General features: G+C 45.6%; 2 protein-coding genes and 1 long non-coding RNA gene across 3 annotated transcripts in view; 2 read left to right on the top strand and 1 right to left on the bottom strand.

Moving 5' to 3' along the window:
* TMEM135 (transmembrane protein 135) overlaps nucleotides 1–9,778 on the bottom strand; it is a 187,692-nt gene extending 177,914 nt beyond the window's left edge. The window contains exon 1 of the mRNA XM_080375927.1: nucleotides 9,382–9,778. Within this exon, the coding sequence (XP_080232053.1) occupies nucleotides 9,382–9,522 (141 nt within the window). The 5' untranslated portion in view covers nucleotides 9,523–9,778. The remainder of the gene's footprint in view (nucleotides 1–9,381) is intronic.
* A 17,980-nt stretch (nucleotides 9,779–27,758) lies between these two features.
* On the top strand, nucleotides 27,759–33,792 carry FZD4 (frizzled class receptor 4). Its single transcript, XM_080375448.1, has 2 exons — nucleotides 27,759–28,166; nucleotides 29,169–33,792. The coding sequence occupies exons 1-2, from the start codon at nucleotides 27,906–27,908 to the stop codon at nucleotides 30,495–30,497; spliced, it is 1,590 nt and encodes a 529-aa protein (XP_080231574.1). The 5' UTR covers nucleotides 27,759–27,905; the 3' UTR covers nucleotides 30,498–33,792.
* A 13,279-nt stretch (nucleotides 33,793–47,071) lies between these two features.
* Nucleotides 47,072–70,869, top strand: LOC308058906. The gene is made up of 2 exons (XR_013926048.1): nucleotides 47,072–66,736; nucleotides 66,940–70,869. It is a non-coding gene; the product is annotated as an uncharacterized lncRNA (long non-coding RNA).
* The last annotated feature ends 1,013 nt before the right edge of the window (nucleotides 70,870–71,882 follow it).

Genomic DNA, 71,882 nt, shown 5'->3' with positions numbered 1-71,882 from the left:
TCTATGACAGCCAAGTAACACACCTGTAACTGTATGCTGAAATTTTAAGAAATTAAAAAATCTCATAGCAACAAGTCTAAAAATTAGTAGTGCAAGTGCAGATAGCTTAAGAAAATTATATTTATTGTTGTATTTGGTTCATCTGCGCATAAGTTGTACTTCACAACAAAAACCCAGAAGAGACTATTAAATAAACTACGTAGTCTGTGTATCACTGGATGTTATAAGGGTAAGCATATGTGGATCTGGATGAAATTTAGACAGACCACAAAACACTGCAGTCCTCAGACAACAAAACTTCTGCATGCTACAGTCAGAAAAGACAAATACATTACTCTTTAACAGCACCTCCAAGTGAGAAACTGATTTGATGAAATATACCCTGATTGTGTGACATCTGTACCCTACACAAGCACAGAAGGAAGTGGGGGGATTAAACATCTGCCAGCCTGACTTTCAGAGAAAATATTTCCGGTCCCAAATACAACTTAGTTTGGTACTAAGATGTGGTCAGGTGAAGTGTTTTAAGTAAGGTAAGTCAAGCACGGCAGGGGGCAAAAAAGAGTTTCTTTCCACACCTGAGGAATGATCTAACACTGCCTAGTGTTCCATTACTATCCACATAAAACCCGAAAACAGACAGACTATGACTTAAAATTTTTAAGAAAAATAACTTTTTTCCTCACTTCTGCATACAACTGTTTAAAACTTGAAACCCCAAACTCAATTATGATTTAATGCAGGCCTGACAACTTTAGCAGGCTTTTGAAGAGAACTCCACACCCTCGTTACTTACAAACAAAGGGAACAGCCAGACTAATACATGGCATACTACAGCAAAAGACATGACTACAAATTTGTCCTCCAAAAACCTTGAACACACAAGCACCATAACGATTCCCTAAACAGCTGATTATCTTTTATGCACCTAGCCCAGACTGGAAGATTTCTCCTTCTCCTGTTCATCAACATAATGTAAACCGACCACAGATTTACTCTCGGATGGTAACCACCCCATCTCCCTTACAATTTAAAACAAACTCTGATTTAACTCTCACTAAAACACTTCAGTCATTATCATCTTAAAATAGATACAAAATGTTCATATATATGAATATCTCTCTCTTATTTATTCCGAAAAAAAGAAGCTCTAAAATGGCTTTTCCACCTACACTAAATACGAGAGACAGGCTACTACATCTCTTAAGACTGTTTTCACGTGAACAGAGATGAGGGTAGGAGGAAACATGGGTTTTAGACTTTTAACTAAATAACCACATGGAGAGGAGTTGGACAGAGGAGCTCACCTCTCAAATCAAATGCAAACACTCTTAAAGTAATACCCTAGTCACTCTAAGAATAAGCATTGTTCATGATTTGAACTCTAAGGTCTACTGTATTTTATGTCTGAAGTATTAAAAAAAAAGCCTACTTGGTAAAAATAAAGAACTAGACAGAAAAAAAATATTTTCTAGCATTAACTACAGAACTCATACAACCGCAATTTGACTCTCCAACATGAAAATGTAATTACAAAAAATCAGTCCACTAGATTCAGCATACCACCAGTTTTGTGGAAAGTACACTGCTTAAGTTCTTTCTTTTTTAATTTTATCTTCATATACAAATTTTAAGCCCTGTAGAACTAAGAAATCATAATTAATTTATTCTGTCTTAACCATGGAAATATGCATTTCCAACACCATTCTTAAAACAGAGCTACATAGTATAGTGCAAGACTTGAGCCAGACTTTCAAAGTGTTCCAGCAGAAAAGGAACAACAACAACAAAAGATTCAACAACGAGCTTTCCCATGATCAGAGGCACTGGTCAGGCCTGATTAGTTTAACAATGTCACACCCACAAGTAATCAACGCCCAACTGCAGTAACCTAAGCTTCACCTCCAGTATCCTCAGCCTCCACCTACATCCCTGAACTACCGATCCCACAGGAGACATCGCCCACAAAGAGTGGTTTGACCTAATGAACGTGCTAATTTGCTGACCAGTGTACACAGTCCAACAGGCTACATGGCAGGCTACAAAAACCAAAGGCCTTGCATCAACTCTGCCATCATGTGTACATCATTGCTCCTCTCCCACGTCCATCAAACCACCACTTCCGAAGTTTCTAAAAAGTTTAAGTCTTTAAGAACACTATCTCCCCCCATCAAATGTTAGCCAACACATACAGCACTGATTGACGGAAACGGGGAAAAAAAGCACTATCATGTCTCTCTCATTCCTCCACAATAACCAACTAAAGTCAAGCTTATCATAATGAACTTTTATTTAAAAAAAAAGAAAAAAGCTATAGAAATACTCTGACACCTAGCCAAATCTCCAGGAAGGCAAAGTTCAGTGACATTTATAAAAGTGACTATCTGGCACATTTAGCCACCTTTAAAATGCAAATTTAGAGACAACGAACAATGCTGTGTGGATAGTTTATAGAATACATATGCCGGGAGTCATTAAAAACCCAAGGAAAATTTTAGAACTTAAGGCAAGTGTGCATGCTAAAAGCAAAGCAATTCTCAGTATTTAAACCAGTTAAGAAAATACCTCAGATTACTCAAGCAGCAGGCAGGACTACAGATGGATGTCAGATTTCTTTCATAATTATTTATATTTATCATTTTGTATGAATTTTATTACAGTATTCCTACGCTTTATTAAAACTATTTTTAAGTACTCTGGAGTAACTTTATCTCAAAATGTCCTCAGGTAACACTTGGGTTTTACAAGGCACTGTTCAAATCAGCAGTTTGTTCCTCATGTCTCCTCTTAAACAGTCAGATTTGTTGTTTCTCAATTAGCTGGTCCCTCCCTGATTTCACGGATTATAAAACCTGGCTTCCAGATTTTTCTTCATTTCATAAGTCAGTTCCTGCAAAACCCTGAGGAAGAGCATGTGCCTCCTGCTTTCTGACTTCGTCCATCCCTTGTGAGATGTTATACAAGGACCACCATCAGGGGGTTGGATTGTTTTGATTTGGCTTTTTCTAAATTTTCCGTATCATCCACTCAACTGAAAAAAAGATACGAACAGTACTCGTGCACTCTCTGAATGACATCTAATTACCTTCAAACCTGGCATTGCTGTCATGCCATGATGATGTATCTCCACCACTTGTTTCCCTTGCACTTAAATGAGTAGAAGGCTATTTTTCATTCCCCAAAAATGTCTAACTCAGTATAAGTTTCAACAATTTTCCTCCTACCCTGAAATTCTTGCACTCTGCTATACATCTGTATCAACTTAAGGGATTTACATGTTCCTGACAAACAATCCCTTTAATACTTTTTGCTAATTGGCAGTACTTGCAGTGTCTTTACAAGATCTTTGCTCAGGCAGTCAAGGCTGGGGCTTTCCTTGCTTTCCACCATTACCGTGATACAGGCTCCAGGTTACTCCTTGCATCTCTGAGCATAAATTCTTCAACCCACCTCAATACATTAACCTGTTCTTCTAAAATTCTCAGTATCTCAGCAAAAGAGTATTTTTGTTTATTTTTAAATTATAGAATAATTTTACTGTTCTGGCCCAAAAGCCACCTGAACAGGGCAGAATGATCACAGCCTCGAAGGAAGATGCCACAGCCAGGGTCTTACTTAAGTAACATTTAAGTTAATTTTAGTCATACTAAACCCAGCTTCCAGAAGAATCTAAAGGCAAGAACCTGACCTACACATCATTAATAACACAGCACAGAGATACGGGACACTACACGGTACTAAAATGATCAGATATCCCAACACAAGCAACCACCTACCACCATGACAGCAACTCCAGGTCCCGGGTCCTGTCAGAAGGGAGTTTCTTGACAGGCTACCCGAGATCCAAGCTGGCATACAGAAGCTTATTCAAGGGTAACACTAACATCCTTCTTAGTGTCCCCACCCTACTTCCACATACACAATGCTTGACAGTGCAAACAATAAACATATTTTAATATACCCAGCAATGCTGGATGATTTTAGAATACAATCTGGCCAGTACAGCCTTCCCACACACCTCAGAAGGATGATACATGATGACTATGTCTACCTGGTAGATAAGACAGGATCTGGTTTAGTGTTAGGTGGCTCCCTAGCTTTGCTCAGGAACAAACCACTCTCATTAAAAGAAACCACACGTGAAATGAGCCTGAAGGAGCAGCAACATGGCCAGCATGCACCATCCATCCTTGGGGCTAATCTCCAGCCCTAGCCTACAGCAATGTGTGTAGAGCCAAGAAAGTGATGCAACACGCACACTTTGTTCTACCTCACTTCGATCTTTGGGGATTCTGTCTTCCATCAAACAGTTTTCCGAGTTATTCATTAGTGCAATTATTAGGTTTGTTTTTACCTCTAGTCAGGTGGTGGTTTATCTGTGAAGAGACCTGCCAGCTGCCATGTGCATGACTGCCTGGCCCATGCTGTCCTAGTACCACTGTCCCTCCCACATTCACACAGGAACAAAGAACACCTTGTACTTGTGCAATTGCTGACAGCATTTGCATCTTTAACAATATCATATGCAATGCTGTGCTAAGGAGCTCACAAAATAATGCAGATTGAGGGAGGGAAAGAATACAGATACTCAGCAGTCAAAGAGTGACTAGGAAGGCAACAGCACTGGAATCGTAAGTAGGAAAAAAAAAACTTTTGACGCAGAAAGAGAAAGAAGCCATTGGCATCTATGAACCTGAAGGCTATTAGAAGCACACATGTGCTTCTATATATATATGTTATATATATGTTGTATATATATAGCACAAGTATGAAAAATACTGCAAATGAGACCAAAACAAGTATGAAATGAGTATGAAGAGAGCATCAAAAGTGAGACCGAAATTAGTATGAAAAGGGTAGGAAAAGAAATGAAGTGAAAGAAATCGGTAGCATACAGCAAGCCCTGAGGACCATTAAAAAACGTAGTGGAACAGCAGGCTCCAGTTACACCTGTTCTGCTAAATAATTGCCTGAACCATCGCCCAGTCCAGAGGACAGGTGGAACAGAGCTGCTGGCATCCGCACTGCTTTAGGCCTGGTGCTCTATGCCAGCAGGTCTGTCTGGAAGAGAGGTGTGTGGCGACAGAGCCAGGAGTAAACGAACAGTCAGTGTGAACTACGAAGGGGCCAGTACTCAGGCTGTTGCCTGGCTGTGTCGTTCAGCAGCAGAGGCACACTGGGTGAGGAAGGGCAGCAGATGTAGAGTGTGAAGGAGCCAGTGCTGGGAAGGAAGGGCAGGAGAGATGTTGGTGGGGAAGGGAAGGCCTGTGTTTGACAGGGGAAGGCCAGGACAGAAGTTAGGTTGGAGAAGGGGAAGAGGGAGCCCGGCTTAAATTAAGTAAAGAAAACAGATGATCAGAATAGGAGAAAGAAAAAGTGAATGATGCGAATTACTTTTGTCATCCCATAGGCAAAAAGTTAGAAAAATTAGCGTAACTGCAAAGTAGCAAACAGATGATTTTTACCTTATTTAGATTAACAGGAAATGTTACCACCAGATCCAATTATCTCTAATATACCACAAAGATTTCATACTAATAAATAAGCATATTCACCTACTGCAAGATGTACCATCATCAAAAAAGTGCCTAAAACCTACAGACCCTCAGGAAACAGAGGACTTTGCTCTAACGCAAGTGATGAATGGCAGATTTCCCATGCGAAATCAACAGAAATCCCAGGAAACAGAAGCTGAAACAATTCAAATCCAATATTCTAGCCTCTCATTTCCCTTTCCCCAGCTTTACACAATTCCCCTGTTAAATCATTAACTTCTCCCCACCTCTGTGAATCTCAAGAAGTCTGAATTCTTCAACTTTGGAAAAACAAGATTATGTCTTCACATTTTCCTTAGCTCTGACTACTCAAAAAGAAAAAAAATTTCTAGATAGAACAAAATACAAATAATGAAGGCCTTTTTCAGTAAAGTTTTCTTAAGATATCAAGGCAGGCATTTATTTTAAGCATAATAATTATAAGGTTTATTTGGGAGATTGTTTGGGGTTTCTTTTGGGAGTATAGGTGTTAAGCAATTTTTAACCTTTTTTTTTTTTTTTTTGTATGAGTGGGTCTCAGAAGACTTATGCATTGGGACACTTGGTTTGTGAAATACAAGCAATCTTAATTATGAAATAGGCATTCCTGTCAGCCACTTTGTATGGGGAGGGGCAAGTCAACTTAGATATAAACCCTACTCTTGCTAAAGCAATCAATTTGTCCTACAGCAAAAATAAAGACAATGAAAGTATGATATCTGAAGATTGCATTGTTTCCAACTAAAAAAAATACTCAGTCATTTAAAAAAAAAAAAAATAAAAAAAAAAAGTACTGCATTACTTCAAAGCAAAGACTCTTTACAGCCATTTACCGAAAACCAGTATTTCACTCATCAAATACTAGCATCAATTAATTTGGCTCCATCAGTCTCCAACTGATTGATGAGCAGCAAAACCTTTAAGAGATGTGGCGTGTAGCTGTTAAAATGAGTGTGGGCTCTGGATTAAAACTGTCCCTAACCATGATCTCTCCTAGAATGACCTCTGGCAATTTATTCACATCTACTCATTCTCATTCATTTCCACACAAGCTTTTGTGAAAAGAAACTCTTTCATCTACTTTCCTTCGTTATTACCTTGTGGCAACAGGAGGAACAAACAAGCAGAAGCCATTTTACAGGCTTGACATAGAAAAACGACGTGCAATTTTTTTGTCGTTGAGCTCTACAAAGGACAGGGATTAAGCAGTACCAGGAACATTCTACACATACACTGATATAACTATAAAGATAAAACAACTTAAGTTCATCCCCTTACATGAACCTCAGACTACAGAAAAGGACTGAACATTTGTGCTGTCCAACAGTGATATTCCATTTAAAAATTTAAGCACAGCTTAAAGTCTGGCAATGAATGAATTTAGCGATGCCTCTCCTAATTCAGGAGTGTTCCTTCCCTCCCAAGCTACTGAATGTGCAAGGCTCCTGCTTCCTCCTCTGCAGTCCCCACTGCACCCTTTCACTCTTTACCTTACGTGGGCTCTGGTGCTCATCAAACCCTGCTCAATAAATCAATAAAATTCATTAATGTAGTTGAAAATTACCCCAGCTAAAAACAGGGTAGTAACATCTTCTGGGTTAACAGGTGAATCAAACCTGCTCAAGGAGAGATGAGGTCCAAGACCCCACAAAGAAAGGAGTACAGTTATATGCCTGGGAGCCAAGTCAGGCAAATGCTACCGCCTTCTTTAAGTAGCAGCAAGATTTTAGAGCAGCTGAGCTTTAGGTTACTCTGGTAAGTCAGGTTAAACACTGTCAATAAAAACCTAAGAAAAATAAAAAAATGTAAAGAAAGCTGAGTAAAAACTGATGCAGATTTTTTGTGGTACAGCATGACACTGGTTGAGAAGGTTCCCACCCCACCTTGGATTTGTGACAAGATATAACTGTTTATGGGGCCACAGTGTAAAAAAGATGAGGAAAACATTTTGGATTTGTAAGTTTGTTTGTATGGGGCCACAGTGTAAAACAGATCAGGAAAATATATTGGATTTTTAGGGTTTTTTCTCTTTTGCTTTCTCCCTATCCTGTGACTGCAGAACTGAGTGAACCATAATGTAGCTATGAGCAGGAACGTCTTTACCAGGCTAGGCTGCTGCTAGAGAACTTTGATTTAATTACAGAGCTGTTTAAGCTGCCTTATCTTTAGCCAGACCTGACACATCACCACTACACCTCTTACGGCTCATTTGAGTCCCATTCTCTGCTGGCACAAGTATTCATGCACCCACAGAGCAAACTGGATCAAAAAGCAAATACAAAGAAAAATAATGACGGGGGGGAATGTTCTTCTCTGTATGGGTTTCCTGACCCAAGCTCACTGTATGCTGACATGAACAGCTGCCACTTCTGTTTGTGTCAGTTCAGAGTGAAAGTGCTCACTGTCAGACACAATGACTCCTCAGGTCCACACTACTACCAGTTATTAACTTTTTTATCATGTAATTGGATGGCGTCACAATTTTCACTCAAGGCACACTTCAACAGGAGCTTAAACTAATTGTGTCGGGACTGCTGCAGTCCCACTCCTTCCCTTCTCTTCATTACATGCTCAATAATTTTGTTGTACCAGCACTGGTATAGAACTGAAACTATAGACTTTCTTTCTGTAAGAAAACTACAGTTTTTCTTTCTTTAAGACTTAGTTTGGAGCCACCTTGGTAGCCAGCTCACCACTCAATCCTCCAAGCACCACTACAGGAGAAACACAGAGCTGGAAGCAGAAGGAAGTGCTCACCTGCAGCGATTCCAGCCTAGAACAGCTTGCAGGGTATGTTTACACAGATGGATGCAAACAGATCCTGACTCCTCTACCTACACCCTAATTTGCTGGAAGCAAGCCAGCTGCAACTGACGTGATATAACCAAGTCTAACTGTACACTCAAGCAAACATACCTCACCTGTAGGATACTTGCTGAATACTTAAGATTTATTTAGCTTTAATGTATTTTTTTCCCCTTGCTTCATTATACAATGGAATCTCCTTCATCCTAAGGCACTTATTACCAGGATGCCTCCAACAGCAATACATGCATGCAGTACACTTGCTACCGCGAAGACACTATGCTAGCCTCCCAGGCAAACACCAAGTGGTTTTATTCAGGTATCATAGGTACTGGAAAATGGCAAAAAAAGGACATTCAGGTTGTGCCCATGCCCTCCTACCCACCAGCTTCATCCCTGTCACAGCTTATTATGCCATCAGACCCCACCATCCCCCATGCCCTCCACCTCCCCTCCCAGGCCCAGCCTGAACACGCTCCCCCTCTCCTGTGCCTCCCTCCTCAAGCACCAGGTTCTCCCCGACCACAACCTTTACACCCTCCACCCCCCAAACCAAGCTGCCCACACCACCATCTCTCCTCCCCAACACCAGACTCCCCCCAAAACATCCTGGTTGCCTTCCGCCCCCCTCACCCCAGGGTCAGGCCACCCCTTCACATCTCTCCTGCTCCCTCCTCTGCCCTCAACCCAGACCAGCCTCCCACTCTCGATATGCCTTCTACCCTTACCCCCCACCCCGCCTCCAGGCCACACTCCCCCTCCCCCGGCTCTGATATCCCACGTGCCCTCCCCAAACATCCTAATGCCCTTCCCCCTCACCTCAGGCCTGGTTCCCCGCCATCCCTCGTACCCTTCTCTTCCACCCCAGGTCCCCCCCGCCCTGGTATCCCTCATGGTCTTCCACTCAAAAACAAGGCCAGCCTCCCCCTTCCCCGATGCCCCTTGTGCCCTTCCCTCAGGCCAGCCCTGCCCACACGCTCCTCACGCCCTCGCCCCCGCGGGCCAGCCCCTGCCCTCACGCCCCCCGGCCCCGCGGACCCACCAGGTAGAGGGTGCCGTAGATGCGGAGGGACTCGGCCAGCGCCCCCTGCGTGACGTGCAGGACGGCCCAGGAGCAGCGCGGGTGCCAGGTGTGCCCGATCTCGTAGCAGCTGTGGGGGATGGACTTGCTCAGCGCCGCCATCTTTGCCGCGCGCGGGGAGGGGGCGCGCGCGCCCGCCGCGTCACCGCCGAAGCAGGAGAAAGGTCGCGCGGGGCGCTGGCGGCGGCGGTGGGGTTACTCGCGGGCATCCGCTCCCCCTCCCCCCTCCCCCCCCCCCTCCTCGCGGCTCGCGTGAGGACCGTAGCCAATCCGCGGCCGCCGGGGGGCGGGGAGCGGCCGGGGGCGGGGTGGCGCGAGCCTCCGCGCGGGGCGCGTGGCGCACGTGGGCTGGGGGCGGCGTGCGGTGCCGTTCGCGTCCCGCGTGTCCCATCCGCCTGGCCTGTCCCCACGCCCCGCCGCTCGGGGCAGCGCCGCGCTCCTGCCGCCCCCCCCCCCAGCCGCAGCCCTCCTCCCGCCGCGGGGCTTGCCCGGCGCGCCCCTGCCCGGTGCTCCGGTGCCCCTGCCTGGCGCGCCCCTGCCCGGTGCTCCGGCGCTCCGGTGCCCCTGCCCGGCGCGCCCCCGCCCGGTGCTCCGGTGCCCCTGCCCGGCGCGCCCCTGCCCGGTGCGTCCCTGCCCGGTGCGCCCGTGCGCCCCTGCCCGGTGTCCCGGTGCCCCTGCCCGGCGCGCCCCTGCCCGGCGCGCCCCTGCTCGGTGTGCCCTTGCCCGGTGCTCCGGTGCCCCTGCCCGACGGGGCGCCGCGGGTAGCGCACGTAGGGAGAGGCTGCCCGGAGCGCACTCCGTCACCCCGGGGTGGGAGCGGTGGGGGGGGGCCGGCGCCTCAAGCCTGGGTACCCCCGGCCCGGTCCCGGGCTGCGGGCGGGCTCCGCAGCGACCGATGTAGCCAAGGAAGGGGCGGGGGTGGGGGGGATAGCGAGAGCGGGCCCAGGGAGAGGAGAAGCTTGAAAGAGGCCGATTCTGTTTTGGAAAGAAGGGGAGTGGGATATGGGGGGGGGGGGGGGGGGCGTATGGGAGAAGGAGAGGGGTGGGATATGAGGGAAGGGGGAGTGGATATGGGGGGGGGGGGGGGGATATGGAGGGGGTTTACAGAACCCTGATGGCAGTGACCAATGACACGGTTATGGGGCAGATGCCAAACTGGCATCTGGTTCCATCTTGAAATTGGGATTATTTTGAGACTGAACGGGCCAGGCGTGTCGGGACCTGGGGATTTTACTTCGGCCTTTCGTAACTCGCCGGCCTGCAAACGTCGGTCCCGCGGAGCCAGGGCGCCCCGGGCTCGCTGTGCGCGGTCAGGTCCGGAGGGGTTATTTCAAGCCCTAGGTGGGACATTCGTCCCGAGGCAAACAGGAGGATCAGCAAGCCAGCCTGAGTCAAACCCGGACTTGGAACAGATCCACAGCGAGAAAATTCCTTCCCCTTACAGCCTGCCTCCAAATTCCCCCGCTGCCGAGCCCGCAGTTTCCCTCACTGATCAGACCCGAGACCAGTCCCTGCTGCTCCCAACGAGATAGAGCAAATCCCTCATTAATTTTGCAAACAGCGTTACGGGGGGGGGGGGGGGGTGGGGTGGTGTCCCCCGAGGAGCCTGCGGCGGGTGGAAGGGCACGCTTGCGTGGCAGATTGAGCAGCCCGTGATGGGTAAATTGGACGCTTAGCAAAGCCGCCGAGACGCTACTTGCAGGCTCCCGGCAAATCTGCAGGAGGAGAATTTTTTTGGCCCAAACAGTTCAATTATATTCCTTCAGTCAAGCGTGCTTGAGCGACCAGCCCTCTGCTAGGTAGAACTCTTGTCCAGGACGGTCTGGATTTCAGAGCTGGTGGAAGACGCTGGAGAGAGCTTTTAAATCCAGCCCGGGCGCTGGGGCTGCGTGCCTGGCTGGGGGGGCAGCGCTGCCGTGTGCTGACCCCCCTCGGGAAGCGGCACTGGCCGGATAACCTGCCGCAGCGCTGTCTGGACTTTGGCTTGCACCCAGTGCCTTGCTTGCTGGTTTTATATTACTCTGTTAAAGAACTGTTTGTGGGTAGAAAAGGCAATTATTGCCTAAGATACGGATTTTGGCTCTCTCGCTTGCGTGTTTTGGCTTTGATGCTACTCTGGGCTTAAGGCTTGCTTGCTGCCTTGTATTTGTGGGCAGGGAGCATGTACAGGATTAATAATTGCACAAGCTAATAATTTCACAAGCTAATAATTTCACTTCTGATACACGGTTTTGCAGACGGTCCTAATTTTGGAAGACCTGCCCTCCTCAAGTTAAGGAAAATGGGTAAAGAAGGACCCAACGGGATCCCTCCCTCATTTGTGCTGTAGCCCTGATCTGGCTGAATAGCTGCCCGCTCGGAACTGGAGGCTTTGGCACCTCTCCTGTCGGGTCAGCTGAGGAAGACTCTGATGATGCACTAATAAAGAAGGCAGCACAGCCCTGACCTTGCTCCGGGCCCTTTTCCATGGGGTTGCAGTACCGTATTCTGGGAAGAAGTAGGGGTAAAGCAGCCTGGGAATACTGCTGACAGCCCAAGTGGCATTGCTGGTCAGCACAGGCTACTCTGTCCTGGGAGAAACTTACCCTTGATTGGAACTGGGACAAAATAATCTTGCAAAAGGATGGACTCACATGAATTAAAAGAGCATCGAGGACCTTTTTTTTTGCCCCTGTAAGTACCTGGGGGTTTTGGGAGCACTCCTTGCCGCATGAGCAAGGCTGCATACTAGGAGTAGCAGGCTGTGTCTATAACATTACTTAAACAGCAGTGATGAATCCTGTGGTATAAAGCCAGGTAATGTGGCACACGCTGTTCAGGACTTGCCTTTCAATGTTTAGGTGCCTCGGAGGCAGTTACTCAGAGTAGTCCCAAAAACAAAGCCGGGGAGTGAGCTAATTGCTAAGCAGCACAAATGGTGGGGAAGTTGAGAGTGCTCAGCTTACTCCGTGGTCCTTACAGATGTAGCAGTATCAGTGTGTCTGCATAAAAATTCAGGCTGCTGAAAATGTCAGATAGACATGAGCCACGTTAGACTTAGACAGCTACAATATCCCAGCCTCCATGCCTTGTGCCACAGAAGGGAGCAATGTGGCAGCGTCTCACTGTATTTAGACTCTGCTCCAGTTGCTCACGTACCCATTTGCAGGGGGGTTAACAAAATGCAGCTTTCAGCACAAGTCCAGGGCCAGACTGCGTCTTTACAAGGGACCTGAACTGATGGACAGCACTGCAATCCTCCAGTTCACCTATACCAATGATAACTGGTTACATTAGGGAACCAGAGGGCTTGGGTAGCAATTGATGAATGAAGTAGTGCCTGTCTTTCCAGGTTCTAGTGGGCCTCAGTCTGAGAACATTTTCCACTGAGATCTTCAGCATCTGCTAAGTCTAGGATCTGCAAGTAGGTCACGTATCTCATCTCAGCCCATGAGAGTAGTGGGAGGTATGAAGATTTTCTCTCGCCTTTGCAGTGGCAGGTATCGGTGTTAGGAGGTGATCTAGCTGGGAAGAACCCAAGGCAGAGTGTTTCACGTATTAGAACAAAACCAGGCAGACAAAAAGAAACTGAGGAAAAAAGCCAAATGGGCAACTTCACATTGCAGGAAGCTTTGCCTTTCAATTGCATTGGGATCGGAAGATCTTCCTTCTAAACATTTTTAAGTATCAGAACAATCTGGAAACATTTTAACTTGGAAGAAACATCATGCTTTGCCCTTTCCATTCCCTCATGCTGCTTTCCAATTTGTGTGCTGGTTTTTGCCATGTAGTTGTTTTCTCCCTTGGGACAGGTGGTCCAGCTTTCCCCTTCTACTCATGCAGTTTTTGGTGCCTGAACTTCACGTCTGGAAGTAGCTTCTGCTATCCGATAAGAACTGCTCATTCCAGCAGAAGGATTTTTTTGCATTCACTTATATTTCCTTCTTTCTCCATTCTTCCACTCTCATTGGTTTTGTCCTTCAGTTTGTTCTCCTGCCATCTGCGCAATTGTCTTATGCCTCCATCATAAAGTTTATGAAATCCAGACTGAAAAATATTCTGCTGCTAAAAAAGCTAGGGATTAAATTCATCCTTCTGCTCAGGTCAGTGGAGGCAATGCGTACACGCAGACATCTGCTTCCTTCAGTAAACCGCATAGGAACTTGGAGATGTTGCTCCAATCTCCATTTCTTCTCAAAATCCGGGACAAATGGTAGGTACAGTACATAATCTTGTGTATCACTAATGCATGCAATGGCTGTATTGAATGGGAACAAATGACCATTAACTGAGCTGCGTTGACTTTCCTCCAAGGAGAGAAGGACCCTTTAAGAACTACTTTTGACCCTTGTCTCCAAAACTACTTACACTTTGAAACATAACCCATTTTGCATTATTTGTAGAGGGATTCTCTTCTGGCTTACATTCATGAATGTTACTTTTCCATTTCTTAGCAGGGAATAATCTCAAAATACCCTTGTGTTTGCTGATATTTCAAGGTAAAGGACTTGTCTGGAAGTTTTCCCATTTTCCAGATGTAATTGTTTCCAAAATAAATATGGGATGGGCTGTGGGATAATACCCTGCGAACATTTTAATACGCACAATAATATCCTCCAGTTTATACAAATCTGTATATTTTTCTCCAGAGAAAGATGTTGTAGTCTTTCTTACAGAGGTACCAAGGATTACATCAAGATAGCAAATTCGTAATGGTCACCACGCTGATTCTGCAGGCCAAGCCAAGAGATGACATGCTGAGCCATATTCATGCCACTGGCGTCAGTAGAATTGTACTTGAGCTGTATTTAGCCCATGGTGCTGCTGTTCCTGGAGACAGTGATTTCTTCTTTCTAAATCAGGTGACGGAATTGGTCTTTAAAGGCTAAATTAAGCCACTGGGTTTGCTAGAAAAGCAGTGAGAGGCAGTGCACGCGGACACTACAAGAGCAGCCAGAACAGTAACTGTGACCCTGCTGCTTCTCTGCTTCTTTCTTGCTTTCCAGGAAAGTGCTTTCTGTAGTTCTGGGAAGAATGCAAAATCACATTTTGCATCAACTGGGGACCCCAGTGTACTCCTGGGCTTAAAACTCCCTCACCCAGATAATAAAGGCTACTTCCCTACCTTCATTAGACTGGAGCTGCTACAGCCCCACCTTTACACCACCCAGGTGGAATAAAATCTTTTCTGGTGGAAAAGCTGTGCGCTACCAAAAGGTGGGTCTGCCCATGCTCTACAGTCACAGCGTCCTTCCTCTGCCATCCTCCTGTCTCGAGGTATATCAAATGCAGTGGTCAGGAAAAACCTGTCCCACAGAGCTCCCGTGTCCTTCATTTCTGCCTACCAGGTGAGGGCAGCAGCCTTCAAACGTGGAGGTGATGGCCACCATGGGTTCCCATGCCTAGGTATGGGAAGGATGGGGGCTGGCTGGGCTCTGCGGCAGTTAGAGGTGCCTCCACTCCTCAAGAGGTCCAAGAAGTGCAGTAGAGCTCTGGACCGCTATTGTCTATGCCACCTGTTTGCTAATTCACGCTCTGGCTCTTTTGGGGGCATTTTGAATGAGATCTGAGATGAATATGAGATAGAGGGATCTGGCCGTAAGTGGGGTTGCCACCAGGCAGCCGTTACCCACAGGAGCAGCAGTCGGTGGTTGGCTGCTCTTCAGCATCGATGCAAAGAATCTTTCAGAAAATAGGAAAGAAAAAGGAGGCAGGAATGAATGATGAGATCCTCAAATAAAAAAAATTTGTTTGCCCCTCCTCTTCACCCATTTCCATGTTATTTGAAGTCATTACTACCACATTATTTATGCTTCGAACACAAACATTCTTTCGAAGTCATGAATAGTTTCATGAACTTAAGACTTAGAAGGAGCCATTTTTCTCTGTTTGAAGTTCCTACCATACTTAAAGTTTCTGTAATAAAACTGTCAGTCCATCAAGTTGCGCTGCTAAGGCCACAGATCGAAATGCAGTTGTTCTAAAACAACCAAGCACTCAGCAGCTACTTTGAAAAGTAACGGTAGTTTCTAGGACCTCAGGACTTTTGAAAAGGCTTTCAATGTCAGCCTGAATTTTTCCAGAGGAATAATGAACAGTAAATTTCAGTGACTTAGTTTTCAAATGCTCATGCTGAAATAGCCTCAGGATGCTGATCACTCCTGCTGCCAGCACTTGGATGTCGCAGCAGTAGAATTCAGCAGGCTAAGTAGCAGCTGCTGGATCGCTGCGTTTTGCAGGTTTTTTCAAGCAGGCTGGCAGTGGTTTGAGGTTATCCTGCAGTGCTGCATTGATAAACTACATTGTCCTCAGCAGGGCTATGGATAGCCAAAGCTGTGAGGAAGGTGAATGGCTTGGAGGATGCTCTTTGAGGCAAGTTGCTCCCTTTGCCTTTATTTTCAGCTGCAAGGTGTCTTGAAAGTGCTTCAAATTGCAAATGAAAGAAACAAGGCACCCATGATTCCTTAGCTTTTGAAATGCTGGGTTTAGGCAGGCAGATGTAGCTTTAGGCATCCACGTTTGGACGACCTGTCAAAGATGAAGGCAGTATCAAAATCAGTGGTGGACTTGACGGGACTGCGAAGATACAGACAGTAACGGAGCAGACTGCTTTTGGTTTCTCTCTGCTGGATGGAGCTTTGAATGCACGTGGAAAAGAATCAAGGGAAGAAGTTGAAGCGAGCTAGTTAAAACTCTCAAAAGAACCATTTTTAAACACAGAAGCATTCAGAAAACAAAACCTCCTTTTCAGTACCTCTGGCTCACTCCTAGGGGCTGTTTCTTTTCTGCTACATCAGTTGAGAAAGTCACTAAGGCGTAACAACATTGCAGTGTCCCTAGCAAAAAAAAAAAAAAAAAAAAAAAAAAAGAAGCTTGAGAAAACTCTGAATAGCACAGAAAGCAAGAACAAATGTTTTATATATGTGGTATTGTTAAAACTCCCAAGCGGCATAAATATAATAAACAATAGTGAAGAATGGGATATTTCTGTTTGTTTCCCCACACTCGAGATGACCTAACCTACCTCAGGCATGGTTCCACTTTGGGACTTGTGAGTTATTTGATCAGTCCAAACTTGTGAAAATAAACACTATTATTTCACTGTTCTACACTGTGCATTCTTTTGTTCTCCGTCAATCGACTGAGAACTAGCAAATGAAAGTAAATTGTAATAAAACACAAATCAAAATAAAAACTGCCGATAAACCAAAAACAACAACACATGGGAAAAAAAATTTAATAAACACAGAAATAATGAAATGGTATACTCATCACTAGGCAGGGCTCTGTGTGCTCCAGATTACTTTGTCAGCATTTTATGGGTGAGTTCTGAACTCATTTACAGACATCTCCTGCAGAGATTTCCCTCATGCTACCTCTGGCACGGCTGAGAGAAAAATGTAGCATCTCAAGGTCAGTATTTTCAGAGAACCCTGTGGGAGTTAGACGTTCAGATCCCATTGGATTTCAGTATAGGTTGGACACCTAACTTTGCAGCTCCCCAAAAAATCCCCGCCTTAAAGTAATAGCTTATTTCTTTAGCCTCGGCAATATTATCTTCCAGAGAATAGCTTCCAGTGTTTTGTCTAGTTGTAAGCGGATGTTGTGGAGTTATCTTGGTGTCTGAGTACCCAGCTAGAAGAGATGAACTTGAGTGTAAATTCTTTATTAGGAATAGGCGTGATCTTTGGGCCCTAAGCCCAAATCCCCATCCATGCCTCTGCGTAGCTGCAACATCTCAGCAGCATGTGTCGCAGACCATTTAATGTTTGTCCAGCTTTGTGCACCTCGTGCATGAAGAATTACTGTTGTTTATAACATGATAGGGCTTTCAGCGCTCCCTGGGAGGGGTCATTTTGCAGGCTGATATATGTCACTCTCAGAAGGTTTCTCCTGATATTTTGGTGGTGGTTTTTAACATTGGAAGATTTTGAAGATGGAGAGCAGAAAACCTACTGTGTTGGCTGGAGCTCGGTATGCATGTGAGTATGCCTGTGCATGGAGATGAGGTAACTGCTCAGACATGGTATCATTTTAAATTCCCCTCCCACACCAGGAAAGCACCTTCCTTTTACATCCTATTTATAGAAAATAAAATAATTTTGCTTCTTTTTTTTTTTTTTTTCTTTTGCAGAAGACATGTAAAGGTAATGTTTTATACAGATCTCTTTGGTCGAAAGCCCGAAGGGAACTTACACAGCCCTGGCGGGGATAGTATGGTGCCCTAAAAATGAGGCGCTAAGGGTGGTTAATGACCTGATGTCCATGGATGTGCAATTTATGTCTCAATGCCACGAAGCAGCATTAACCCAAATGATGTATTTCAAGTAAGTTCCCTCATACCAAAACTTTAGTAAACTAGACATGGGAAATCACAATGTGTGCAAGAAATTATATCTCTTCCCAGCACTCCCACCCCCACTGAACTGCATCCATTCGTTTAAGGAGATTTTATGTAAAAGCAGTGCAGCAAAGCATATTTTCAGATGACGAAGCAACATTTTAAGTTAACTGAATAGCCCAGGTTGAAAGACTATACAGCTTTTACCACTGTGTGGAGGAGCTATAATTATTGAGGACACCAAAAAAGAGATGTACAAGTTTGCAGTACGGCTTAGCAGCAGCTCATTATCTTAAAATAAATGTCATTTAACATCCAGCATCTCAGTTTGTTTTAGCTGAAGAAAATAAACCCCAGGGCCATCTTTTACCAGTACCACTTTCTAGAAGGGCTATTGAAAATCCTCTTTTCCCATGTGTCTACTTAACAAATGATCTCTGGAAATGCTGGCTTTTCTCTTACTGAAATCAATAAGATGAACTTCTGACCCAGTTCATCCTTTCATAATTCAGATGCTGGCGTGGCATGGTGTTACAGTTTCATATGCCAGTCTTACAATAAAGGTGTTAAAATGATCCTTTATTCAGGCTGAAATCAAGAATATTTATTCCACAGTCATACACTTTGCCCAAGGGTTCCTGCATAAATTCGTCCTTAACTTCCACCCCCTTATGTTAGTTCCTCTTAACTTTACCCAACTGCTTGGAGCAGCTAAAGAATGAGATAGACATCCTAAGCTCCTTTGACAGTTGAGGGAGAGTGGAGCATCTCCAGTGCAGCCACATTAGATCTGATCTGGACTCTTGAGCTTCTCTGTCTGCCTTGACTATGTGATGTTCAATGGCAGACTCACGTAGCAATGGCAAAACCTACCAAAAACCTCACCCTTGGCTGCACAACTCCTACATCACAGGATGGTCAGGGCTGGAAGGGACGTCTGGAGGTCACCTCGCCCCACCCCCTGCTCAAGCAGGTTCTCCTGGAGCAGGGTGCGCAGAGTCACATCAGGTGGGTTCTGAATGTCTCCGGAGCAGGAGACTCCCCAGCCTCTCTGGGCAGCCTGTGCCAGGGCTCCGTCACCCTCAGGGTAAAGAAGCTTTTCCTCATATTCAGATGGAACCTCCTGTATTGCAGTTTGTGCCCGTTGTCGCTGAGCACCGCTGAAAAGAGCCTGGCCCCCTCCTCCTGCCACTCGCCCTTAAGATATTTGTAGACATTGATAAGAATGCATAGAAAGGAGAGGCAAGGTTTGGGACAGCATGGAGAGCATCAATGGCCTTTTCATTGGTTGTCCTCCATTGCAGTGGTCTTGATCTGGTGGTGAAGTGCACTCTTGAGGGCTTTTCCTGCAAGCTTAAGATGAGGAGGGGTCAGTCTAGGTCTCAGCCTCAGGCACGGGCTGCACTGGAAGAGAAGACACAGTGCCCTTTGCCTGCGTCAGGAGCCTGACTCCCCACTGCTTTGCACCTTGTGGGCAGAGCAAAGGGGCTTGTGCGCTGATCTTCTTTCCAATTGTTTTCTTCATATATCTGGAGTGATCTTATGTCATATACTGAGTAACAGTCTTACGTTTCAATGCAGCGCTATGCCCAGCTGTGGCCTGAAATTTTTGTATTTGGAAAATAATTGGCTTTAGTTTTACCCGGGGAATATTCAAGTTAAATGGTGTTTTTCATATGTTTTTAATGCACATTTTTAGAAGTTTTCTTTTTATATTTTTCATAGTTCCCCAAGGATGCGTGTATACTGTCAACAGTAATGAATGACATGAACTTTTACCGTAAGGAACTGAAATATCATGGTAATCTAGTTTTCGTGGTAATTTGGCCCCATGGAAGTCTCTCTGAGGAATAAAAATGCCTGAGAAAAACAGAATTCACATAAGCTCTCGCAATTTTCTATGTTCATCTATATGTCTATGGGGAACTAGAGAAATTGTCAGTCTCCAAATATAAATTATACTGCTCAAGAATGAAAGATCAGTACATACTCAAATGCTTGATCCAGCAATAATAAAAATAAAATTCTGCATTTGTTCCATTGATAACAAAACCTCAGTACAGTGCTAAAATACCGTGAGGATCAGCTTGGTAGGAAAGAATAAGGGTGCGGTTCCTTGACAGTTGAAGCCAATCTAAGCTGATCTGTTTTCTTTCATGGCCACACCACCCCTCCTTGTCATCACATGGCTATTTGTTTTATTTTGTCAGCTTTCTAACGATTAGTACCTGGACCTACCCTGTCAGGGAGTTAGAGGAAGAGCATATGTCCACATAGGGTAAGGTGGGTTGCAGTCCACATCATCACCTGTACGCATGTAAGGAACAAAATGTAAAGGTGAAATGGCAGCAAAGCCTTCTGGACAAGAGTGAATGACATTATCTATGCTCGGACTAATTTTGTAAGTCCTTTAGTCTGTGGAACAGTAATCCATATGATTAATTTGCCAACTTGGATAGAAATTAAGAAACCTGTTTGCCAAAGACTTGCCAAACCAGTCCTTCTCACTGTCTGGTATGAAGTCTATGTGTTTATCTTCATATGAGTGTAGCGTTGTTTTAACTGTATAGGAAGTGGTAAAGAAAAAGCAAAACTACGAATGTCATGTACAGTTGGTCTAGGGAAGAGCGGCTTTGTGTGAGAAAAGGGAACAAACTAGACTGGAAAAGGGAGTAGAGCAAAACAGATATCATTTGCAATTACATCCATGCTATATGTGTAAATCTATTAGCAAAAACTCATCTCCTTTGATGAAATAATTATACCAGCTCCCAAATGGAGTGTGTCTTGTGATCATGTAAAGAGAAAATAACAGTTAATAAGTCAAAAAAAAAAAATCAGAAAAATTGCAGAGGAGACTGGAATTTGGAAATAATTAGCACTCAGGGACTATTTTAAATGGCCCATAAAGCGAAGAATAGTGCCACTGCAAACTGGGCAGGCCAGCTGGAACTGGGAGAGTCAAGTATTGCTGCCTATTTAAACTCCTCTGCGATTCTGTAACAACCTGAAGGCCGTTGTGCGTATAACTTAAAGCCACTTGACCGGCACGTGAGGCGGCTCCTCATGCGACTCGTGCCAACAGCCCCTATCAGCAAGGGGACAGGTTTCCCAGTCCCCCTTTGTGCATTCACAGGCGCCACAAAAGCGGTGTGAATGCGGCGAACTTCACCTTCTGGCAGATGCCGACTCTCCTTCCCAGGAGAATGACCCACCGCCTGCCCAACACCATACAAAGAAGGTTCTTTTCCAGCCGTGCCCTGCAAGTCAATACTGGCTGATACGTAATTAAACACAGCGTATCAGCTCACACAGGCTTTCTAATGGGGGACAATAGTACATTTTAAGATTTGTGGCCAGATTCATCAGCACGCTTGACAGCTCTGCGCTGCTCCAATGACACAGATCAACCTCAGCCCTGCAATAACTGATTGATTAAACCAGCCCGTTGCGGTGCTGCTGGAGAAGTGCAAACCAGGCAAAGTGTATCGGCAATTCCACCTTCTTAGCTCTTTATTTTGAGGGATTTATATCTCAGCTTATCTTAATTTCCAAAGTTAAAAAACCTAACCGATTTAATTACTTAATTATTTCCCGTGCTTTTAAACTTGGTGTGTACTTCTTTGGCAATAAATCAATTATTTAAAATGTTTTAAAGCTGCGTATTTACTTCTGGGGTAATCCATTTGAGGAGAAAGCACTGTAGGATGCTTTCAAAAAAATCTATCCCCTGTGTCCATGAGCAGGTTTGTGTGATGTGGGCGACAGCTGGGTGTGAGGACCGGGACTGGGTGCAACCTGTGAAAGAGTGAGGAGCAGTAGTTTAACTCAGCATGCCATGCAAGGCAGAAAGAGTCCTTCTTAAATCATGCCCAGCAAAATTTGCTGTATAGAACAGGCAAAAGGCCACCAAAAGCCAAGAACAAAGTCGCTTATGGAAAGCAAATATACGGGAAATAACCTCCGATGCTGCCATAGAGTTAAAGCAAAACAGGACGCTGAAAGATTTAGTGGGAAGATGACTCTGCAAAAAGGAAACTAAGCCGTATTTATAAAGCAAGACTCGTGACCTCTCAGAGAAAAAGAACTCAGCCTGTCATTTTCTACCACGGTTAAATCACGCCCTGTGAACGATCAGTCTATTATTTCCAAAACTTTCAGGCTAATTCACTATTGCGAAATGAAATTTCTTCAAACGAGACAAAAAGTGCATTCCTCCTTCAGGATTGCACTCTGCATATGCCAAATCTGAAGTTATAAAACCAAGCTGTTTTGGAGTTATCTGAGCATTAAAAAAAAAAGGGCCTTTGAATAATTTTCTGAGAAGAAAACTGCTCATAATTTTCCAGAAAAAAAAAATATAAATCCCTTGGGCTAAGGTCAAGTGTGGGAAATTTCAAGCCAAAATGCGAATCTCTGAGCTTTATAGAAGCTATGAGTAGCAGTTCAAACTGAAAGTAATTTTGGGAGACAGAAGCAGTGACTCCAAAGTTCAGGCTGAATTTTGCCTCTGCTGTGGGTCTGATTTTCAAAACAGTCTAATAGTTTTCCCAAAACGAATAGATTTTCTTGCACTTGGGCATGCTGGGTCTCTGCAGCAGAGCTTTCCCAAAAAGTCTGGCAAAATCAGGCAAGGGAGGAGGGCTGGTTCTTTTGGATGGGTTTGTGTTTTAGTACAGTTTATAAATATAGCTACACTCTGAAAAAAACCCTTGTGCACGTTTTTGTCTCACCGGATCCTGACAGTGACTTTGCCTTGCAACTTCTTGTCTGTTCTGCTATTCTGGCTGGAGAGGTATATCAATCCCCGAATTATCTGAGGAAAGGGGCTTTGGGAAAACTGTTAAAAAAAAGAATTAAAGTTATTCTTGAGCCTAGAAAGAGAAACACCTCTGTGAAAAAAATACTGACACGTAGATGAAGCCCTCAGTGCCCCATGGAACATTGTGCGTGATACATCTGTGCATGCCGGATTCCTAACCCACACACATAATCTGAAAAATCTTGTGTTGTCAAACATTTTGATGCTATCTAAATGCAAACGATTTCTCAAAATGGTGCATGTATTGAGTAGCACTGAAATTTCCTGTTTACAGTGCTGTAAAACCAAATTCTGAGGTCTCTGTGCAGACCAAAATATTGACTTTCAGGGGTCATGGAGCAACTATTGACCTGTGTTGGCATGCAAGGAATTACACACGTGAATCCAGATATGGGATCTATGTGTCACAGCTTAGCTGCACCAAAGTACATTGAAGGAAGTTACCGTCGTGTCTGGATGAAAGCAGAGACTGGCAGCATGTCAGGGGTCTTGCCCCATGGACACCACTGCTGGTACCTCCTGGGTCTCCCTTTGCCAAGCAAGCTGGCTCACAGGGAGAACCAGAGGTAGAAACCTAAACAAAGCATCCTGAGAGCATCAGCATCAAATCCCATGGGATCAGGCCCCGATGGATGCTGCAATGCACCGTGGCAGGTAAATTTGCACATACTATATACTTTATTCTAAGGTCTGGGACACATCCTGCCCCACTGAGATCAATGCTGATTGATTCAACATCAGTGTCACTCTGTGTGCTACCTTGTGCACTGGTATTATATATGAAGTTTCTATGTATAAAGGACTCACATATATATGTATTTGTATATGTGTGTATATATTCATAAATGCACATGCAGCTCACTGCACTGGTGGTTTTTTTTCCCTGAGTCAGGTAGAGCCATGTTCACTTGAAGTGTCACGACAAAACAACCTTTTTCTTTTCTGATTGTTACTGCACAGTTGAAATGCTGATTAGAATGGTTCAATAAAGCAGGATAAATGCAAACCTGGGAACAGACATATTTCCTGCTTTAAAAGTGTCAGCCTCACAAACTACAGAAGTAAATAGGGGAGAGAATTTATATCAAGCATGTGAGTAGCAATTAGGAATCCATTTGAAATAGATTACTAGATGCTTGAAAAGCCATCACTAAATAAAGTGATCTGTCTTGATTAAAAAAAATCAGTTCACTTTATAGATGGAAAAATTAAAGAAAAAAATAAAATTCTAAAAATTACAAAGTTAATTACATTCAAGCATAAATGTCAAACAGTAGAAAGGAGACATTGATCTGAAGGAATATAAATCCAAAAGGAACAACAAAAGTGTGATAAAATAAGCAAAACCCAAAAACAAATGGACAGACGGTCAAAGACAACAGTGTTTTATGTAAACTGAGACCAAGAGGAAGTCACTAATGGTGCTAGTCCGTTACTGGATGGAAGTTGTGGAATTCTCACTAAACAAAACAGATGTCAGAAGTGTCCAACAGATATTTTTGTGGTACACTGGAAAATATATAGGAGTTGCATGATAGAGCTAACTAATAGTAATTAATACATTCTACCATTTCAGTGTCCCAAAACAGCTCTACAAGTTGCATGTTTTAAACACCCTGCATGTTTAGATAACTTGTGTCCTAGATCTTCAAAAGAACTCTCTGGGATATCAGTCTCCTCCATCACCGAGTCCCAGGAGACTGGCAGGAAGGCAGGGACTGCTCTCCTCCAGCGTTAGACACCTCTTGGTGAGCTTTCACCTCTGGGCTAGGTTCCCTCTACAGTCACTTGAGAGGCAGAGGCATTTTTAGGGTGAAATTCATCTGACCAAAACCTGACATCTACATTTGGTTAAAATAATCACATCCTGCTGCGTTGTCTGCTTTTAAAAAAAATCAACAGGTTGCCCAAGGCATCTTAGATCTGCCCACCAGGCATCAGTCCTGCCTCTCAGTGTGATGCTGTGGGGTAGATCGTGTTCTTGGAGGTCTGAGCAGGGTGACCTTGTGTAGGACTGGAGGGTATTTTACCTGCACGTTCGACACAAGTGTCACTCCTACCGGAAAGCTGAGCCATGTTATAATACTACAGTTCAGGCAAACGCTGATGCATTGAAAATGTTCAAAGAAGAGTTCTGAACCTTCTCAGATATGCTGCAAGATGATGGAAGACTCTGAGAGATGCTGGTAAGCATTTTTTTTTTTTTTTTAGGGTAAAAATATGCCCATAACTTAAATAATATGAACATCCCCCCCTAAAAATTTAAAGGGGAAATAGTAATAACAAGATGATAATAAATTAAAGTAGCATTTTACATTAATGTAATTCCTACTACATGAGTTGCCTTCTGCAAGTGCCTCCCTATCCTAGCCGACTCTAGCAGGTCCTGGGGTGCGCAGGCTACTAATTCAGACATATCCATTAAGACTTAATGGACATATACATTAAGTAAAAGGATGGTTTGGGCGGCAAGTGCTTTCCAAAGAGCAGGGTCAGATCTTTCTCCTTAAAAATCCAAAGTATGATTAAAGAATTGGAAAAGACGCCTTACAGTAAGAAACTCAGGAAGTTCAATCTATTTTGCTTACTACAGAAGGGTCAAAGGGTGACTTAATCACAGCCTGACATTACCTACGGGGATAATCTCAGCAATGACTTCTCAACCTGGCCAGCAAAGAGAGAACAAAAGTCAGTGGCTGGAAGCTGAAGATAACTCAGACTAGAAACCAAATGTAATTATTGGCGGCCACAATAAATACTTATTATCAGGGTGGCTGCTTATCCTTTAACAAAAGCAACCTCAAAATCAGATTTATTACAAAAAAAAATAAGATGCTGTCAGTCAGGCAATAACCTAGGAAGGAACACGGCTTGTGCATCTCACACTGCCCAGTCATCTAAGAAACTATAAACCCACTATCTGGGAGGGTTCTCACTTCGATCTGTTTAAAGAAACTATAATGTACTTGCTTATCATGGTGACATTCAACCACTGTTAATATATGCATAAGGTTCAAAGCTGGGTAATTACCATTTTTTTCAACTCTGACCTCTCATATGATTTGCCACCGCCTTTCCCAGTGTTCCTGTTTTGAAAACTAATTCCCGTTATCTAAAAGACTTTCCAAAGCAAACACAGCAGTGTAGCACTTTCTAATATTTATTTTGTGTTCTCAAAGAAAAGGCAATCGTGGGAGGGTTTTTTGGGGGGGTGGGGAAGTTCTTCTTCTAAAAAAGTACTTGTATCCATGCTATGCTGTAGCTGCAAAATGTCCCCCTGCCCCTTTACGGACTCTGGGGACCAGGTCCATGGGCAGAGGGTTTTGCTGCACAACTTCTGAACATGCAGGAGGTGAATTTTTTCATGGGAATAGGGCAAAGGCCATATGCCGGTAGCAGCAAACTCTGCTTCGGTGCCTAACTGCAGGAGGAGACTGCAAAGGAAAAGATTTTTTATATACTAAGACAAAGATGTATTGTTTTTAAGGTTGCTATGATCCTCCCTCTGGTCTTCTTCCCTACCTAATTCGTACCAAAAAAAAAAAACCCTGAAAACTTCTCCCATGGAGAGTCTCTGCCTCCTGCTTTCAGGTGTTTGCCTGTACCGAGAGCACCCATCACCCATTCTCTGCGCTTGTCGGATGTAGGTGGGAAACTGGAGGGGTCTGGGAGCAGCCTGGCAGACGTGTGCAGCACACCGTGTGCGTTCACAGCGTTATCGCCCGCCCAGATTAGCAGCTGAGCGCCGCTGGTTACAGACGGCAGTGCTTGTGAGTAAACACGGGCCTTGCAAGATACAGTTGAGCTGCTGACTCCATCGGAGACTCCTTGCCTGACCTTGGGACTGTAGCACTGTCTGCCTCTGCGTTTAAAAAGTTAAATGCGTTTAAAAATATTACTTGTCTGCTTCACCAGGATTTGGTGAGGTTAGCGGCAGGATTTATTTGAGCTAGCTGTAAAGTGTTACGGTGATGAGAGCTATGTAAACATCTATGCTCATGAAACCTCAGTTCAAGCATGAGCCATCACGCTAGGGGAAAGCCGACGTAAAGCCCGTCGGTCCCTACAGCATCAGGGGACAGCTCACACACGCGCTGCCCGCATTGCAGAGGTGACAAAAACCCGATGGAGCCATGGAGGGGGAACCTGCAGTGACTGAGCACAGAGCCCTTCGTAGTGGGGGTCTCGCTGTCCTTTACGATCTCATGCCTGGCAAAGAGCCGTAGGGCAGAGCTGCCTTAGCCTGTTCGCCTTCGCCTCAGCGCCCCGATGCCGCCGGGGGCTGTCGGGGAGAAGCGAGGGCCGCGGAGCAGGACGGAGCAGGAGCCGCTGGCGGTGGGCACGCTCGGGGGGCACACGTACATGCCACAAGCCATGCACACACACAGTAAGAGGTCACCAACCCGGGGCTTGACAAACATTTTCAAAGGGCTTTACAAACAGTTCATTAATAGATGACATATTTGTGCTAAAGGCGCAACCAGCCCAACCAGATTTTATTACAGGTGTAAATAATACCAAGAGAACTTGAGCGCTTAATCCCTCCTTCCCGCTGACACGTTAAAGATCTGCTTAATCATCCAGTCCCCCCCCCCCAATTCACGAATGTTGCGTCCACATTTATTTTAGGGAGATTTATATGAATGCCAGGGGTACCTAGCTGTGCCCTCCGGATTTCTTGGCCCCAGTGAAAACTCGAACAACGCTTAGAGCCCAGAAGTAGCGTCAGGGGGCTGGGGGGAGGGGGGGGGGGGGCACCCGAACAGCCCTAACCCAGTAAGGGGGGAGCTGGGCACCCCCAGTTGAGCAGAGACAGGCCAGAAGTGAGGGCAGGGCTTGGGGGGCTCAGCCCAGCCTGTCCTTGGGGAGCTGGACTGGGGGAAGCCCCGGAGCCAGCTGGGGGGGGGGGGGGGGGGGGGGGGGGGGATGCTGGGGACAGTGACCATGGAGGGAAGGGGGTGGTGGTGTGGGGGCACGGACTGGGCTCCCCGGCGTGTCTCTGGGGGACACGGCGGGGGGCTGCAGGTAGGGCGGCCCCAGGGAGGAGAACCGGGGGGTGCAGGGGGGAAGGCGCGTCGCGGGGGGCGGGCCGGGGCTGCCCGGGGAGCGGGGGGACCCCCGGCGGGGCGGGCTCCCCGGGGCGGGGGCGGCGAGGCGGGGAGGGCGCGGGGAGGTGCCGGCCCTCCCCTGGGCAGTTTCTCGGCGAAGCTGTTTAATAGCGGAGCCGCCCCCGGCCCCTCCCCGTTGGAGCCGGCCCGTGCGGCACGGCGCGGCCGGGGCCGGGGCCGGGGCCGGGGCCGAGGCCGGGGCCGGGGCCGGGGCAGGTGGGCCGCTGCTCGGGCCATGGCGGGGGGCGGCGGGGGGGCGGCTGGCCGTGCCCGGCTGCTGGCCGTGCTGCTGGCGGGGCTGCTCGGCGGGGCGCGGGGCTTCGGCGACGAGGAGGAGCGGCGTTGCGACGCCATCCGCATCGCCATGTGCCAGAACCTGGGCTACAATGTCACCAAGATGCCCAACCTGGTGGGACACGAGCTGCAGGCGGACGCGGAGCTGCAGCTCACCACCTTCACCCCCCTCATCCAGTACGGCTGCTCCAGCCAGCTCCAGGTGGGTCGGGGCCCCCGTCGTGCGGGGACGGGCGGGGGGCTGCCACCCCCCATCCCCATCCCCTCGTCCCCATCCCCTGGGCTCAGCCCCGCGACGCGGCTCCCCGCGGGGGGCGGTGCGGGGGGCTGCGGGGCAGGCGGTGGCACGGCTGCCCGCTCCGGTTGCCCGGTCCTGGCCGGTCGCTGCCCGCCGGTTCTGCTGCGCCCCTGGGGAGGGAGAGAGCGGCGGGGCCGCTGCCCGCAGCTGCCGCCTGCCCCGGGCCGCCCGCGGCTCGCACCGCGGGGGCTTCTCTCCCCGGCAGGGTCCCTGCGCTCCCCACCACCTCCCCACGAAGCCGTGGGCTCCGTCAGGCACCAACCCCAGCTCCTTTCCTGGGGTGGAGGTCCCGAGCCGGCGCCCCAGCCCTCCTGCCTCACCGCCTCGCAGAGTTGCGATTACTCGAACCCCAAGAAAACGAGTTTTTTATGAACGTTGTAACTAGGTGCGTGACCTTACGGTAAAAGCAAAAGGCATTCCTCTAGGAGGATGGCACACCAAAGCGATTCGATCCGTGCCTTTTCTTCCGTGTGTTTGCGAGCTGTAATATCCAGGCAGTGCCTACAACAAATATATCTATTTGTTGAAACCGCTTTCATTTGTTGGTTGGTTGGTTGTTTTTTTTTTTCTTTCCTAAATTGCACCCTTGAGGTTTAGAGCTGCCTAAATCCCACTCGCATTATTGAAACTGATGGGATAAATTTACATGGAGCTGATCAAGGGAGTAAAATGTTCAGGCTTTGGCTTCGGACCACATTTGAACTGAAAGAAGACAACATTGTTAGTGATTCCCCCCCCCCCCCCCCCCTTTGTTTTTATTGTTCTTGGTTTATTTGTTTTCTGCTGCTTCCTGTTTTTTAAGGCAAAAGACCAACTATTACTGCTAAAAAGGCAAAAGAAGAAAACTTGTTATATATCGACCTATTTTCCCCTAACTCACTTGTGATTTCTGTTCCTCTCTTCCAGTTCTTCCTTTGTTCCGTCTATGTCCCGATGTGCACAGAGAAGATTAACATCCCCATCGGTCCTTGCGGTGGCATGTGCCTCTCTGTCAAAAGACGATGCGAACCCGTTTTAAAAGAATTCGGCTTTGCCTGGCCAGACAGTCTAAACTGCAGCAAGTTCCCACCCCAGAATGATCACAACCACATGTGCATGGAGGGCCCAGGAGACGAAGAGGTTCCCCTTCATAGCAAGACCTCCTTGCAGCCGGGAGAAGAGTGCCACAGCATGGGATCTAACTCGGATCAGTACATCTGGGTGAAGAGGAGCTTGACCTGTGTCCTGAAATGCGGCTACGACGCTGGTCTCTACAGCAGGTCAACTAAGGAATTCACGGATATCTGGATGGCCGTGTGGGCCAGTCTGTGCTTCATCTCAACTGCCTTCACAGTCCTGACCTTCCTGATTGATTCATCCAGATTTTCCTACCCGGAGCGCCCAATCATATTTTTGAGCATGTGCTACAATATTTATAGCATTGCTTATATTGTGAGGCTAACTGTGGGCCGGGAAAGGATATCCTGTGATTTTGAAGAGGCAGCAGAACCTGTTCTTATCCAAGAAGGTCTTAAGAACACAGGATGTGCTATAATTTTCTTGCTGATGTATTTTTTCGGGATGGCTAGCTCCATCTGGTGGGTTATTCTGACACTGACGTGGTTTCTGGCCGCAGGACTCAAGTGGGGCCACGAAGCGATAGAGATGCACAGCTCTTATTTCCATATTGCAGCCTGGGCTATCCCCGCGGTGAAGACCATCGTCATTTTGATTATGAGACTAGTAGATGCAGATGAGCTCACCGGTCTGTGCTACGTCGGGAACCAGAACCTAGATGCGCTGACAGGCTTTGTCGTCGCTCCGCTTTTTACCTACTTGGTCATCGGGACTTTATTCATTGCAGCGGGACTCGTGGCCTTATTTAAAATCAGGTCTAATCTCCAGAAAGATGGAACTAAAACTGACAAACTGGAAAGGCTGATGGTCAAAATCGGTGTCTTTTCAGTGCTGTACACCGTCCCAGCAACGTGTGTCATTGCCTGTTATTTCTACGAAATCTCCAACTGGGCCGTTTTCCGCTATTCGGCAGATGATTCCAATATGGCAGTGGAGATGCTTAAAATCTTCATGTCCCTCCTAGTGGGTATTACATCAGGTATGTGGATCTGGTCAGCCAAAACTCTGCACACGTGGCAGAGGTGCTCAAACAGACTGGTGAACTCAGGGAAAGTGAAACGGGAGAAGAGAGCAGATGGTTGGGTGAAACCTGGGAAAGGGAACGAGACCGTGGTATGAGAAAAGGACGACACCCCAATGATCTGACTGCTGTCCCATGAAGGACTGATCGTGTGTAAGCGTTGCCGTGTAAATGTTGGGAGTAGAGTAGGGAGATGGTTACACAACCTGTCTCCAGGGGATGGGGGGAAAAAAAAAAAAAGCCTTAAAGAATAAACAGCAAAAAGATCATGCTGCAGATACAATAGCCATAAACCGTGCTGCCCAAAATAAGAAAGCCCTGGGAGGCTTTAAAAGCTGTGAAATATCCAAACATGTTATCTTCCTTTTTTTTTGTTGTTTTTTTTTTAAAAGCAGGATGCAATATACTGAGGTCTTTAGAAGCTGAGGGACTGTAGCCCACAGCTGTGGGATGTTGTTTCTTTTCATCATCTTATAGCTGATGGAGGAAAAGTGGTCTGGGGCCAAATTCTGGGCTGACTTAGGGTCCAGTTATCAGAAGACGGAGCACCCAGGATGTCAGTGAGATGTCTTCTTTCCAAGTTCAGCATCGTGAAGGAAGAGCTTGCCGAGGGCTGTGTCTTTATGCCCTGGGGATTTCTGTTTCTCCCACATGCTGCACAAGTCAGCCAAGGATCAGGTCCTCCAACAAATACCAAGTGGACTGAGAGTTACCCATGATGAGCAGGATTTAGTGAGGTATTAGTAAGGATGATTCTTTAAGTCATCTGATGGTCTAATAATAATTTCAAAACATTCTTTTTACCATCTGTAACCTGGTCTGAATTGAGAGTTGACTCTGCCTTGCAGGCATTTGGGCCTGCCTGGGTCCCTTCCCACCTGAATTATTCTGTGGTTCTGTCAGTATTTCTGATTTTTTAAAAGCTTTACCCAAGGCCGTTGTTGGAAGTAGAGGAATCGGTGGGAGCTGGGAGACTGTGTATGGTCTTCTGCATCGATTGTCGTTATCTGTCTGCCTCCATTCCTGTCCCTTCAGGTGCTCCTACTATTTCCAGCAGACTACTTTACTCTGCTGCATTTAATAGCTTTAAATAAAGTCTTACATTTTAGTGTTCCTTCCTCCAGGAAAGAGAAAAATGAGTTGAGGGTCTCTTCAAACAATGCCAGTTTTCTCTAAGTAAACTTATCTAGCTCTCCCTGGAGACCCATTGCGTGAAGCAATTAAGTCTTAATATATTTCATTCAGTGCGATGGTATCTCTGCAGACGCCAGTCTGGGGAGAAGCGAAATGTTAAGTTCCTTGGCAACCTCATGTTCACACAGATCAGTTGTATAATTATGTGTGTCAGTTACAATTAAAAGAACATTCTCAGCCCATGACATCGCAGTACAGCTGACTGCCTCACAACGATGCTCCAGTTGCTCACTGACAGCTATGGAGTTTTTTTAAACGTATATTCACATGTAGAATGTGAGCAGGCATTCAGTTCTCAGGAACGACAAGAGACACTTTCCAATTTTTTTAAAGGGATCCCAAGAGAAGAGATCCAGCTTCTTGGTGAATAATGTTGTTTCACAGCAACTGTTGAGTTATCTTATTCTTTTGATTTGAGGAGGCGTTGGCTTGTGCTAGTGGGGAGCTTGGGCCTTGTGTCGGGGGCTTGTTTGGCTAATAAGAAAGGTGACACAAACAGCAGTATCCCAGAAGCACTTAAGAGAACACTGTTCTGATGCTCTACCCCTTTGAAGGAACTTTGGTTTTATCTGTGTGCCCTAAACTTTTGCTTCCTTTATTTGCGTGGAACCTGGTCAGCTGTGGAGCATCCCCCCGGTGCCCCGACTCGCACGACCTTTGAGGGCAGCTGAGAACAGGCACTGCTTTTTTGCAGTCCCTGCTTTTCAAGCAGGTGCCCCATGTGCTTCCCAAACCACAATTCATTCCAACTCTGGCTAATCTGAGCACTAATCTGTCCCAGAAGCGTGTATTGTTTCAATGTCAATGTTGAAACATGTGATAGAGCACATTAAAAAAAACACAAACAAAACAAAATACCAAAAAACAGCAAACCCCAAACAAACCCTAATTGCAGTCTTTGCGGTTGGGCTGCCTCTCCAGCAGAACAAGTGACAACTTGACACATTCTGCTCAAGACACACAAGCATTGTCTTGGCCAATGCTGCATACCAGCCAAACCTTTTCATCCCCTCCATAAAGTCTCTCACTATTAGTGTTGTGTTTGGATCTGGTTATTCCTCTGTGGACAAGGAGTTCTGCAAGTGGGATATGTTCAGATGGCTGAGCTGCTCCGTGGTGCGATCTTTCTCCTGGCGTGGCGAGGGATGTAAAGGCAGCAGCTACACGCTGACTTTCAAGGGGTGAGGATGCAGTATGAGCCTTTTCTTGTAAGCTAGTATTGGGCTGTGCCAAGCTGTCACGTTCACTGGAGTGTCCTTCACTCTGAAATGGTTTGGATACTCCCCTGGCCCATATGACCTGTGTTTGACCAGACTGATTCAAGAAACAGCATTTTTAATCATGTTACATATACAGAAGTGAATATTAAGTAGACCTTGTTATCAGTTCCCTGTATCTCCGCCTGTGACCTCGTGGACTGTGGCAGAGGGATGTCCCCGCTGATTTGAGACACTGGAAGTGAGGTGGATGAGGGCTGCACTGTGGGGCCCTGTGAGGGACCTGGAGGGATATTCCATTAAAGACTGATGGACTCAAAATACTGTGAGGAGGATGTGGGCTGGGGAGAGACAATAGCTGCCATTCCTGAAGGAACATCTTTCCCGAGCAGCTGGGGGGACACTGCTAACCCAAAGCAAAAGTAGCTGTTGCAGCGATGAAACTGTTCCATAAATGTCTTCATCCATGTACATTTACCTTGCTCTGCTTCGGGGTTGTATGAGTGAGAAGTCATAGCAGATAACCTAAAACCCAGCAGTTGCGAAGAGTGGGTATCTGCAGCTTGTATGTTCTGTCGTTTTAACTTTTTTATGAATTTAAAGCCAAAAAATGTGTGACTAATCCTGTCTCGGAAGTGCAGTTGCTGTGGTTATACAACTAGAAGCTTTACAGCAGTTACCTTCCTTGCACGGTCCCTGTTACCATCTGCCTCCCCCAGCGTGTGCTTTTCTCACTGCAGGTTTCAGAAGCATCTGCCGGGGGGGTACAAGCTTAGCTCTTATGTTAAACAGACAAGTTAGCTCCTTTTTCTGAATTTTAAGGAAATAGACACTGATTATTTTGAGGTGTACAGAAAATATATCTACTTCAATGTATGTACTGTAAATTTCTAATTTATCACTGTAAAAAAAAAAAAAAACCAACCAACTTTGCTATTTAATTTTTGTATCAAAATAAAATTTTAACCTCTGTGGATAAGTATTCCCGGCAGCCCTCACGTTTTTGGCGACTTTGTTTCTTAAATTGGCTTCATCATTGTTGGAAGTGCTTTTTTTCCCTGAAGGAAGAAGGACTGAAATGCTCACACTGTGGCTAAGGGATGCTCCGAACGGGTTAATCCAGCAGGGTATGGATCTAAATATCACTTGGGAGAAATGACAGAACAAAACATCACTGGGCAACAGTCGAAGGACGTGCATGCTTCAGGGCTTACATGCAGGGTGGACAGAAATCCTTTCAAAGACGGCGCACGGGTCCCGGGTGCTGGCTGGGGATGCAGCTGGAGCTTTGGGCTTGTCCAAACACGTCCCCAAAAGAGAACAGGAGCGCAAGATAGAAGCGCAGCCATCCCCTGCTGTAGCACTGCTGTGATGTGGCTCCGGGGGCGAGCAGAGCCTCCTGTAAGGCTCCTTTTTTATTTCACATGTTCCGGGAATACGTGCATCCAACCATGCACTGAGCGTTCAGATCCGGGGTGTATGGTGGAGGAGGGCAGCATCGCCACCCGCCTGTTGAGTAGATGAGAACCACTAGCAGCATTGGGAAGGGGAAAATTCTGCTTGTAGTAACATGCTTGAAATGAGTTCAGTCCTAGGGGTAATTTCAGCCCTTTGGAGAACAGATCCAATTAATTGTGTACATTTTCTTGCCGTGCTTTTTTTTTTATTATTATTTATTTTTTAAATTAAGTTTCTTAATACTCTGCTGATTTTTAATTCCTTTTTGTCATTTCAGTTCGCAGTTGGGATGTACGGTGGCAGCGAGGAGTTCATTTTTTGTGTGTACATGCCTCACTAGTTTCTCTGACACTGGTAGTACAGTTTGTGATAGTAGTCATCATCTGAAGCCGCTTAATCATCTCCATCATGAAGCGTTCTGTGTGCGGGATTACTTAATTAGCATAATGTTATTCTAATAAGAAACTAAATCAGACTAGAGTGGATAATAGTGAGGGTGTGCTATAAGGAAGGCAGTAGGAATTATCACCTATGTATCCATAGCTAATCAAGTTTTGAAGAGCAGCATCTAAAACTGGCAATTACAGTGATTTGCTCATGCCTTTGGCAGCTCTTCGCTGTAATGTTCTCAGGTTGGTGATTAATGAGATATCTGAAACTTATAATTAGGAGTCTTTAATATAGCTACGGTTAAATGTAACAAACATAAAAGAGCTGCTGGGGTGGGGCGGAGCAGGATCTCCCTGTTGTCACTGGGGCTGTTTGCGCTACCAGAGAACCTCAGGCATAGCAATGGAGATGGTGTTGGCTACTCTGGGTCTCTCTGATGGCCACTTGCCCTTACACACCCTCCACATCAGGCATCTCAGAGCATCAGCTGTGAAGTGGCAGTGGATTGCTGGAGTGGCTTTGGATGGGGGATAACCTCCCCAAGCCACTGGGATGACAAATCAGCCCAGGTTTCCCTATGGAGGAATGTATACATTTTGTATACAAAACACACGAAAAAGAATAGCTTTTATGAGGACTTTTTTTGTGGTTGTTTTGCTGTTTAGGCTTAGGGGGTTTTGCTTGCTTGCTTGGTTTTGTCTTGTGGGGTTTTTTTTAAACTGTCTTTAAAGAGAGCAAATGTTAAGGAGTCTGTAGCAAAGGAGACCAGAGTTCTGCTGCCAGAAATTGGGAGCATCCTAAGCTCCAGTCATGCAAAAATGTGGTATCATGATATCCTGGCTTTGGTGGTGGACTTTCCACCACACCCTGTCCGTCCTCAGCCGCTCATTCCCATAACTGCACCGCATTTCAGCTCCTCCTTCATTTTGCCAGTACAACTATTTGCAGCACTGTGCTGCAGAGCAGAGCAGCAAAAAGATCCAAGTTAAAAATAACCATCAGAGTTTTTGCTTTGTTTTATGCTGGAGGTTTATTTTTAACTTGGATCATGTCAGTGATCTGGTTTATGCAGCAGCCCCACCAAGAGCTGTACTGGCACAGCGAAGCTGCATGAACTGCCAGGGGAGCAGGGGTCTGGCTTACATTGCCCTGGCTCCCACAAGAACCATCCTGTGGAGCTGCTCCCCAAGCCCTCTTAACACCAACATCCCCATGAGGCCAGAGCTGCATCTACCTGCAGGGATGCAGGAACAGGCAAGAGACAAGCAGCAACTACCTGACCACTTCCAGCTTCCCCAGCCTTAGCTAAAATGGCAAAGCCGTCAGTAGGGCTGTTGGTAACTCCGTAAGTGTGATGCCTCAACTGGGATGATGAGTCCAGCTTTGAGCAGCTCACCTGTAGGTGAAAGCCCTACTGCACAGCCCCATAGCAGCTGTGTTGCTGATGCTCCATAGTGCCCTTTTGGACACGCTTGGGCTAATTGGCTCATACTATATGCCAGGAGTTTGCAGCCTCAGCCTGGGATGGCTCATCCAGACTGCCAAATATTAGCACAATTTGAGTACAAATTAGAGCGTTGCTTCATGCTTGCAAAGCCAATGCTGGTACAACAGTGATGAGGCAGAGCACGGTCCAGGCTGGAGCTGTGTCGTGCCATCCTCCTGCTGCACCTCGCCAAGAAGAATGGACAAGAGGATGGGTGCAGGTCAGGCAGCTCCCAGCTGATGCTGAGCTGGTACGGTAGATCTCGTATCACTAGGATTTCCTGCAGCTGCAAAACAATTTCTGGCTAGAGGTCCTGCGCATCCTGGCAGACTCCAGCTGTTGTAACAGCTTTGTGTTGTTAACAACCAGATGTTTTGTTTTATGCTGTGGGAACAGCTTACCAACAGTCACCCTGGGGCTGTAAGAGCACAAAGGTGGCTTAGAGGGTAGCAGCAGCAAACAAGGACTCACATGCTAAGGTATCGCTGAGAAGCTGTTCTGTTTTCCTAGGTTTTGGGGGTGCAGGGTCCTCCCGTGTGCCAGATGTTGGGTACAACACCAGAGGAAACAGGTTAAACTCCAAACACAAACATTATCGCACTGCAAAGTTTACTGTTATTTCTAACTTTTAATTTTGTTGCTGTGATTCCTTGCCAGAAGCAAAAGTGCTGATTAATTAGATCCACTTCAGAGGGCCCAGGGAAGGCAGACAACTTTAATTTTGTCCATTTTTAAATCATCGGTTTAAAACATAAAAAAAAAAATTAAATTACCCATGGCTTGTCGATACACTGGTGAGATAAATATCTGAATTTTATATTTCCATCAGCATTTAGCTAGTTTCCTGCCTGGTTCTCTCATTTCCTGAGCTTACCCTGAGGAAGGGAAAAACATCCTTCCTGCAAAATAAATGCAAATCATTTGACGATCTGCTTCTACAATATTAAGGTTCAAAACATTATTATGCGGGGAAACAGCCTAACATTAAACGTTTCAATGGACAAAGGGAAGTATTTTCTTCCGAAGCAGCTCTCACTCAAGGGCTCGGGCAGCAGGGCAGGCGCTGAGCCTTCCCGGGGGCGCTCCCGGCCGTGCGTGCCTCTCGCTGTGCAGCGGGGAGTGGCTGCCATCTAGCGGCGGCCGCTCGCCAGCCCCAGCCCCTCGCCGCCGCCGCCGGCCCCGCTCCGCACGCCCGGCCGGCCCCTTCCCCGGCGGGGTGCAAGGGGCGCGTTTGCTTTCCGGGGTGCAAGGGGCGCGTTTGCTTTCCGTGGCGCTGCGGGGCTGGGGTGCAAAGCGGGGAGCTGCCGCCGGCTCCCCAGCACTGCCCCAGCCCACGCCACCTCGCTCCGGGGAGGGCTGGGGGCTCTTCGGTGAGACCGGCGCGGCCCCATAGCCTCATGGAACGGTTTGGGTTTGGCGTGGAAGGGACCTTTAGAGGTCATCTAGGCCACCCGCCCTGCAATGAGCAGAGACATCGACGAGACCAGGCTGCTCAGAGCCCCGTCCAGCCTGACCTTGAATGTTCCCAGGGATGGGGCATCTGCCACCTCTCCGGGCAGCCTGTGCCAGTGTTTCCCCACCCTGGCTTTCTTCCTGGCTCCTGATGTTGAACCCATTACATGAGTGTTCAGAGGCAATGGTCCGCAGCAACAGGAGGATTGTCCATCTGCCCCCTCCCTCCAGACTCCAAACCAGTATATGGAAAGGTGAGGCATGAACTGCCAGGCAAAGCAGGGCACATTACCTCAGCCGCTGGTGGTGAAGGCTTTGCTCAGCAGCACGTTTACCAGTGCTGGGCCATGCACAGTGGTTTGTACCAAGTGCCTCAGCTGAGGAAATCACAAGCTCACCCTCTGCTTGATATAAATCGCTCCTTCTTGCTCAGCCCTGGGCTCGGGGCTGGTGTGGCTACAGCAGGTTGCTAGCATTGCTCACAAAGAGAAGAAAGAAAAAAAAAAAGACCTGATAGCATGGCAAAAGGGCCACAGAGGCATCTGTCCCCTGCTGTGGCAAGGGAAGCTGCTGGTAGCCAAAGCCAGCAGCACACATACTCCAAAAAGGTCATTTGAAAGACTTAACACAATCTCTTCCTTGACCTCACACTAGTTACATTTAAAAGAAAAAAGACTAGGAAAGCACAGCAGAAAGGAAAGCCTCCAGCCCGAGATAATAGCTTTTCTTCTTTCTGCTGCTATTTGACAGCAGTGGGAAAAAGCTGGCAAGCCTCAGGCAGAAAACAAAATCATTTGCAGAGTCATGCACAAGAGAACCACAATAAAACCCTAGCATCTTTTTGAAAGGTAGGGGGTGCAGGAGAGGCCTGGAAATGGGGAAGAGAAGTTCTCAGAGGAGGAGGGAATATCATATAATGCTGCAAAAGTCAGCTACAGAGGCCCCAATGTCTGAAAGTTATGACAAACAACAATACCATTCCACTCACAAAACAATCATGTTTCTACAGCTGTGGCCTGAGCGGAGCCAAAAGAAGTGAGAAGCCATCCCTGCTTCCCTGGAGAACGGTTTTATAACCGAAGTAGGGAAAGGGGCAGGTCTCATCCTGAAACACCAGTAATTCATCTTGTCAGCATCAGCAAAACCAGCCCTCAGTTTGCCTTGGGATCATCCGGGTTTCCCTTCTGCAAGCTTGTGAGGTCCCTCCTTCTCCAAAATGCCCAAGAACAGTGTCTGCATCTGCTGGAGCCCTGCCAGCTTCAGGATGCACCAGGACACTGCACAGGGCTGCGTCCATGCCTGCCCCTTTCCTCGGGATATCAGGCGCTTTTTCTTTTTTTGGCTGTGAAGAGTGAAGTCTGAGAGACATGGCCACCAGCCCAGTCGTCCTCGCTTGTGTGGCCTTTCCAGTAGCTGTGCTCTGCAGCCCCACGACTCCCTCCTGCAGCCTGGGCTCCCATCAGGAGTCAGGATTTTGCAGTTCTCTTCCCAAATCTGCTACAGAGCTGTTGTCTTGTGTCACAGAGGGGATGGCCTGGTTGTGGCGGACTAAGGAAAAGCAGGATCCAAGAGCTGCCACGGCTGTTGGGACATGAGTGGGGATAGAATGAGAGGAAGCAGCCTGAAGTTGCACCAGGGGAATTTTAGACTGCATATTAGGAAAAATTTCTTCACCAAAAGGATTATCAAGCATCGGAACAGGCTGAACCTGTTGAACCGCCACCCCGGAGGTATTTAAAAGACATATAGATGTGGCACTTTGGGACATGGTTTAGTGGTGGGCTTAGCAGTGCTATGTTAACAGTTGGAATTTATGACCTTAAGGATGTTTCCCAACCTAAATGATTCTATGATACTACTACGGTACTGAGCCATGCAGAGGAAGGCAGCGTATGGGTGGGTGTGCACGGAGTGCCCAGGACCACCACACCTCCCCAGCTCTGCTAAAGCAACTGAAGCAGAAGAGGCACAAGTTGTTGAATGCTCAGCTTTGAAAGCCTTTCCCTACAGCCCCAGAAGAACCCAGCTAACCTCCTAGTGACAGACAAAAGACCAAGAGGTTTGAGGATCTGTTAGCCTAAAGAGACACAAAGAGTGGGGTGAGCAGGAGAAAAATCTCCATGTGAATTTTAAAAAAATTTAAAAAAAACCCATCCTGGCACTTCACATCCCATTCCCCGCTGCACTTGTTGGCTCATCACCACTCATTTAAGGAAGGAAAGAGATTTCTTCCACAAGGAGAGGGGGAGAGTCTGCCTTATTAAAAAAAAAAAGACTGCAAAGCCCTTTCTCCATCTAACTTCTATAGCTCTTCTACAAATATACACACAAATTTCACGTTTTTTTTTTTTTTAGCTAACACAGACATGCACATAGATGGCCTTTAGAAATTCCTATCTCAGAACCACATTCTTAATGAAGACAAATCTCAGATTAAATAATCTACCTCCCGTTACAGAGGAAATGATTGCTGAACCCCAGAGTAGGCGGCCAGTGTTTACGGACCTCAGGGTGCATCTCTTTCTGAAAACCACCCCATGTTCTTAATTTCTAGGAAGCACTAAAGCAGGTAGATGCAGGGCTGCCACGTCCCGACTGCTGAAGGAGATGGAACTGCTGGGCCGTGTGGAGATAGGAATGGCATGGAGCAGCTGGGATACAAGGCTGCCTTTCCTGGCCAGCCAGGGCTCTTGGGGCAGGCTTTGGAGGAGCACAGATGTGACCACCGAACCCAGGGTCTCCTGACTCGCATCATGTTCCTGTGCTGATGTGCTGATTCCCCTGGATGCAGAAGAAAAAACAAAAACCTCTCTAATAGCAGAGGTTGGAAAAAACCCGGGACTTGAGCCCCATAAAGCAGAGGAAGGAGGAAGGAAGACACCAGAGGGATACAAACTTGAAGAACGTGGAAGGAGAGCTCCAAGGTGCACCTGAGCACAGGCAGGTGTCTGTCCCCGGGCCAGCCGTGACTGCTCAGCACTCCCAGGGGGCTGCTGGCAAAGGGTCGGCACACCACACTGCAGTGGCACAGAGTGTTTACACTAACCTGGGCACCGCTGCCCAGAGCAGACGAGGCAGCACCCAGCTCTTGGCAGAGCTGAAGGGTCAGCAGCTGCCAGCAGAGACAAAAACAGAGCGAAAGATTTTTCCATAAATGCAGCAAAGTGCATGTCTGCCCACAGCTGATCATAGAATCATAGAATCCTTTAGGTTGGAAAAGACCCTTAAGATCATTAAGTCCACCTGTAAACCTAACAGCCTTTAGCCTTTTTTTATTTATGGCTTAATATGCTCTAATCATGCCCTCACATTAACAGAAACACTTCAAGCTGGCATTTGAACAGGGCCAAGCTAACATTTCAGCTCAATCTGATATCGGCTTGGAGATACTTGCCAGCTTCAAGCCACTATCTCAGATTCCTGTTTGATACTTTAAATCACCTAACACCCGCTGAAGGTGAGGGAAAGTGGTTTTGGCTGTGACTAGAATGTAATATGTTATATCCACGAAGACAATAGCCATTTGTCTGGCAAATAAACAGAAAAGAATAATTGCTATCCATCTTGGCTGAGTTCAATAACCACTGACTCAGCCGTAAGTAACCATGAGAATGGGTCCACTCAGGTCGCTGTATAAATTAAATTCCCTGAGGGCTGGGCTTGATCCTGGGAGCTTCACCTGCTATTCAGCAGGGCACTATGAATCCAAATTTCTATAGTTATCACTTATGATGGAAAAGGAAGAATTCATTTTGGTGTGCATTTCACAAAGAAAATAGAGATTAGAAAGAAAGACAACCTTTTAAAGATGTACCAAACTCTCAGGAACAAGGAGTAATGGAGAAAGGATTGGAAGGCGCAGTTCCACGGCCCGCGTGTGTGGCTAAACCATGCAAATCCTATTTCTTCTTGAAATGGGAGCACACGAGGACAGAAATATTAATTTCTGTCATTTCACTAAAAAGCTGGGTCTTTTAAGTTCTTCTGCATAATGGGAGTATAACTTTAGTTATACTTCACTGAACAACTGTAATATATCAACATGGAAAAAAATGGATTTATCTTCAAAAAGATTGATTTTGACTCGATCCAAAGTATTTCAACCTGATTTTTGTGGGAATACATAGCATTTGATTGATTATTCCCCAAATATTGACTCTGGTCTGGAGTGTTTGCTCAGTGACCAGCCTCAGAGCACTCTGAAATCATGGGGGTGTTGTTTACTTGCTTGATGGATGCCAGACTGGTGAGCAGGAGGAAGGCTTCAATAAATCATTTCTGACGTTAACCTTGCAGAAACAAATTCCCATGAGTATTTGTGTTAGTTCTGCTGCCAGTGCTTGTGCAAACACTGCAGGACAGAATTCACACCGCTATCTTTCTGTGACTAGTTTTGCAAACAGAAGTTCCTCATCGGCATTTCCAGGCAAAGTCAACGGGACAGGCAGGGATGAAGGAAAATCACTTTGTTTATTCAAACAACTGTTTGTGTGTCATTAGCAAATACTCATGAAACTTTCATAACAGATTCTGGGGTTGATAAAAAAAAGAAAAGAAAGCATGCATTGAATGAAACAATGAAATATTTTTATTTGTGTAAATAAGCAGAATGTTCCAAAAGTCCAGCATCTGGCACCTGTAGTTTTTGTATGCGCTATTTTTAGCGTATTTGTTATTTAGCATAGTGATTATGTGATTAAGATGGTATAGGTCAGATCTTGATCTAGCATGAGAAATAGTTGCACATGGAAACCTCTGTTTCTGAGGACAGACACAGTAAGCTGGTAAGTAGCAAGTACAGGGTACATATGTATACACATATATATTTGTATTTTTAGTATGAATGTTCTGCTAATAATAACCTTGTGTAGAATTGCCATAATCTCTTAAAAAAACAGGAAAACTCCTAACTGCAAAAGCTCTAGTGGAACATCGCAAGCACAGGGACCCACTTGCATTTGTACTATGGGGAACTATGGCTGCTTGGCTGAGAAACACTGCCTGAAGTCTGTCAGCATGTAGGGATGTCATGACTCCACCACAAAGGACTGGCTGAGACCTGAAACCCCACTGATGTCCCACCAATTTCAGAGTTGGGCTCTTAATTGCCGTCTGTTTTGAAACAGAAAGCCTTTTCTAAGTGAGCCCTAAAAACTGGGGTTTAGGTCTTGAGGACCAGCTAAGTGCTTCTCAGACTCAGGATGAGACTTTGGATGTTCTAGAGACCCTACATGGACCTCAACCACTTCTCCATTCTCCACTACTTTTGTCAAGAACAAGCAGGATAGTCTTGCTCCTGCCACTAAATTAAGGAGGAGGCTCCAACCTCCTTTGGGGAGCAGGACGTTGGTCCAGTTCTCTGTTTAGAGAAGGCTGTGGGTTAGACTCTGCTGGTGCGGGGTGTGAGTGGGCTGCTCAGTCCCCCTCAGAGGGGATCTCCAGGGGACCGAGGGTATTCCTGCTGTAGCTGTAGCGTTCTGTCCACACTCCCACAAGATCCTGCTGGGCACACCTAGGATTTCTGCCTGCTGGGCCACCTCCCACGGGTGGAGAGGGGTGTCCCAAGGCATCAAAAGCCAAAAGAAAAGTTTTCCAGCCTGGATTGTCCAGCTGCTGTACCCTACATGGCTAAATAACACCAGTCTACCTAATCTGGGATGGACGTTTCCACCAAATACATCTCAGAGCCAGGGAAAGCTTTAGCTCTCTAGAACCCACAATGTCACTGCCTTTGAGCAAGAGGTGGAAAACATCTCCGGCCTCAGCAAAGCTCTCACCAGTCTGCCACAAACACTCATTAATAAAACACCACACCTTCCTGACTGCTCCTGCAAGTTTTGACATGTTAAGCCCCTTGGCAAGGGGTTGGTTCAATGACTCCAGGGGTCCTTTTTCCACAAAGATAGATAAAAATTGTGCTTTTGACAAATTAACAGGAAAAATTCCCTGGTGTTTTTTAGCAGGTGGTTCTTCTCACATCACCAGACTCAAAGTCCTTTGGAAATGTGTTATTTTTACTTGGCAGAAAGGTGAAAAGAACGACTGAAATGTGAGAAACCAGCATGTGGGCTTGACAGACCACACTGCCTACTAACCCACCATCACTCATCATCCAGGCAGTTGCAGTGAGAGGGAAAGGAGTGTGGGTTAGGTTGGGTTTTTTTTCCTCCTCCTGGGAACACTGGTCTGGAGAAAACAACCCCTCTGAGTCTGCACTCACCATCCAGCAGTGGAGCCATGGCAGCTCCATGCCACCAACCAGCACTGGACCCTCTCCAGTATGTCCCACCTGCAGTGGAAGAAAGTCCAGTGAAGCGCCATGAAGATGATGCAAGAAACTGGAGCATCTCTCCTATAAGGAAAGATTGAGAGAGCTGGGACCTTTCAGCCTGGAGAAGAGCAGGATCAGAGGGGGGAACTCATCAATGTCTATAAATACCTGAAGGGAGAGTGCAGAGAAGATGGAGCCAGGCTCTTTCCAGTGGTGCCCAGTGCCAGGACCAGAGGCCATGGGCACAAGCTGAAACATGGGAGGTGCTGCCTGAACATCAGGAAACACTTCTTTCCTGTGAGGGTGAGCAAGCGCTGGCACAGCTTGCCTGCAGGTGCTTGCACTCCTTATCCTTGGAGATATTCAAAACCCAGATGGACATGGTCCTGGGCAGTCAGCTTGAGGTGGCACTGCTTGAGCAGGGAGGCTGGACAAGATGACCTCCAGAGGCCCCTTCCAACCTGAACCATTCTGTGGGTCTGTGACTCCGGCCAAAGACAAACCTGCAGCTCTGACAGTGGCAAAAATCTTCCACTTACATCCTGGAAACTGAATTTCCTGGTGATGAACACAGGACTTTTTCCCTATGCCCAAGTCAATCTTCTTTCCATCCTGCTGACAGGGAGCATGCTCAAAAATTTAAAGTGCAATAGCTGCATAGTCAAGAGGAGCTTCTCCTTTCTAAGCAGCCCCTTTCCTTTGGTGGCCACAGACTGGTGCGTTCCAATGTGTAAGCTCCACCATGCCCGCGAGAGCAAGTCTAGGGAACAAGTCTGCTATCAGCAGCAGTCTGCATCACGTCTTGAAAACTTGTGGGGAACTGCAAACTGAAAAAAGGTTAAAGCCTGTGTTTGAGTTAGCATTCTTCATGATCCTTTTCTCCTTACGTTAATCCAGGAATGAGGAATAATGAACAAATTATGCTGCCAGTTTAGCTATGCATAGCAATGTTGTCCTACAGGCAGGCACACAGCAACCTTATCCCAGCCCTTCTACAAAGGGAATCAAGAAGTGCATTTCTCCAAGTCCTAGAGTGCTCACACTTTTATTAAATGCTGTAAATGTTCAGTTTGATGGATTGTGCAGAAAGCTTTTCTGCTGAAACAAATGAGAGGTTGCCCCTCAAGAGTGAAGGGACAGCTTTATCTTGTCACACACAGGCACAGGCTTGACCGCTTGGAAGGAGGAAAGAATTTGTCAAAATAAAGCAAGAATGACTGGAATTTCACCTGGTTTCAGGGTACGCAAGTGGACTCTGCAAGCAGAGACGGAGGGGCTGCACAGAGCTGCCACCCTGTCTGCCGCTTCCTTCTGTATTCCCAGCTCGATGGCATTCAGCTCCAGCCACCCTTTGGGTCCTGGTTCTCTTGGCACTTTTGAAATGAGAAAGGCGATTTACACTGCTTTAGAATGGAAAATATTTGGATGTAAGTTCTGGCATGGAAAGAGCACTTTTAAGTCTTTAAAATGATCACAAAGATTTTAAGAGACACTTCTATTCCTTCTGACAACTAAAAGAATATTTGTAAAGATATTTGTAGAATAAAGACCTCTGGCATGTCTTGCTTCAGAGTAGATTTGGAACTATTTTCTCCTGGTTTATGTCTAAGGGCTCAGCACATTGCAGATTTGTGTTGCTAATATACTGCTCAACGCCCACAGAAGCTCACTTGGTTACTGGTCAGTCAAAGGCAAAAGTGTGCTCAACTCTAAAACCCGCATCCACTCCACTGACTTAACTGGGACCAGCTGATCAGCGAGCTGACATGTATTTGTCTACTTGTTCTGTTCCAGCAGCACAAATGCACCCACTGCTTGGCTCTGGGCAGAAACAGCTTTGATAAGGGGTCTGTCATGTAAACTGCACGTGGCATACTTCGGCAAACTGCCATGCTCACAATTGACTCATTTTATTTGCATTTTGCTCTCAGCGGTGTGAATTATGCCTCAGCCAGTTCTTTCATTTGCTGGTATTTTCACAATGCTCCTATGAAAGTTTGTAACTAAGCAAGCTGTTCTTCTTTTCTATTGCCTTTTCAGCTGTGTTACTTCACACAGTTTCTGGTTCTTTCAGGAGAAGGTTCTGATGTACCTCCTTAGCAGGGCCATCCTACACAGAGATCCATAAGGAGATGCTTTAATTTTATTCAGGACAATCTGGGACATGAAGACTTCCGTAGTCCTTCCCAGCTGGGGTCTCCATAGGTATCAGTCCCTTCTGAAACTCGAGGCTTACATCTTGCTCTTTGCTACTGAGGGTCTGCCAGGCTTGCTCATCTCCTGCCAACACATGACTATCAACTTTTATACTGGTCCAAAACTTGCCACCCCCAGCCCTCTTCTTATGCCTACTCAGGCCTTGCAAATCATTCACCACATTAACTCAGTTTCTACCGTATATTTACAAAGGTTTGTGACCTTTAACTACAGTCAATCATACCCCATGGTGTAATTTGTCTCTTACCCCCGCAGCACCTCCATCACGCCACCACTGCCTGTAAATGATTTACCCAGCGCTTGCAGAGCACCGACTGTATCCCTTGAGGCACACACAGCTCACCCACAGTCCTGCTTGGCTTTAGACTTCCCAGATCTTCTGGTGCCTCATTCAGATCTCCTTGCCCTCTGGTACATCAGCACTTGCTCATCATATTCAGTACAGCAGGTAATTAGCTGTGTTAGAAAGGCTTTGGACATGAACTGTGGTATGTACAAGTGCAAAGAGGGCAGTGGCTCATGCGGATGGAGGAGTGTAGATCACTGGCATGGAGTATTGGGAGTGTGCCCTATTTCAACACACACTCACACATATATATGTTTATATATGTGTGTGTGGTCACGATGTTTTCATGCATCGTTAGTACCTGGGTGTATTTTGCGTATGAAGTTCAGTGTCAGTAATTTGGGGACACTCAGCTCCATCTCCCATCCTCCGTGTGAGTTTATCAGAACATTCTTTAAGTGTCCAAACAATTTTGAAAGTGGATTTAATCAATACCAAATTACATTCAAAATGAAATGTTAAATTTAAAATCTAAATCTTAAATGTATTTCAGTGAAGTGAATTTAAATTAAAAGATGCTTGAACTAGACCTATGGTGAGCAACGCAGCTAGCCCTGGAGACAAGGTCCTGTCTCTGTCCATGGCTCACACGCAGCTGTTCATCCAGATGACACCACCGGGCATGGGCAGGATCCGCATGGGCAGGATCCGCATGGGCAGGATCGCCACAGCATCTGCACCTCAAGCAGTGGTTCACACCCCAGTCTGGAGGCATGTGAACTCGAAGTTTAACGGTTTGCTTTCCAGCACTGCTGCATCTAAACCCCTTAGGGTGTTTTTTTTCCTTGTTTTTGTTGGACGAGATTGTCAACAGGAAAGCCTACTCCTGCACTCCCTAGTGGAGTGTGGTAAATTAAAATTTATATTTTAGGAGGCTAACTGAGACTGGCAGCTCATCTCATCGCTGGAAAAATTAGTATAATATTAGGGATAAGCCTAACGTAAGCCATCCACTGTGATAAGCAGTTGGCCTGGTCAAAGAAGCAAACTACCAGTAGAAGTCAATGCATTGATTGGCCACATCTTGGATTAAGTGACAGGTCAGAAGTACTATCAGAGTGAATGTTGCCCAACAAAGCTGCCGATGGACTGCAGAGACTCTAGGGCACAGGGACACAGGACCCAGGAACCAGGCAGAACTTCCTAAACTTGCTTAGCCCAGGCCTGAGCACAACTTTTTTGACCCCCTCCTAAGTAAGCTGAAGGCCCAGAGGCAAGCATGAAGCATAGAACCAAACCCGGCGACTATCACCGCCACCTCAGCTGGTTTCAGGGTGGGCAGATGAGCTCCTGCGTGGTTGCCCCACACAGCGGGGTCGGCCCGTGGCCACCGGCGAGGAGCAAACCCCACCGGTGTGGGCTCAGGAGCGTGGCACCAGGACCCCTCAAAAGGCCAGCTGGGCTGAGCGGAGCAAAGTCTGCCTTAAATACGTGCAGATCCCTTGACAACGTATTCTGATGCTCCCACCCGCGCTCCTACAGAAAACGTAGGGCCCTTCTCCCGCCCTGAGGAGGAGGAGGGGGGCACGGGGGCCGGTGTCCAGGGGCGGTGGGCGCCGGCGGCGGCTGCCCGGGCCCCCGCGGCCGCTAGGTGTCACGGCCGCCCCGCGCAAGCCGCCGGCCGGGGCCGCTGAGGAGGCAGGGCCGGGGCCTGGGCCTGGGCCTGCCCCGGGCGGGAGGGGGCTCCCCAGGCTGGCGGCAGAGGCACCGTGTCCCCAGCTTTTGTTTTGCTGTTAAAAAAAAAAAATAATTTTTTTTGCAGCTTGGCTTGCGACAATGTGTTCGTGAGACAAAAAATTCTGGTGAAACCAGGGCCTGCGTTCCCCTGGATCTGGGTTCACAGGCTGTGCGTGCGCTCTGGGGAAATTTAATATTTCTTTAACGTGGCTCATGGGCGCTGGACCCAGTGCTTCAGGTGGTGTGTCACCCGTCTCCTACAACAGTGTTACCAAGAGTCTCAAACCCTTCCCCTTTCTGTGCTGTATGGTCCCGGAATGGGTTTCACTGGTTCAGTTCAAGCTTTGTGTGCTGGTTTTGGCTGGGATCCAGTTAATTTTCTTCACAGTACCTGCTGTGGGGCTCTGGTTTGGATTTGTTGGTAGGCAGAGCTGAGGGCTTTGCTGCCCCTCACCCCACCCCAGCAGCGAGGGGGCTGGGGGGGCACAAGGAGCGGGGAGGGGACACGGCCGGCACAGCTGACCCCCCTGACCCAAGGGATGTTCCATACCGTATGGCGTCATGCTCAGCGTATAGAGCTGGGGGAAGAAGGAGGAAGGGGGGGACGCGGGGAGTGACGGCGTTTGTCTTGCTGCTTGCGCGGCTTTTGCTTTACCCATTAAACTGTCTTTGTCTCAGCCCATCAGTTCTTTTTTCACCGTTACCCCTCTGCTTCCCTCCCCAACCCACTGGGTGAGGTGAGCGAGCGGCTGCGTGGGGCTGAGCCGCCAGCCAAGGTTAAACCACGACACTCTCCTTCTCCACCAATGGAACAGTGGCAAGTGCATTATAGACAGTAATTTCCACCCAGATCATAAATGCAGTATCTCAGAGAAATGGTCCTTAAAAGCATTACTATATGAGGTTTATCTAAACCTTTTTTCTACTGTGTTTATCACCAGGTGCTCGGCTGGGCTTATGCCGGAGATTTCATACAGCTGTGTCTGTGAGAAAGGAGGCAGCTCAAATGTTTGCTTTGTCCCTGAAGTATCCCCTTTCCTCCTACCAAGCACTGTGCAGATCTCCTGGTCTTTTTTAGCACCATCCACATGCCTGCCTCCTGCCACCCCTCTGTTTACTTTTGCACTACCGGAGCTGGGATTACCCTCCCAGGGAGGCTGTGTGGATCAGCGCTTCCCATTGTGACTTGCTTCATTATTAAAGCTTTTTCGGGTCTGTTTTCAAGCTGGCATGTGGGAAATGCACACCGCCTCTCAGTAATGTAAATTAATATTAATTGAGCTATATGAAAGATTCCCTGTGAGCTGCTTTGCAAAGGCAGTCCTGCAGCACTTGTCAGGAGTGGTTAACACATCAGCTGCAGCACACCCAACACTCTGAAAAAGATTTAGGAGGGACTAATCCCTCCGGTGGCAGAGCTCTGTTGGCCTTTGACAGAGTTACGTCATGGGTGAATTTAGCCTCCATTGTCTAACATCAGACAGGCTTGGCACCAGAGGAATAATGATGGCAACAGCAGATGAGCATTGTATAGGCAGAGCCTGACATGCCTGAGTATCGCCTGTCCCCATCCTCCCATCGCTTCAGACGGAGCTCCTCAGCCCATTCGGTTATCACACGCGTGTTCAGAAAGTTGAAGTCAGCACAGGGAGCACACAGTGGGGTGCCTCCCAGCAGAAGCTTTCTGGCATCCTAATAGCTTTTCTCTCTTCTAATTACATACATCATTTCTGGTGACAACATCATAAAATGAAACATAATTTTTATTTTCACTCCATGAGTCACTAAATGGACTCGCTGCTATGGTTCACCATGATTTGGCATACTAAAACAGGAACCATGGAACAAAACAAGAGAGGAAGTTGTCGTTTCATCATGCAAGCACAGACTACGTTCAGCTTCAATAATCTGTGCTTTCAGAGGTGGCATTTTTGCAAGAGTTTTGGTGGACAGTGAGAGAAGGTCTGGTGCCTTTGCCACAGAACTTAACGGAGGTTTGGGTGCAATCCATGCTCCTGTTACGGGTGACCATCAGCCAGTCATTTAGTCTCTCTGCACCTCTGAGCATCACTCCTCCTTTCCACCACGTTTTTATCTGACAGTCTGTCTTTTCCTTTCTGCTTGTACGGTGCCTGGTACGGTAGGACAGTCTCGGCTCAGGCCACCAAGTGACTCAGCTATCTGATAGAGAGTATAGCAAGCTCCTCTGATTCAGAAGCACTGGTGGGTGTTTGTCTCATGTAGGTGCCAGGATCTCAGGGCAGTATCTTTGTGTGAAATCAAGAGAGTTTGCAAATCTATCTGGATGACTTCACATGGGAAATGCACAGAAGTCAGCATTAAAGGGATATGAGAAATGAACAGAACTTGCTGTACTCCACTTAGGGAATAAATTGCCAGAAGCCTGCAATTAAATCTTGCAGACAGGAAGCCTTCTGGAACAGGGTTACTTTCTATATGGAGGAGTGCTTGACAGTTAAATTTGAAGCCTGTTGAACTTTGTTACATAAATATACTGGTGTTTCTTTCCATTTATGAGTCATAGTAGGCCATTTTACTTATTTATGTGAGATGAAGCTTTAAGAAAAGATTTAAAAAGCAGAAGTGTGGCCACTGATGATGCTAAACATATCTGTCTGCAAGAAAATTCACTAAGCTGTTTTGGAAGGAAAGATTTTTGCATGTTGAACGTGTTCATTCATTTTACGACAATCTAACTTAAACAGCATAGTCTTACGTCTTCAGAAATTAATTATGAAATTTAGATGGCAGCTGGTCCTAACACTATGCAAACACAATGGAAAACACAACATACAAATAACGCTCTAGCTCTCTGCAGGGCGTTGTACTCCTGTATGAGCAGCCAGTCCTCTCATGAATTTTTACCATTACCAGTCTCAAGTCCCTGTGCTATTTACAGCCTGCAAAAACCTTTCTGTCAAGACTTAGTGCCAAATATCACTAAGAACAAGCGAAACCACTTGTTTAAAGGCTGAGGAACCCTCCGATTAAGCTCAGAGAATACAAATAGATAATAGCCTGTGCTATTTCTGGAAATCAGCTCTGTGTTTCTGTTGCTAACATTTAGCTGCTTTAACAGATGGTTTAGAGTAGTCAATTCCATTTTTCCAAGCTGAGGACATGAAGTGAACAACACAAAGATTTTTTTTTAGGCTGCACCCAGGGACAGGACACAAACAACTCTACAATAACCAGTGGCTTTTAATCTGAGGACTGGAAAAAACTGCTTGTATGAACTTTTTTTGCATGTCTGAGATCAAATCCAGAATTTTTGGTAAACTTTTTTTTCAACTTCAGCATGGGGTTTCTGATCAAAACTGATTGACTTTTGGCCCAGAACAACAGATTGATCATACCATTGATCTGGGGCATGAACAGTATCTCAAAAATCCCAACTCTGCCAAAAGTCCAAGAACTTGAATTTATGTCACTCCTACTCTGAGGGAAGTGCCCCTGTCCCAACGTTATTGATTATTCTGATGATCTGTCTGACATTTTTCATTACAAACTCCAGAAGGTGTTCATTTTATCCCTGATGAAAAGCACAAAACATTTTAGTTCATCAGAATTCATGGGATGGGAACATAGTTGAGATGCTGTGCTGACTGAATATTCTACTACTGAGCTCAAATGTTGAAATATTTGCCACAAAATATATTTGCTGGAAACATAGCCTGCAAAATACAAGCTTCCATAGCTCCCACTCACACTGCAAGCCAACCAGAATACTCTTTCATGCCCATAGCAGATATCTGCCAATCCTTGTCAGTGTTTCATCGACTAAGAGAATTCATCCTCTGCAGATGGAAAGACCATACCATTGGAATTAGACAAGTAACACTGAAGTTGCTTCTGAGAAGAAAAGTTTCAAAGATAGCTCTGAAGGACCAACTCAATCCATCACAGATAGATATTAATTATGATTGTAAAGACCACAGTCCGGTAGGGATCCTAAAGCATGCATTTCCAGCCCATGGCACTGCTGTACAATGCAGTGGTTTAAGCACAGGAGGCTGGTATACCATTTCCCTCAATCCTATTTACACCCCACAATTTTACAACAAATAGCTCTGTAAAATGCAACTAGTTCCCATCCACGTACCGTAAAAGCAAACATACCAGAATACCAAAATACCAGACAGAAATTGTCATAACTGACATCCACCCACAATCTTAAAAGCAGAAACATAAAAATGCAACCCAAATAAATCATGCCCAGAATGTATGAAGAACAAAATTGCCTATAAAACGAGGTGTAAGAGCATTTTTCAAAGCTGAAACCCTGTAACATTTGACTAGGACCTCTTGAAACAAAGGTGCAAAAATCTGGACAGTGCCTCACTGCATAATGTGAAACGGATTGACCTCACCCCCTGTAAGCACGAGCGTTAGAATTAATATTTGAATATCTACTGCCTGTGAGAGAAAAGAAACTTGGCAGATCATGCTCAAGATGCTTTGGTAGGACTGCTGGCATGGGGCAAGCCTGGCCAAGGGAATGAGATCTCAGGACTTTAGATGGAGGCACTTCTTGGGAGCTTCTCAAGAGAAAAGACCTATATAAAGAGATAACTGAGGTCAGAACCGAAGGACAGAGCAGGGTGAGAAAGGAGGCAGGCAACATTTTACAGAGATTTTACACCACACCCCAACACTTATGGGTAATGTACTCATTACCCAAAGGTCTCAGTTGCTCTGTGGCAACCATGAATATAGAGGAGGCTGGACAGAAACTTCCTTTCCAGGCAGTTCAGGCAGTGGTGCTAGACAACTGCCCGTAGTGGAAATGTAAAATCGGAGCTTTTGATAGGGTTTGTACCTTCCTTCCATGATAACTATGTTTTTATTAATTTAGTTGTATTACCAGCTTATCTGTGGGATTTTCCATAATGCTCCTGAGAAGGTCACAGAGTAGATACAAGGACCATCAAAACCAGTTCAAGATGTGTTGTCCTCAGAGCAAACCCCTCTAACACCAGCCTTTATAATGATTTCATTGTGGTATAGAAGCATTTGCAGTGCTCAGTATAGCAGGCTTTTCTGTCTTTCAGCCTTTAGAAGAAGCCAACACTGTTGGAAGAAAGCTGTTAACATAGAAAAGCATGGGACAAAATTTAATCTTTCATAATTTCAGGGGAATTTCATCAGAGATTTATCTGTCCATACACTTATTCTGGAAAAAAAGTTCAGGGAGAACATTTGTATCCAGAGATGACATTCGCTCCCAAAACAGCCCTAGATTTAGATATCGGCATCCCCGCAATAGTAACTCAAGCTATGTTCAGAAGAAGATTTACATTTATATACACAAATGTATACACATAAATACATATCTTGCCCATGTATTTTTGAAATAAAGAAGATAGATTTCCCACATATGCAGTGAAAGACTCAGGGAGTTCAAGGCTTTCCATGGCAGCTGCTTTTATTTATCTCTATTATACCTTTGATGCTGTTGGTTTCATTCTAAGAATTGGTGAAACTGTGAACTTTTTTGCAAGTTGTAGAAAACTCTTTTCCACTTAACTTTAAATATAGCTCATGATCCATACACCTAGTCAGGCTATCCATAGCAACATGAAGGGTGTTGGTATGGGAATACATGGGAGTGAGATTTAGGTTCAAATTCTGTCACAGCAGCATCCATACTACGGCTCGTGGACACGTATGAGGCCAGCTGTAAGCACAACACACCCAGCAATGTACCCATCTGCTGCCCATATGGGATGACATGTATCTACTGATCCATAACCTGTCAGATAGGCTGGAGCATCTCCTAGCTGTTCTATCTGGGAATGGGGAGCAGCCTTCGAAAGTCCATGGCAGCCTACGAAATGCTGCGTAGGTGCATCATCCCAGGTCAGTTTTTCAAATTCTGCACCTATTTGTCACCTGTATAACTGGGACAAAAGATCTTGTTTTCTCCATTTTTGATGCTTGCAGATTAGAGGATTTTTTGAGCCAGAGTTCACCTCTAACCGTGGGGTATATTTAAGGCTGTTCAGGAAATTTTTTTCCTGCCCTGTATGAAATTCTCATGGTTCACAAATGTTTCCAATCTCTCATTCAGGCAAAACAAACACCTTTGGAAGCAAAGGGGAAGCTTGACTGAAACAGCCTCAGGATGCTGGGCTGCAGATGACACAAAACACAGATAAGAACTTCTTCCTGATGGGTAGATCATTTCTGTGGAAAACATCAGTTAAGGGAGACTCCTTAAAAGCACAGGCTCAGCTCTTGGAGAATTCATTAAGAAGTGTGCTAGTTACCAATGCTTCCTCCTCCTCTGCACCAGAAAAGGATGAAAGAACGTCACATTATAAGCACTGCGAGCTTTCGCCATTCATATGCCGCTTCCCTTCAAACCTCAGAGAAAATTCATGTCATGGGAATACTCGGGGCTTTTACTCTGTCATGTTTCAGGTACCTTGAGGGAGGGAGGGAGCCAGCAGGACTAAGATGCAGAAGCCACAAACATGAGGAGCTTCATGGTGCAGCTCTCCCCCTTCTGTTTATCTCAGAAGCACTTGAATATATGATGTTCCTTGCTTCTCTTGCCTGGGGAAGAATCCATATATGAAAAATTAATAAAGAAACAGCTTTTTTCTTACAGGGCTACACTCAAGCTAGTCAACAGAAGAGAAACTACTGGCTCTAGTGGGCAGGCTGTCTTGGTCTGTTGGATATTTCTCATTAAATCTCATCTGTACTGTGCTACAGCATCTATACTATTCCCAGCTTCAGTGTAGCAACGATGGGGCCTTGGCAGAAACAGTATTAGAGGAATAGTGACAGAGACAACAAAGGGGTGTGATACACTTAACTTTTTTTAATACATTCTCCATGCAGGATTTGTTGGCCTCACCAGGACCTATCATTCACCTGAAACGAAAAATCATGTGCAGACATTCCTGATGTTTAGTGAACTTGGACCCTGATCTGATTTTCAAGTTTTTATCAAATTTTGACTCAGGAAAGATTGAATAATATTGTTTCTACTTTATCTTTCCTTGGTCCTTCTCCCAGTCCGTAGGAACAGCAATCATGATGGATAGAGGTATGAAGGAATCCTTTATTTTTCTGGAGGAAAAAAGGTTATCTGCATCCCAAGTTATGCATCTGTATTTTATTTGAGCAAAAAGACAAAACCAAGAGAATCCATTTTCAGCCAAAATCAACAAGCTTGAAAAATACAGTCCTGCCCACCAGTTTAGTCATCCTGCACGTTGCCCATTTGATTGGGTTTAGAGCAAAACAAAGAACTAAAAAGAATAATGCGTGTTGCATTAGGATCTGTACCAAAGGCTGTAAGGGGAGCCAGAGAAAAAATGACTCACACACTGGGAAGAATTCCACCTGTTCCAATCTAATTTTTGTTTCTCCCTCAGACTGGAAGCAGCTGATGCACTGGTTCCCATGAGAATATTTTAATATTGAACAATATACATATTTAAAACCACTTCCTGATTTTGTCCTGTTTATGACTGTGTTTGCATTAAATGCTGTCCTTTAACCAGTGCAGAGCCTGGTGCTGAGCAAGCACTTCTGCCCTCCCTGCCCAGCTTCAGCTCTGTTCTGATTTTCCAAGGAAATTAAAGGTAACTAATGTAAGAAAGACATTACTATCACCAGTACTGGGAAAGCTGTTGAAAAGCCCCACTGTGTGAAGGGTGGGAAGCAGGAACAAGGGGAAAGAAATTAATTTGCTTGAAGAAATACGTTAAAGACCATGAAATTCAAAAGAAGGCCATGCCACATGAAGAAAGGCTCACAAGATGGCTATGGTGATGGCCTAAAATGCACTTCCTAAAGATATTTCAAAAGTATTTCTTCCAGTAATTGAGAATACATTATTAAAAAGCTAGTCAATTATGCCTAAGAGAATACATCAATAGTTAAAAATCACACAGCCACTGGATCCTGGTGCCACCACAGCTGTCTCTTCCTATGCTGCATGGCCACAAAAAGAAGTAGAGATAGGGACTGACCATAAACAGGCAGATTTTGCAGGCAGCTTTTCAAGCTGTTCCTCCAGGTGCCTCAGAATCACAACCCTGTAGATGCAAACCAGCCTTGAACATAGGGAGCAAACCAAAATTGCTCCATTGCGTTCCTTTGCTTGGTGTCTGAGTGATGGTGAGGAACAATCACAGTAGCTTGCTTCTACACCACTCTTGAAGCGATGTGAGTGAGAGAATTAGGCACGAGGCTGGGATTTATGGAGATGTTTACGCAGACACATACAGGCAAATGTGAGCTTGGCTTGCTAGGTTCTTAGCTAGCCAAATATCAAGAAGATGGATGTGGTTTCACTGTGCAAGATCTGTATCCATCTGTGATTGTTTTCTGAGGTCTAGTTCTGATTGATGTTGCCACTAATTTGTCTGAGACTGCATGATCATTTTTGCATTTCAGACTATCTTCTACTTAAAGTATTTTTCAAGAGTGGCAGTGTATTGAGGGATCCATCCTCAGTTTGTGATTTTGTTCAGACACTGAACTGGCTCTGAAGAGAATTGGGTCTATTCCCTAGCACACCTAATATTGCTTCTGTTTTCAGGCATGCCATTTATTCTTCTATCTGCAAAACAAGAATAAATATTTCATCACCTGAAGTAGGATTTATAAAAAAACATCTGTCACATGAAATGTGTTTGTGAACTAGGTTGTTACTACAGTGATTTTGAGTGCAGTAAACACATACCATGCAAGTGGTAAGAGCCCCTGCTGGCTTCAGCTTCTATACAATTGTTGTTGTTGTTACTATTACATTGTCATTACTTATTCAAAACTTCAAGAACAAGAAGAAAATGAGCCCTAATGCAATGGAATGGAAAAATAAAGACTATTTTTCTAGTTTTTAATAATGCAGAATAGTGCTATGTCCTATTATCCCCCCCTTTGCTGTTGATCAAAGGAAGGCATTTCACTGCTTCAGTCCTAACAAGCAGAATACTGTAGAATGTTCCTTACATGGTTGTTCTTCAGATAAAACTCATCCTTACAAGTGATTGCCATGAGTCTTTAGGTTAAGGTCATGAATCTCTCTGTAGCATGTTCCTAGCATAGATTTGAGCCAGATGTTTTACATTTCTCATGCCTGAGTCATGAGCTGAATGTCTGACTATTGACCCATGTTTTGGACTGAAAACATCAAGAAATCCTTTGCAGTAACTGTAGTTTCCTGTCAGCTGGAAAAATGTTGGAAACTCTTTCTCATGAACTTCTGTCCCTCACTGGCTGTATTTCCTGCCCAAGACATTTCCGAGTGGGTTGGCATGCTGACAAGCTTTATCTAATGTGCAAGTGCTGATTAGAGAAAAAGGGAATGTAAGTGGCAGCTTAGACAAACTATAGGAAAACTCTTTTCCTAACTCAGTTGTTTTAAGGCAAGAAGGCATATGGCAAAAGGATATAATAATTGCAATTTGTGTGTCATCCAAACTAGTGCTCTCAGAGCAGTTGCTGGCTAACATTCGTGATTCCACTTGTACTTGGCAACATTCACATTTCAGATGTATTTGAGCAGATTAAGTTTTATAGTGGTAAACAAGGGGAAAAACCCAACATCACGAGAGTTTGAAATGTCCTGGAAGGCTGAATATTTATTTTGTCAGGACCTGATATGACCTTCATTAAAATCTATGGAAAGAATAAAACTGAATTCAATGGGAGATTGACCAGGTCTACAAGTGCTTCCTACACCACGTGGTTTTAATTACAAGGCAATAAAAGACAGCGAGAGAAATTTTGAAGCCAACAGTTGTGCCAGACTGGCAGTGTTTGCCTGAAATCTTCTGCCCCATCAGCATTTATTGACTAGGCTGGGTAAAGAGATAAACGTGCTAATGTAACTTGCTGAGATGGGTTGCCTCTTAACTCACCTGAAGGTGTTGAACTCTGAGAAAAGATCTAGACTGAGGAGCTAGCCTTCTTTAGATGGATAACCAAGAAGCAACTAAGTCAGAGGTCAAGTTGCAAGTTGCTTACACTCTTTTATGGCTGAGTTTTTGAGAAGGGAGAGATGGAGTTAAAAAAATCCATACCAGGTCTGCAGTTCTGTGCAGTGTGTTTGCACAGAAAGCTGTGTGAACCTATTCCATTTATGATCCCAGATTTAATGACAAGTGAAGGCTGCTCGGGCTGCTCACTGATGACTCTTATGGCAAGAATTTGGATCACTGGATTTTGCAGGGTTTTTTTTCTCAGGACAATCTTGCATTTAGCTTCCTGCATAAGGCACACTAGATCAGGCTCTGTGACACTAATGTGCAACGGTCATGATTTGAGTTGGTCTCTTAGAAGCCTTGAAAAGAAACCCCTGAAATGAGAGGTGCTGCCAGGACACATTTTACTTTCTTATGAGGCATTTAATCAAAGTTATATATATATATAATAGATGCTATAATGTCTATATATAATAAAATAATAAACATAATAGATGTTGTAATGGTGATGTAGCTGATTGCAAATCTACACAGCTCCCTGAAGGACCCCTCAGTGCTCCCTTTCCTCTTAAAACATTTAGCCAAAATCAACAAGAAATTGCCTTTGTGATTTCTTAGCATTAGATTGATATTTCTTAAGTCAGATATTTACAGAACAAGACCTAGCCTATACGATGAGGAACAGCAAGAAAGAAACCCTCAACCCTGGTCTCCATATGGCAGCCGCTCAGAGCATACACTTCTCAAGGGGCTCATAGTATCATGGCAAACTTTTTCATTCAGAGCTGTCCAAGAAGTCAAACCAGAGACCACTGTTCCAGGGGACCTTTGTGTATCTAGTCTCAACGTTGCTGCAGACACCTCTTTTCTTTCTATCTCTCTTTGAGCTATAGAAAATCAGTCAGCTGGTACTGCTGATTTTATTTATTGCTGATGAACATGCAAGCTTCCAAACTGGATTGTGCCTGAAAGATTAAGCCACTTCATGGAGGAAAGTACTAAATGTGAGATGCCCGAGACCAGGCCCCAAGCTCAAATGTGTAACTAGCCACTGCAGTTTGTTTGTCCATCCATTCTGTGTCTGGAGGAACATGCATATCAAGAGCCAGACTCTTCTACTCCTTTAACCGGAGGAGACAAAGATTCTAGTTGTACAAATAAAAGGGAATGCAACATCGCTGATGTTAGTGAGATTCTGTGAATCACTGAAAAAGAAGATGAAAAAGCTGACTTGAAAAAGTTAGATGTACAGTGAGACTCCACAATTAAATAGACATCAGCAAAAATGGAGAAGTCATTGCCAATATCAGACCTATAAGTTCAGTGTTGGAATAAGAGGAAAAACAGCACAATATCATGAGAATCTACCAGCACTAGGTATTAGGTGGACAAGAAATTTAAGCCTTTATTCCACAGCTGTGTGCATCAGCACAGCTCATTTACACCTTCTGCAAAGGCAAATGACAAGAAAATGCCATTGTGATAATTCATATTGGTGTCTTAGCCCATAACTCCTGCTTGGATAACTCAAACTTCCCAGTCTGTTTTAATTACCAGTATTAATTACCTGCTGTCTTTCATCCATGGATATGCATATGCGGCATGGAAGCTTAAGGCATAAACCTAGTGTGTATCATGCAGTGGTAGCTAAGGAGGCCCTTAAAGAGTTATGACAAAGCATGACAAAATGGACCTTCAACTGTCAAGTAGTAAATTTCCCATGTTGGGGCAAAGCTGCTTTTCTTTTGGCTTGTAGAAGACATTTTAAGGGGTCTTGAACTGGGACAAGTCAATTGTCACCCCCTATCTGCTTCTGAATTCACGATGAGGAGCCAATTTATTCAGGCCAGAAACAGGTATTTTAAACAGGTATTTTGCAGTGTCTAACACAATAGATTAAGATAATTTGGCCACAGTACAAATAATGAGTATGATGTAAAGAATAAATAAACATTGAAGACATAAAGCTGTATAAAATAAGACCTACCATTTTCAAATTCTTTCACTAAGATAATAAAAATATGTGGGCAGTGTGATGGTCAACAGGCTTTTTTTTTTTTTTCTTCAAAACAATAGAAAGATGAAAGGAACTGAAAAAGACTTTTATTTGATAGACTGTGATTTTTAGACAGCTGTTTGTGGTGAGCTGTTTGTGGCATCTTCACTTGGGCAAACGCTGGGGAGACAGGACAGAAATTCATGCTCCACCGAAGGTGGGGGATGGTTTCCTGTACTGGCTACCTTGAAAAAACTCCCTGGGCAAAACCACCTAGAGACATAATGCTGCACATGTGCCCTTCAAGGACCAGACACGACCACCACCACCATCTGGAACATTCCAGAACTGCTACAAAACATGTGCAAGCATGCAAATGAGTCTCCACCTGTGGGAGGATCCCAAGAGAATCCAACCCTGTAAAAAGTGACCGCTCTTCAGACACCTGGCGTGCTCCAGGCTTGCTGACCAAGAGAACTTCGACTTGCTGACCAAGAAGATATTGCTGGATCTAAGGGTGGTGATCATAGGTTTCTGTTTTCTCTCCTTCTTCCTTTCCTTCCTCCCTCTCTACTCAAACCTTTCACTAGAGTAAGAACTTCCCAAGACTTTTGTTCCTCCTGACAAAGATTAGGGAAGTTTACAACAAAACTAACTGTTGTTTCAACTTCTGAAGAGTCTGTGGTTTCTCGCATGAACATGGAGAGTATTGTGAAAAATCACACCCTCCTACACCTGCTGAGCAGGATGGGACAGGCAGGAAAAATATTTTATATAGTAAGACATAATTTGCTTCATCAAACAAAATTAGGCTATTCTTGCCAAACTGAAAGCACAAGTGATAATTAGTTCTGTATTACAGACCTTTCCCTTAAATAAATGAAATTTATTTTACCAGTTTATGTAAAAATAATTCAATGCCTGAATGATCTAGCAAGAGATGTTCCCATTTGTGAAAAGCTTTTCCCTTCTCCCATGTGAAACATCAATGTGTTTACAAGTGATAATACAGCAAAACTCTTCTTTAATGGTGCTCTGAGCCCAGACTACCAGCAATTAAAACAGTCATGAAATGGAATCTCTGTTCTTTGGTAAAAACCTCGATCAATGCCCCCAGCAAATGGTATAAGACACAAGCTGTCCCCAAACTGACACTCACAATGTAAACTCCTAGAAAAAGGAAAACAATTTTCTAGATAATAATCCTGCTTGTCACTTGAGAAAAAAAATTTACTTCTATTTGTGATACATTATTCTGTATAAATGCAAACACTCTGACTGCGCACATACAACTTTCTTGTCCTCTCTGTCAAGATGTACTTAGAACCTTTTCACACTATATGTCTATCTTTCCCCATCCATATATAGCATGTTGTTTTTATAGATTCTCATCTATGAATTTCATTATCGTACAGACTGGGAGCTCATGTAACAACAAAACCATTTTAATTCCATCAGCAGGCTTGGCTCAGCACTGATCCAAGTTCCAGCTTGCAAAAAAGACCAAACAATTTTGCAGGTATAAAGACAAGACATGACAATCAGTGTGGAAAGATCATGTTCAGGAGAAGGAGCTCTCCAGTGACTGGAGCCTGGCCAATCCTTTGCTGATGTAGAGCCAAAATTCAGACCTTTCATCTACCACTTTCTCATGTCCTCAAAAAGGGAATGGTGGCAAAGTGAGTAGGAATGTGAAGCAGAAGAATGGAAGCAAAGTTGAAAACTCCAATTCTTTCACGCAGTTGTTCAGGCCGTAGTGTAATGATATTTTTTCAAACACTTGTAATATAGCATTTGTCAATAAAACAAAAATAATCATAGAATCATGGAAGGGTTTGGGTTGGAAGGGACCTTTAAAGGTCATCTAGTCCAGCGCCCCTGCCATGAGCAGGGACATCTTCAACGAGACCAGGTTGCTCAGAGCCCCGTCCAGCCTGACCTTGGATGTTCCCAGGGATACGGCACCTACCACCTCTGGGAAACCTGTGCCAGTGTTTCACCACCCTCATTGTAAAAAATTTCTTCCTTATATCTAGTCTGAACCTACCCTTTCTCCATTTAAAACCATTATCCCTTGTCCTATCACTACAGGCCCTACTAAAAAGTCTGTCCCCATCTTTCTTATAAGCCCCCTTAAAGTAGTGAAAGGCCACAGTAAGGTGTCCCCAGAGCCTTCACTTCTCCAGGCAGTAATAATTTGGCAGTAATAATGTGCTTTTCAAGACAAGGGGTATAACTGTACAGAGAGGGCATGGTAACAACACTAGCTGCGTGTGTAAGAGCAGGGCTGGCAGCAGAGGACATCTAGTGGTGTTTAGCTGTAAATTATAAAAATAAACAGGAGTCTTTATGTATTATTCCGCTGGCAATGTTGCCTGCCAGGGTAAAGTTGCCAAGTTTAAGTGCTGCAGGTTCAGCTGTGTGCCTTCAGGAAGCAACTCAACAATATATATCTGCATTGCTCAAAAATGAGGTATTAATGTACACAGGCTAGAAGCACAGTTATAATTTATATACATATATATATATATATACATATGGAGGTGGAAATCTACTACAAGCTTGCCTTTTAATGATGCTATGAACTGAGCTTACTCAGGTGTGCCAAAAAGATCATTTACAGGTTTTGCTTACAAAAATATAATGCTGGGGTGTATCAGAAAAACCTGAACTAAAAGTAAATAGCTGCTAACATCACATAAAATGATGTTACCCCTTGGGATGAGACACTGTTGCGAAAATCCAATAAATAGTCACATTTCCAGTAACATCACTATCGCATGCCTGTGTACCCTTTTATTAACTACTCCATGTGATATTGTATGCTTACTCTAAGTGTACGTAGAGACAGCTTCTCATAATGCCTTTGCCATATAGCTGGAGAAGGATGGCTAGTTTTATTAATTTACTTGCTTTTTTAAAAAGTGCAGTTGAAAAGGGAAGCAAGGAGAGCCACTGAAAAGGCTGGGTTTTTGTTTAACTACACGGCAGGCATACCTTTGGGATGGATTTCCAGCACAGTACCCCCTCTGACCCTGACCTAGCAAAGCACTGAAGCCTAAGGCTGAAGTTGAACACGTACTTACATGTTTTGCTGAACTAGGGCCAGAATGCTGAGTACTTTGCACAGTCAAATCTCCAGTGTATTTGCACAATAAGCAAAAATAACACCAAAAGGTCATCAGAAGTTCCAACTGTGTTCTAAGAATTGGCTTCTCTACTTCTGGAGAACTAACTTGAGCACTGAGCAGAAACCAATCAAGAGGCTGAAATCCAATGCATGTGGCAGACTTGTTTAGTGAAGTTAATATTGTGAGTGTGCCTGTAGTTTTGCACAGAATATCCAACTTGGTAAGCTAGAACTTTTTAAATTATCCTGTTCCACAAGACAAAGGCAATTTGACACTTATGTGATTACCCAAATTGTAATAACTCATGAAAACACTTTTCTTGGAGCCAACAATTTTTCTTTAATTACTTTTAAAAAAAGAAAAAAAAGGAAAAAAAGCATCCAATCCAAGCTGCATGTTCCAGTGCTACCTCTTGAATGCTATGAGTGATACTTCATTTGGGCTGAAATATCAACTTAAAATACTAAGAGAATCTCCTGTCAAATAAAAGGAAGTGCCAAACATCAGGATACCCTAACCTGAAAATTTATGTTACAGGAATAATGTCCTACCAGATCACTGTTTCAAGACCATCTCTCTCTTGTTTCATCTGAAGTCCACTGTCTCTTACCTTCCCACCATGAATCATTGTGAAGAACCTGGCTCTGATTTCCTGATGACCTCCTCACAGATATGGCATGGCTGCTATTAGGTACTCCTAGATCTTGTCTTCTCCAAGCTGATCAAGCCTGTTTCCCTCTGCCTCCCCTCACAGGGCATGTGCTCTGTGCCACTGGCAATTTTGGTGGCCCTCCACTAGACTTGCTCAAGTTTATCAATATTTTTCTTTTACCAGGGGCCCAAACCCTGATCACATCACAATATTCCATGTATGACCTAACAAGAGCTGGGTAGAAGGGAATAATAATCACTTCCCTCAATATCTAGCTACACTCCTGTTGGCCCAGCACAGTATCTTCCTAGTTTTCATTGCTGCCAGGGCACACCGCTGGCTCACGTTTGGATTTTTGTCTACAAGGACTTTTTCAGCAGCGCTGTCTCCCAGTCAGTCAGTGTCCAGCCTGCACCACTGCAATGAGCTCTTCCTTCCCAGGGGCAGGACTTTGCAGCTATTTTTATTCAGTTTCACAAGGTTCTTGGTGACCAATTCCTCCAGCTTGTCCTGGTCTTTTCGAATGACAGCCTTGCCCTCAATTGTACCAACTGCCCTCCTCCTGATCCTCCTATAGTTTAGTGTAACCGGCAGGGTTGATGAGGTGCATTCGGTCTTCTCCTCCAGGTGGTCGATAGAGATATTAAAAAAGATACATGCCAGGATAAACATCTGTCTAACTCCACTTGTGGCCAGCTTCCAGGGAGAGTACAAACTCTGAACCAAAACTCTTTGAACCTGACAGACTGGCTAGTTTTTCAGCCTCACATACAGTCCATTACTTAGACCTTAATAACCCAACTTGAAAAGAAGGATGCTGTGTCTGACTGTGTCAAAAGTCTTGCTAAATTCAATGTAGACAACAGCCATCATTCTTCCATCCTCATACCTAGGTGCATCATCTTAGAAGTTAAAAATGGTTTACATCAGGTAAATCCATGTAGGCTATAAAATATATAAGACTTTTCTCTACTATCTTATTCCAAGTAAACACTGAGTCACCTAGATGAACACATGCTGAGCTATTTTTCTTGGTGGGGACTTGGTACACAAGGGAAGAACTGACACAATGTCAGACTTCAGTGGGAGTGAGGCAATTTATTTCACTTAGAAGACCACTCTAGGGACTCTGAAGCATGGCTACAGTCTCTTCAGCTGAACATTTTTTATCTTTGGATTTCATCAGTGCTGCTTTTTAATTGACTTGATATTGTATGATTTGAAATATTAATCCATAATTTCCTTTCCTTTTTAGCTCGGGGTGGGGGTGTGGGGTGTGGGGTGCGGGGAGGAGAAGAGAAAAACAGAAAGATGAAAAGATGAGACAAAGCCATGATCATTCCTTTACATTTCTTGGGATAAAGGAAGTACAACTTTTTGTTTGTTTTCTAACATAACTTCTGCATAGTAAGATTGAATGTAACCATTAAGAAACCTGCTGTTTTCTGAAGTATCTTCCTGCCACTCAGTATACACTATCTCATGAGAAGAACTCACCATGATACAAACAAGTGTAGTTAATTTGACCTTCACAAGCACCAGTGCCCAACCTGAGAAAATACCTTAGAACTCTATTACCATTTCTATTAGGCCTTTCTGTCCTATACATGAAACCTTTACCCTTCCTGTCTTCCTGTCCTTTACATCACAGGAAGTTTTTGCTGCTTCAGTTGTAGCACAGCTATGAATTTGCTACAAATGGGTTGAAACTTCTGCTCATTGTCCAGGAATGAACAACAGGGGACTGGAACAGGACTCTCTTAATGTGAATACTGTGCTGACTAGAAAAGTTGTTGTTTCCTCAAGACATTGAGCTACACTCAGATTTTCCTTCACCCCATGTCCTGGTTTCACCTGAGGTAATTTTCTTTTTGGTGGCTAGCGCAGTGCTGTGTTTTGGATTTGGTGTGGGAACAGTGTTGATAACGTGCTGATGTTTTTGATTGTTGCTGGTTAGTGTTTATAGGTTGGGGACTTTGTGGTTTCTCAGGCCTTGCTGGTGGGAGGGCTGGAGGGACACAGGAAACTGGGAGAGGGCACAGCCGGGACAGCTGACCTGAACCAGCCAAAGAGGTATTCCATACCACGGGATGTCATGCTTGGTATATAAACTGGGGCCGGGTGGTGGTGGTGGGGGCAGTCAATCATTGCTTCGGGACTGGCTGGGCATCGGTCAGTGGGTGGTGAGAAGTTGTAGTGTGTGTTACTAGTTTTCTTTTCTCCCTTCCCTCTGGATTTCATTCCTCTCCCCTTCTCCCTCTTTTTCATTAAAGCTGTTACTGCTATTATTATTATTCTTGTTCTTTTGTTTTTATTTTATCTCAGGTATTAAATTGTTCTTACCTCAACCCTTGCATTTTACATTTCATTCCGATTCTCCTCCCCACCCCTTGGGTTAGGGCCAAGTGAGCGAACGGCTGAGTGGCACATGATTGCCAGCTGGGGTTAAACCATGACATCCCACTATTCTTTTCTGGACCTCCCCATGGGAACTATGCCCTCGTTAACAGAGTGGAGTTAAATGAACTGGCCAAGCTCTGGGTTGGCAGAACATTTCACAACAGAAAGCATAGGAACAGAGAGGGGAGAAACAAGTCTGGAAGGTGCGAGGGAAGATGAACTCGTTCTTGTTTGTGAATAGCCAGTAACTTGGCGGCAGGGCAGGAGCATCCATCGGGCCTCGCAGCCCGGCCCAGCGGAGCGGCAGTTCAGCACCCTGGACAGCACCGCGGCGTCCCGCGTGGGGCGTCCCGGGCACCCGGCGCCGTGGGGCCGCTGCCGTGGGGATGCTGGTGGGTGGGATGCTGCCTGGGGGGCGCTGCTGGGTGGCATGCTGCCATGGACCTGCTGCCGGGGGGCTGTTGCTGTGGGGCTGCTGCTGGGTGGGATGCTGCCGGGGGGATGCTGCCATGGGGCTGCTGTTGGGCGGGATGCTGCCGGGGGGATGTGGCTGGGTGGGATGCTGCTGTGGGGATGCTGCCATGGGGCTGCTGCTGGGTGGGATGCTGCCAGGGGAATGCTGCCGGGTAGGATGCTGCCGTGGGGTATGCTGTCCTGAGGCTGCTGCTGGGTGGGCTGCTGCCAGGTGGGATGCTGCTGTGGGGATGTGGCTGGGTGGGATGCTGCTGTGGGGATGCTACCATGGGGATGTGGCTGGCTGGGATGCTGCCATGGGGATGCTGCCGGACAGGGTGCTGCCGTGGGTCTGGAGACATGGCTGGACTGCAGGGTCTCGGAAGGAAGCACCCCTCGACATGAGGCAAATGCTTCTGCAGTTTCTTCCACAATATCCACACAGCCCTGGCCTTTAAGTCAAGGGTGGAAGGGATTTGAAGTTGTCTATTTGTGGGCCTGGGCGACACTTCTTGTGCTGGGGTGGAAGTGTTAGTCAGCTTTAAGCATTAATACTTGAACCTGTTGTGAAGAGCTGTTTCTGACTCTCCAGCCTCAGCAACTTCTTGGCTCGTATTGAAAGTACCTGCAAAATTCTTAAGAAACGTCAGGGTACTCAGCTATGACATTTCAGACTTCTTTTTCTTCACTTTGTCTGACAGTGGCTTGTTACTGCTTGCAGCACTTTATCAAAACAGAAACATATCCATGTGCAAAACAGTGGTGAACTTCTTAGGGTGGGATCATAAACAGATTTTAGGAATTCATGACATCCCAGTGTATTACACACTATTAAATGGGTGAGGATGAAAGGGGAAAAGAAACACCTGCAGCATGGGAGACATTAAGATCCCTGAAGGTTTACTTTGTTAAACTCACATGTGTACAGTCCTTTCTGGTTGTTTTTAACTTGGTGGTGGCCATAAGGTCTCAGACTGGGTTGCCCACTGGCTCCTTCCATCCTTATAAGAGATGCTTTCTTTTATTTAATGTCCCAAGGAGTTAAGATCCTTGTCTTTACATAGCCACTGAGAACAGGTAAATCCTGCCCCTGCTACCTGCCCTCGGAGCGTGGTTGTCCTGCTGTCTTCCTGATACTCTCTGAAGACCAACAGCACTGGTGCCATGGGCTGACACAGGATCTTCATTCCCCATCCCCTTCACAGACCTCCTTGTGGAGACATGCCTCTCTCCTGTAAAGACTTACCCATCCACCAGCTTTTGGGGTCCCCCAGGACCTCAGTGCACTCTGGACCTTCCTGTGTTGTTACAGCCTGTCCCACTTTTCCTGTACACCATGTCCTTGCAAAGAGCCCTCGCCTCCCTCCATCAGCATAGCTACTCTCCAGCTCTAGAGCTCTGGGAGACCTCACAGCACCAAGGAGCCTGGGGCAGGAGGAGAGGGATGTGATAGTCCTTACCCCCCCCCCCCCCCCCCCCCCCCCCCCATCAGGGACTGTGAGGAACAGGTGAGGAAAACACCCCTCACCCCTCCCTGGAGGCAGGGGGTGGTGAGGACCTGCCACCCTCACCAGGGGCTGAAGATCACAACATGCCTGTCACCCCCTACCTGGAGGGCAGGGATGGGGTCCCTCTGCACACCCACTCTGTGACAGCAGTGGTGACAACACCCCACACCTGTGGGGTGACAGCCCCCATGGCAGCACCTGTGGGGTGTATATGAGGACATGGGGGGGGGGGGGGGCACACTTCCCACCCAGCTGCTGCTCCCAGCTGTGCTCCCTGCAGCTCCCACCCCCAGCCCCGCTCCCCACTGATTTCTGCCAGGCATTGTCATGTCTCCTTTGGCAAGGACTTCATGCCACGCACTTATTTTCCCTTTTTACTCACAGGCCCTGACATAATTAAACTGGGCACTTAAATGCTGCATTAATGCAGGAGTGTAAGGGCAGGTGCTGCCAGGAGCCCTCGCTGCCCGTGCATTCCCTGCGGTGAGTACGGGCAGCTGCGGGGGGGAAAGCTGATGAGGAAATAAGCAACACAGGGTGAATCTGGTTCCCAGACCTGCCCCAACCTACTAAGGAAAGAGCCAAGGATGTCCTGGGCTGAACGCAGCACCTGGGCTGTGCCACCATGGGTGTGAGGCCTTGGGACTCTCTGATGACCATTGCCAACCACATTTTTTAATTTTATTTTTATTTTATAAATTATAAAATTTAATTTTAATTTTATGTTTAATTACAGTGCTGTAGTTTTAGCTTTATCTAAAGGTATGGACTCAGTAGGAAGGCTGGGAGCACTGGTGCCTCTCCCTCCCCAGCACCCCCAGGGCACACCTCTAGCTGTGCCCCCACGACACAGGGGCAGCTCTGTGGCTGCTGCATCCCCCCCCATCCTCACTCCCAGGTACCTCGGACACATGGAGGCTGCCTTGCCTGGAGGACAGGCCTCTTATGGTGGAGTTCTCCACACATCCTGCCTTGGCAAAGGGGTCAGCAAGCTGAGAGACCGCCATGGATCTGCAGGACACCTCTGGGGAAGCCCTAGGTGTTGGTTCCTTGTCTGTCTCCTATTGTAGCTTTTTAGATGGGGAAGGAAATTCTAAGTAGGGCAAGAAAATACAGATAAAGGGATGCAAACAGGTTCAGCACAAAATTCTCCGTTATCATGCCCACTTCTGTCCCTGTAAGTCACTTGCAAGATATAGGAGCATTGCTATAACCATGCATTTCTCCCCTACCCTGTATGTTCTGCTATGAGGGCAGGGAACAATGTCATGGATGTCCACAGAAGGATGATGCAAGCACGTACCTCAAACTGTCAAGATCTCCCAAACAGGTTTCTGTGTTAGTCTAGAAATATATATCTCCTACCAGTTTGGGTTTCTTCATCTGCAGGAAATGTGGTATGATCTTTGGTGAGGAGAGCACAGCTGAGATGTCTTTATGTTCCTTATATATATTGCCTAGAAAGAGGCAGAAAAAAAATTAGCATGATTATTGTAAAATATAGCTGTGGGGGTTGGAGACCTTCTTACTTTTATTTCAGGAAGCATCTAGAAAGATAACAGCCATATACATTTTTCCAGGGCTAAGATTCCAGTTTAATTTTGCCTAGCACATTGAATTGTGGACTCTCAACGTATGTCATTACAGCTACCATTATAGCTGGAAAAGAACATAAAAACATATACAGTACACCTGCTACAAGAAATGCTCTGTGACCCAGTAAAAGGGTTAATGCTGATGGAAAGCAGAGAATTAAAAGAAAATAAAACAACATGCTTGGTCCCTTCTGCTACCTGTTAAGCCATGGTTGCACATCAGAAGCGCTTCTGCTGAATGAAGTAGCTTGGGTGACACCATGAGAAACCAGAACAAGACCACCATCAGTGACATGCTAGAATGGAGCAGAAACACAGTAGGAAAAAAAAACAGTGAAAAGAAGAAATACATTCCCATGAAACGTGTTTTCATGGAGATTTCCTACTCTTTAAAGTAACAATTCAGTCTTGTGTATGCTTGTGGGCTTATTTTCTCAGATGTTCATATTCTAAATTAATGTCCCTCTACTAAGAGCTTAGAAGAGATAAATGTACCAATAACAGATGTTGTAAGCAAAGTAGAGACATAAATATTATGTTATATGCAGTTATCAGCCTGTTACGATATATTGTAACCTATCATAATTCCACTGGACACGGTAACAGCTCTGTGCAATTCACCTAATAAACCTGGTTTAAGAGAAGATCAGTTTAGCCATTTACCATTCTCTCTACTGCCAGTTTTAAGTGCTTTGTGGTTTTTAGACCCACAGGCCAGTCAAAGCATTGTGGGATGAGCAGGAAAAAAATTACTGACATCTAAGAGGCTTTGGAAAGTGCTTTGGGAGAGTGGTTAATGGAGAAAAATCCTTTGGATCCTGTGGCAGTCAGAGACCCATCTTTTCTTGATGCTGTATGCACTGCTTGGATTATTAAACTGACTGAGGGAAACGTATAGAAGAGTTGTTGGTCCACTGTGAGCCCTGCCGCAGGGACCCGCGCCTAGGACTGAGGTGCTCTCGGTACCGTGTCACTAGCGAGCTGAACTTTAGAGCATCTATTGGTGAAAGCACCACTGTTCGGTGCTACTCACAGAAGCAACCTGCAACATAAAACAAATCTTTTTTTTGAACTAATTTGTGCTGGAGGTGGTCCAGGCCCCACTCGTGCAGGGAACTGGGGTCCTAGTTATTACATGCTGGTTTGGCAGCAGGTTAAAGGCTCTTACTACTGAAGAAAAAAAAATCCCAGTAAATACCTTATTATAAACTACTCTGTCATAGTCCTCTTTCTTTGCCAAAGAGTTAGAGAATTCAGGATGCTGCTATTCATTCTAACACAGTAGATATGAGCAGAGAGGAGTACACCAAGTTCTTTTAAATCCGTGGTGACACGTTCAGTGTTTTCACTGGGGCAGGATTTCACCCTACTATATTAACTGGATGACTCTTTCCAGGCATATGGGTACAGCTGGAAAAACAGAGCATAATTCAATGGTATTTCTACACCACCCAGGGAAGTACTGGGCAGAAATGGTACTGGTCCATTCACAGAAAGAGTTTAGCTGCCTGGGGCAAGGATTTTTAGCTCAGAGTGACAGAGTTGTGCTGATCCTGATACCAGGGTCAGCTTGTCTGTACTGCCCTCCACAACACACAGAGGTCTGATGTGCTCAGATTCATAATCAGAGCTTTTTTTTTTTTTAACCTGTAAAACTTTTTACTCACCTATTTACACCACTGACTCATAGAAATAGCTTTATATGTTTATGTATTATGTAATACATATATAATGAACCAGTTTATTCTGGAAGAAGATAGTGCTCTGCGAGCCATAAAAACAATAAGTTGTAGCATCATAGAATGATTTAGGTTGGAAAAGACCTTTAAGATCATCAAGCCCAACCATTAGCCTAACACTGCCAAGCCCACCACTGAACCATGTCCCTAAGCACCACACCTACACAGCTTTTAAACACCTCCAGGGATGGGGGCTCAACCGCTTCCCTGGGCAGCCTGTTCCGATGCTCGGCAACCCTTTTGGTGAAGAAATTCTTCCTAATCTCCAATCTAAACCTCCCCTGGTGAAACTTGAAGCTGTTTCCTCTTGTCCTGTCGCTTGTTACTGGGAGA

This window comes from Falco punctatus, assembly GCF_963210335.1.
Source record: "Falco punctatus genome assembly, chromosome: 2".
Lineage (NCBI taxonomy): Eukaryota > Metazoa > Chordata > Aves > Falconiformes > Falconidae > Falco > Falco punctatus.
The sequence above is the reverse complement of the archived record's forward strand: the minus strand, read 5'-3'. Positions and strand labels throughout refer to the sequence as shown.

Bases quoted from the DNA above. Each gene is read 5' to 3' on its own strand.
- FZD4 (XM_080375448.1), top strand. From the start codon at position 27,906: ATGGCGGGGGGCGGCGGGGGGGCGGCTGGCCGTGCCCGGCTGCTGGCC. The intron at 28,167-29,168 runs GTGGGTCGGGGC...CCTCTCTTCCAG, and splicing joins GCTGCTCCAGCCAGCTCCAG to TTCTTCCTTTGTTCCGTCTA.